This window comes from Salmo salar, chromosome ssa20 (genome assembly GCF_905237065.1).
Source record: "Salmo salar chromosome ssa20, Ssal_v3.1, whole genome shotgun sequence".
Taxonomy (NCBI): domain Eukaryota; kingdom Metazoa; phylum Chordata; class Actinopteri; order Salmoniformes; family Salmonidae; genus Salmo; species Salmo salar.
Window position 1 is genome coordinate 96502623 of NC_059461.1, and position 72089 is coordinate 96574711.

Below are 72089 nucleotides of genomic sequence, written 5' to 3' on the forward strand. Positions count from 1 at the left end.
ACTGTGGTCCCATCCGATGAAACCCCCGGACAGGGCCAAACAGGTAGGATATAACCCCACCCACTTTGCCAAAGCACAGCCTCCACACCACTGGAGGGATATCTCCAACCACCAACATACCATCCCGGGACAAGGCCGAGTATAGCCCACAAAGATCTCCGCCACGGCACAGCCCAAGGGGGGGCGCCAACCCAGACAAGAAGACCACGTCAGTGACTCAACCCACTCAAGTGACGCACCCCTCCCAGGGACGGCATGGAAGAACACCAGAAGCCAGTGACTCAACTAACAAGTGACTCAACTAACAAGTGAAATTGCCAGATTTACCTTTTGAAGTGGATATTTGAAATAATATCCAAATTGATTGGGCTTCTACAATGAGACAAGATTAACTTTTTCCATATTAACTTAGATGAAGCAAAGCTCTCAGGTTAACCTCTTACATCTAGATGTGCCGCTAGCGGAACGCCTCGCCAATATCCAATGATAGAGCGTGGCGCGAATTACAAACACCTCAGAAATCCAAAAACGTTCATTTTTCAAACATATGACTATTTTACACCATTTTAAAGACAAGACTCTCCTTTATCTAACCACATTGTCCGATTTCAAAAAGGCTTTACAACGAAAGCAAAACATTAGATTATGTCAGGAGAGTACCCAGACAGAAATAATCACACACCCATTTTTCAAGCTAGCATATAATGTCACAAAAACCAAAACCACAGCTAAATGCAGCACTAACCTTTGATGATCATCAGATGACACTCCTAGGACATTATGTTATACAATACATGCATGTTTTGTTCAATCAAGTTCATATTTATATCAAAAACCAGCTTTTTACATTAGCATGTGATGTTCAGAACTAGCATACCCACCGAAAACTTCCGGTGAATTTACTAAATTACTCAAGATAAACGTTCACAAAAAACATAAATTATTTTAAGAATTATAGATACAAAACTCCTTTATGCAATTGCAGTGTCCGATTTTAAAATAGCTTTTCGTTGAAAGCACATTTTGCAATATTCTGAGTAGATAGCCCGGCCATCATGGCTAGCTATTTTGACACCCACCAAGTTTGGCACTCACCAAACTCAGATTTACTATAAGAAAAATTGGATTACCTTTGCTGTTCTTCGTCAGAATGCACTCCAGGACTTCTAGTTTACACCCAATGTTGTTTTGGTTCCAAATAATCCATAGTTATATCCAAATAGCTGCGTTTTGTTCTTGCGTTCAAGACACTATCCGAAGGGTGACGCGCCGGCGCGTATCGTGACAAAAAAAATTCAAAATATTCCATTACCGTACTTCGAAGCATGTCAAACGCTGTTTAAAATCCATATTATGCGATTTCTCTCGTAAAATAGCGATAATATTCCGACCGGGAGACCTTGTTTTCGTTCAAACACTGAAAATAGAAAATGGAGTCTTCACATGCGCGCCCGTGTCATTGTTCTCAGAACGACCACTTTCCAAAAGCCCTACTGTTTTTCGCACAGGGACTGCAGAGTCATCATTCCCCGTTCTGGCGCCTTCTGAGAGCCTATGGGAGCCTTAGAAAATGTCACGTTACAGCAGAGATCCTCTATTTTCGATAAAGAGGCTATAGAAGGACAAGAAATGGTCAGACAGGGCAATTCCTGTATGGAATCTTCTCAGGTTTTTGCCTGCCATATGAGTTCTGTTATACTCACAGACACCATTCAAACAGTTTTAGAAACTTTAGGGTGTTTTCTATCCAAAGCCAATAATTATATGCATATTCTAGTTACTGGGCAGGAGTAGTAACCAGATTAAATCGGGTACGTTTTTTATCCGGCCGTGAAAATACTGCCCCCTATTGAATGGGCTAGTGACTGTGACAGCATGGAATTCAAAGGAGGAGATAGACAGATGGGTCAGGGGAGAAAGAGAGAATGTCCACTTGAGAGAGATGAGGATTCCTGTGCCACCACCCCGCTGACCAGATGCTCTCGGGGTATGCGAGAACACGTGGTCACACGAGGAGAAAGCAGTAGGAGTAGCAGTGTTTTCTGTGGTAATCCATGTTTCCATCAGCGCCAAGAAGTCGAGGGACTGGAGGGTAGCATGAACTCTGCCTTGTTGGCCGCAGACTGGCAGTTCCAGAGGCTGCCGGAGACCTGGAATTCCACGTGGGTCGTAACCCATTGGAGGCAAAGAAACCCCTCTTGATTTCAACCGGTTGTGAAATGGTATGTCTTACTGTTCCTTTTACTGATGTTTGCATCCAAGATGTCTCATCGAGGGCTGTGAGATGCCGATTGTCAACCTCCAGTTGAAAAGTGCCTGTTGCCAAAAACCCAAGGATGGATAGCACTTGGATGTGTACAAAAATCCTCACAAAACTCCTATGAAATTGTTTTTTGGAAATTATATCTGATGAGTCAATCTGTATTTTCTGCTGAAAAATAGTCCCTCGTCTTTAAAAATGCGCTCTCTGCGAAATTCAGCGTGTGTCAAATATTCCAACAGAGCAGGATCAGCCTCTCATTGGATTTCCATTATCTCTGTTTTTTTATAGGATTTACACAATGGTTTACTTTACACATATACCTCTAGTTTAACTAATTACTTTATATGGATTATTATTCTAACAAATGCACAGATGTGGTCAAATTATATGATATAGCCTGTCAAGATATGTGGCATTAATTCACAATGGAAATACAATTAAATCGATAAATTATTTAATTATTACTCACAATTCCACACGTTCAACATATAGCTGGGGCAAAATGGTTCTGTTAAAGTCTAATATGATCTAAATGTTTGAGTTGAATAGTACTCTATAAATGGTTCTGTTAAAGTCTAATGCCGTCTAAATGTTTGAGTTGAATAGTACTCCATCATTGGTAATTTTCCACAGCTGCTCTTCACACACAGCACAAAGGAGTGATTTATTACTGTCTCCTTGTCTTTAGGGCAGAGCGCTCCAGAGAGGAGGGGTCTAATACTGCATCTCAGTGCTATGTGGGGGGGCTCCAGAGAGGAGGGGTCTAATACTGCATCTCAGTGCTATGTGGGGGGCTCCAGAGAGGAGGAGGGGTCTAATACTGCATCTCAGTGCTATGTGGGGGGCTCCAGAGAGGAGGGGGGTCTAATACTGCATCTCAGTGCTATGTGGGGGGGCTCCAGAGAGAGGAGGGGTCTAATACTGCATCTCAGTGCTATGTGGGGGGGCTCCAGACAGGAGGGGTCTAATACGGCATCTCAGTGCTATGTGGGGGGGCTCCAGAGAGGAGGAGGGGTCTAATACTGCATCTCAGTGCTATGTGGGGGGGCTCCAGAGAGGAGGAGGGGTCTATACGGCATCTCAGTGCTATGTGGGGGGCTCCAGAGAGGAGGAGGGGTCTAATACGGCATCTCAGTGCTATGTGGGGGGCTCCAGAGAGGAGGAGGGGTCTAATACTGCATCTCAGTGCTATGTGGGGGGGGCTCCAGAGAGGAGGGGTCTAATACTGCATCTCAGTGCTATGTGGGGGGGCTCCAGAGAGGAGGAGGGGTCTAATACTGCATCTCAGTGCTATGTGGGGGGGCTCCAGAGAGGAGGAGGGGTCTAATACTGCATCTCAGTGCTAGAGGTGTCACTACAGACCCTGGTTCGGTCACGGGCTGTATCACAACCGGCTGTGATCGGGAGTCCCAAAGGGCGGCGCACAATTGGCCCAGCGTCTTCCGGGTTAGGGGAGGGTTTGGCCGGGGTAGGCCGTCCTTGTAAATAACAGTTTGTTCTTAACTGACTTGAACCTTAAACAAACGTTAAATTAAAAATACATTAAAAAAAAGGCCCAACCAGGCTGAATTCTTGTCCTGTCGGTTCTGATAAATGAGGCCAGATTTGTGCCTACACATGATTGATATTCTAGGCCCCTGGAGCATCACTTTAATCCACAGATTCAAATGATGTTTCTGTCTATGTTGTTGATTAGAATCACATCAAGTCATCACCACTTGTCAAACATCACCCAATCACCCACCATCATCCACCATTACCCAATCACCCAATCACCCACCATCACCCACCATCACCCACCAATCACCCACCATCACCCACCAGTCATCCACCATCACCCACCAGTCATCCACCATCACCCACCAGTCATCCACCATCACCCACCAGTCACCCACCATCACCCACCATCACCCACCAGTCACCCACCATCACCCACCAATCACCCACCAATCACCCAATCATCACCCACCATCACCCAATCATCACCCCATCACCCAATCATCACCCCATCACCCAATCATCACCCAATCATCCACCATCACCCAATCATCACACCATCACCCAATCATCACCCCATCACCCAATCATCACCCAATCATCCACCATCACCCAATCATCCACCATCACCCAATCATCCACCATCACCCAATCATCCACCATCACCCAATCATCCACCATCACCCAATCATCCACCATCACCCAATCATCCACCATCACCCAATCATCCACCATCACCCAATCATCCACCATCACCCAATCATCCACCAATCACCCAATATCACCCAATCACCCAATATCACCCAATCATCCACCATCACCCACCATCACCCAATCATCCACCATCACCCAATCATCCACCAATCACCCAATCATCCACCAATCACCCAATCATCCACCAATCACCCAATTATCCACCAATCACTCAATCACCCACCAATCACCCACCATCACCCAATCACCCACCAATCACCCAATCATCCTTCATTACCTTTCCTTTCTCTAAAACACTACTGAATTCAACTTCTTCTCCTCTTCAATCTGAACAAAAGGTCAGTGGAGGTCATCAGAACACAGTCCATACAGTTTATTAGGTAATGCTAATAATAACATGCAGCTGTTGGCTTCGCTGTGCACAACAGTCACTAACTGTTTTACATAACAACATTGTTCTCACAGCATATGACATTCATTTGAAACAAATGCAGTTATTTGTCTAGTTAGTACATAGCAAATCAACAGCAATACTCACTAAACAATCCCCCAAAAGCTGAATAGAAGAAGACAGTGACATAGTGTGTGAGGAAAACTATATAAATGCTGCAATGTTATTGGTTGGACCAGTCCCCTGCAGACAGATGACTAAACAAGCTTTATACTGTATCTAATGGCAACAGCTGTCCATCAAATACATCAACATCGATTAGTGGACTTCAACATATGTCTGTCTTGATTAGTGGACTTCAACATATGTCTGTCTTGATTTGTGGACTTCAACATATGTCTGTCTTGATTTGTGGACTTCAACATATGTCTGTCTTGATTTGTGTAAAAGCAGGGTAGAGCAGAGCAGAGCAGGGCAGGGCAGAGCAGAGCAGAGCAGGGTAGAGTAGAGCAGAGTAGAGTAGAGTAGAGTAGAGCAGGGCAGGGCAGGGTAGAGTAGAGCAGGGCAGAGTAGGGTAGAGCAGAGTAGAGTAGAGCAGAGTAGAGTAGAGCAGGGTAGGGCAGAGCAGGGCAGAGCAGGGTAGAGCAGGGCAGGGTAGAGTAGGGCAGGGTAGAGCAGGGCAGGGCAGGGTAGAGCAGGGCAGAGTAGAGCAGGGCAGAGTAGAGCAGGGTAGAGTAGAGCAGGGTCAGAGTAGAGCAGAGTAGAGTAGAGCAGAGTAGCGCAGAGTAGGGTAGAGCAGAGCAGGGTAGAGCAGGGCAGAGCAGAGCAGGGTAGGGTAGAGCAGGGCAGGGTAGAGCAGAGCATGGTAAAGCAGGGTAGAGCAGAACAGAGTAAAGCAGAACAGAGTAAAGCAGTGTAGAGCAGAACAGAGTAAAGCAAGGTAGAGCAGCCAGGGGCTTACAGACATGAAGTAAGGAAAGATAATGAGACAATGTAGGGCACAGGGGGAAAATATAGGGGACAATATAGGGGACAATGTAGAGGACTAGGGGACAATGTAGGGGACTAGGAGGCAATGTAGGGGACATCAGAGGACTAGGAGACAATGTAGAGGACATCATGGAGGACTAGGAGACAATGTAAGGGATAACATAGGGGACTAGGGTTCAGTGTAGGGGACATCATGGAGGACTTGGAGACAATGTAGGGGACAATGTAGGGGACTAGGAAACAATGTAGGGGACAATGTAGGGGACTAGGAAACAATGTAGGGGACAATGTGGGGGACTACGTAGGGGAATAGGAGACAATGTAGGGGACATCAGAGGACAATGTAGGGGACTAGGAAACAATGTAGGGCCCTAGGGGACATCATAGAGGACTAGGAGACAATGTAAGGGATAACATAGGGGACTAGGGTTCAGTGTAGGGGACATCATGGAGGACTTGGAGACAATGTAGGGGACAATGTAGGGGACTAGGAAACAATGTAGGGGACAATGTAGGGGACTAGGAAACAATGTAGGGGACAATGTGGGGGACTACGTAGGGGAATAGGAGACAATGTAGGGGACATCAGAGGACAATGTAGGGGACTAGGAAACAATGTAGGGCCCTAGGGGACATCATAGAGGACTAGGAGACAATGTAGGGGATAAAATAGGGGGCTAGGGTACAATGTAGGGGACTGGGCGACAATGTCGGGGACAATTTAGAGGAGAATGTAGAGGACTAGGAGACAATGTAGGGGACAATGTTGGGGACAATGTAGAGGACTAGGAGACAATGTAGGGGACTGGGACAACGTAGGGGACAACATAGGGGACTGGGGGACAACGTAAGGGACTAGGGGACAACGTAAGGGACTAGGGGACAACGTAAGGGACTAGGTGACAACATGGGTGGGGCAGTAGTGTGTGTGTCAGCTGTCAAAGGGTTATGCTCTCAGCTCCAAAGGGTGGGTTAATGTAGTCTCTCTATATATCAGATCCTTTCTGCCTGCGCTTGGAGGGGGGCACCAGACGTGCTGGCAGCTCGGGGGGCAGACCATGCCCCTCTAACTTCACCTCGATCAGGTGGCTGGCCAGGGCAAACTCCTCATCATCCAGCATGCCATCTCGGTCCACATCCGACAGCTTCCAGATCCTCCCCAGGACGGAGTTTGGCAGCCGGGTGCTCACCATCCAGTCCTTGGCCTTGGTGCCACTCAGCTTGCCCTCGTTGGGCGCCAGGTTGTAGAAGATCTCGTCGTATTTGGGCTTGTCCTTGGTCACCACCCAGGCCATATCGCCCCCATCCTCGCCCTCCTTCCCCCCATTCTCCACATCGCCAAATGGGTCGTTCTCCACGAAGGGCCCGGCGCGGGTTCCCAGGAAGGCCCCCCCCTGCACCATTGGCTGCACCCCCAGGTTGATCTCCTCCTGGCGCAGCAGAGGCATCAGCTTGGCGATGTCGGATGCCAGCAGCTCGTCCAGAGCAGCCATCAGGGACGGTTTCAGGGGCTTGAACTTACTGAAGTCATGGGTCAACAGCTGCTCCTGGATGGGAACAGAGAACAGAGCAAACTAGTCAGCCAATCAATCCGTCTGGGAAATACAGTGGCTTGCGAAAGTATTCACCCCCTTGGCATTTTTCCAATTCTTTTGTCTTACAACCTGGAATTAAAATGGATTTTTGGGGGGTTTGTATCATTTGATTTACACAACATGCCTACCACTTTGAAGAGGCAAAATATTTTTTCTTGTGAAGCAAACAAGAAATTAGACCAAAAAAAGGAAAACTTGAGCTTGCATAACTATTCATCCCCCCAAGACCAAAACTTTGTAGAGCCACCTTTTGCAGCAAATACAGCTGCAAGTCTCTTGGGGTATATCTCTATAAGCTTGGCACATCTAGCCACTGGGATTTTTGCCCATTCAAGGCAAAACTGCTACAGCTCCTTCAAGTTGGATGGTTTCCGCTGGTGTACAACAATCTTTAAGTCATACCACAGATTTTTTATTGAATTGGGGTCTGGGCTTTGACTAAGCCATTCCAAGACATTTAACCTGTTAGGGCTAGGGGGCAGCATTTGCACGTCTGGATAAAAAAAATGTACCCGATTTAATCTGGTTACTAATCCTACCCAGTAACTAGAATATGCATATACTTATTATATATGGATAGAAAACACTCAAAATTTTCTAAAACTGTTTGAATGGTGTCTGTGAGTATAACAGAACTCATTTGGCAGGCAAAACCCTGAGACATTTTCTGACATGAAGTGGATACCTGATGTGTTGTATTGACTTTAAACCTATCCCATTGAAAAACACAGGGGCTGAGGAATATTTTGGCACTTCCTATTGCTTCCACTAGATGTCACCAGCCTTTACAAAGTGTTTTGAGTCTTCTGGAGGGAGATCTGACCGAACAAGAGCCATGGAACGATGATGTCCCATTAGACACCTGGCGCGCGAGTTCATGTTGGGTACCCTCGTTCCAATACGTTATAAAAGAGTATGCATTCGTCCACCTTGAATATTATTCATGTTCTGGTTAAAAAAGGCCCTAATGATTTATGCTATACAACGTTTGACATGTTTGAACGAACGGAAATATATTTTTTCCCCTCGTTCATGACGAGAAGTCCGGCTGGCTTAGATCATGTGCTAACAAGACGGAGATTTTTGGACATAAATGATGAGCTTTTTTGAACAAAACTACATTCGTTATGGACCTGTGATACCTGGAAGTGACATCTGATGAAGAGAATCAAAGGTAATGGATTATTTACATAGTATTTTCGATTTTAGATCTCCCCAGCAAGACGTCTAGTCTGTATCGCAACGCGTATTTTTCTGGGCGCAGTGCTCAGATTATTGCAAAGTGTGATTTCCCAGTAAGGTTATTTTTAAATCTGGCAAGTTGATTGCGTTCAAGAGATGTAAATCTATAATATTTTACCAATGTTTTCTAATTTTAATTATTTAATTTGTGACGCTGACTTGACTGCCGGTTATTGGAGGGAAACGATTTCCTCAACATCAATGCCATAGTAAAACGCTGTTTTTGGATATAAATATGAACTTGATAGAACTAAAAATGCATGCATTGTCTAACATAATGTCCTAGGAGTGTCATCTGATGGAGATTGTAAAAGGTTAGTGCATCATTTTAGCTGGTTTTATGGTTTTGGTGACCCTGTCTTTGAATTGACAAAACATTACACACAACTCTTGTAAATGTACTGTCCTAACATACTCTAAATTTATGCTTTCGCCGTGAAATCGTAAAACGTGGTTAGATTAAGGAGATGTTTATCTTTCAAAGGGTGTAAAATAGTTGTATGTTTGAAAAATGTGAATTTTGACATTTATTTGGATTTAAATTTGCCGCTCTTGAAATGCACCTGCTGTTGATGGAGTGCACCACGGGTGGCACGCTAGCGTCCCACCTAGCCCATAGAGGTTAAATGTTTCCCCTTAAACCACTCGCGTGTTGCTTTAGCAGTATGCTTAGTGTCATTGTCCTGCTGGAAGATGAACATCTGTTCCGGTCTCAAATCTCTGGAAGACTGAAACAGGATTCCCTCAAGAGTTTCCCTGTATTTAGCGCCATCCATCATTCCTTCAATTTTGACCAGTTTTCCAGTCCTTGCCGATGAAAAACATCCCCACAGCATGATGCTGCCACCAACATGCTTCACTGTGGGGATGGTGTTCTCGGGGTGATGAGAGGTGTTGGGTTTGCGCCAGACATAGCATTTTCCTTGATGGCCAAAAAGCTCAATTTTAGTCTCACCTGACCAGAGTACCTTCTTCCATATGTTCGGGGAGTCTCCCACATGCCTTTTGGCGAACACCAAACATGTATGCTTATTTTTCTGGCCACTCTTCCGTAAAGCCCAGCTCTGTGGAGTGTACAGCTTAAAGTGGTCCTATCGACAGATTCTCCACTGTGGAACTTTGCAGCTCCTTCAGGGTTATCTTTGGTCTCTTTGTTTCCTCTCTGATTAATGCCCTCCTTGCCTGGTCCGTGAATTCTGGTGGGCGGCCCTCTCTTGTCAGGTTTATTGTGGTGCCATATTCTTTCAATTTTTTAATAATGGATTTAATGGTGCTCCGTGGGATGTTCAAAGTTTCAGAATTTTGTTTAGAACCCAACCCTGATCTGTACTTCTCCACAACTTTGTCCCTGACCTGTTTGGAGAGCTCCTTGGTCTTCATGGTGCCGCTTGCTTGGTGGTGCCCCTTGCTTAGTGGTGTTGCAGACTCTGGGGCCTTTCAGAAGATATATATATATGTGTATATATATATATATATATATATATATATATATATATATACACACACTGAGCTCATGTGACAGATCATGTGACACTTAGATTGCCACAGGTGGACTTTAACTAATTATGTGACTTCTGAAGGTAATTGGTTGCACCAGATCTTATTTAGGGGCTTCATAGCAAAGGGGTGAACACATATGCATGCGCCACTTTTCCGTTTAGAATTTTTTGGAATTTCTTTAAAATAAGTAATTTTTTTAAATTTCACTTCACCAATTTGGACTATTTTGTGTATGATGTCCATTACATGAAGTCCAAAATAAAAATCGGTTTAAATTACAGGTTGAAATGCAACAAAATAGGAAAACCGCCAAGGGTGATGAATACTTTTGCAAGGCACTGTATAACTTAGAGATGGATTACTGAGGGATGCTAGACTTTTGCTATGGACATTGAAAAGTTTCACATTTCCACAGAGGGGTCATATTAGTGCTGGACACTGAAACCCAAATAGACTAAATATAAATATTTAGAATGTTTATATAAAAATAAAAAAATTCAGTTTTAAATTATCAACAAATGTTTTATACTACTAATTTAATAAACGTTTATTTTTTTATCATCATGTTGAGTGTTTTCGAATTCATGAAAAAAAGACAGACAAAAAGACAGGCAGGCAAACAGATAACCAGATAGACCTGCATCTTGGCGCAGTCAGGGAAGTCCCCAGCAGAGATGTGGTGCTGCAGCTGGATCTTGGAGAAGATGACAGGAAGTTGGTAGATCAGGTTCTTCTTCCTGTTGTCCTTCCTGAAGGTTGGCATCTCCTTCTTCAGGTAACTTATGATGTGGGCATGCACCTGGAGGGGTGAGAGAAGCGGGAGGGAGAGAGAGAATGAGGGGGTGATATTAACTTCAGCAAAGCCACTTTCTCCTCAATGTCTTATATCAAACTGAGTCAGACACCTTATTCTTTAGTACCTAGGTCAGACAGGTGTGGTTGCAGATTATATCATAGCATCTAGTTGATGAATGAGACAGAGACAGACAGAGAGAGAACCTACCCTGACCAGTCGGGCCCTCTTCACCAGGTCGTTGAGTTTCCTGAGGGCTGCATTATGGGGAAGGTTCTGGATGTCACTGAACAGATCCTCCTCCTCCAGCTCAAACAGACGACGGTTATCAGGGACCAGCAGCGGTTCCGACCAGAACGACCCGATATACACCCTCACGACCTCTGGGGTGTTGAACACCTGTCAATCAATAGGATGCATCTATGAAGCCCTTTTTACAGTTATCACAAAATGTTATACCCACTCAACACAACCCTTTAGGTGTTATACCCACTCATGGCTTCTGGAAGGAAATGATGTAGGAATAATCAACCGGTGCCGCTCATTCAGCCGACAGAAACTTTAAAGCGGTTCTCCCCATTAAGCAACGGGTCGGAGTCAAAAGCCGAGCCTTCTCTGGTCTCTCCTCCTCCCGTTACGGGGTCTGAGACGCCGAAGCCTCCCACCATTAGCTCTGACAAATTGAAAACCCTCGTCATTGGCGACTCCATTACCTGCAGTATTAGACTTAAAACGAATCATCCAATGATCATACACTGTTTACCAGGGGGCAGGGCTACCGACGTTAAGGCTAATCTAAAGACGGTGCTGGCTAAAGCTAAAACTGGCGAGTGTAGAGAGTATAGTGATATTGTTATCCATGTCAGCACCAACGATGTTAGGATGAAACAGTCAGAGGTCACCGAGCACAACATAGCTTCAGCGTGTAAATCAGCTAGAAAGATGTGTCGGCATCAAGTAATTGTCTCTGGCCCCCTCCCAGTTAGGGAGGAGTGATGAGCTCTGCAGCAGAGAGTCTCTGGCCCCCTCCCAGTTAGGGGGAGTGATGAGCTCTACAGCAGAGAGTCTCTGGCCCCCTCCCAGTTAGGGGGAGTGATGAGCTCTACAGCAGAGAGTCTCTGGCCCCCTCCCAGTTAGGGGGAGTGATGAGCTCTACAGCAGAGAGTCTCTGGCCCCCTCCCAGTTAGGGGGAGTGATGAGCTCTACAGCAGAGAGTCTCTGGCCCCCTCCCAGTTAGGGGGAGTGATGAGCTCTACAGCAGAGAGTCTCTGGCCCCCTCCCAGTTAGGGGGAGTGATGAGCTCTACAGCAGAGAGTCTCTGGCCCCCTCCCAGTTAGGGGGAGTGATGAGCTCTACAGCAGAGAGTCTCTGGCCCCCTCCCAGTTAGGGGGAGTGATGAGCTCTACAGCAGAGAGTCTCTGGCCCCCTTCCAGTTAGGGGGAGTGATGAGCTCTACAGTAGAGTCTCACAACTCAATCGCTGGTTGAAAACTGTTCTGCCCCTCCCAAAAGATAGAATTTGTAGATAATTGGCCCTCTTTCTGGGACTCACCTACAAACAGGACCATGCCTGGCCTGCTGAGGAGTGACGGACTCCATCCTAGCTGGAGGGGTGCTCTCATCTTATCTATGAACATAGACAGGGCTCTAACTCCCCTAGCTCCACAATGAAATAGGGTGCAGGCCAGTGTGATGGATGAATCAGAATTAGTTGGGTAACATAGATAATTAAGATGTCTTATCTGCATAATATGCTTATGTGAGATACTTGTCATTAGAATGTATCCCTTTGGATAATGAATGTTGGCAGTTGCACTTTTCCCTCAGCTGGGGCTCAGTCACTTGGGGCCCAGAGAGGGGAGAGGTCAGGCTTGTCTTTCACATGTCCCTGGTGCTATGCAGAATATCAGAAAGGGAAGAGGACATAATGGAACATTGTCTACATATGTATGTGTGTTTTACTGGGCCTCTATGAGATAGCACTGACAGAGGAGACGTATGATGTCTTTGGGTAATAACGCCTAAAGAGCATTCCAGAGGACATGAGTTAATGTTTCTGTTCTATACCGTACCAGGGAGAGACGGTTCCAGTTTGGAGTAGGAGGACCAGACACTGGTCTATACATTGAAAACTGTTGACACAGCAGTTGCTGTCTGCTATGTTTTATAAATATCTTTCATACAAAACTTAACCTTGTGACCCATTCTATGTATCTGTGGTTCGTCATGTACGTTGAGAGTTTGAGAGGGCTGTATCTTGGCTATAAAAGATCTTTGTACTTTTGCGTAATCACTTTCAATGGTTCATTAGAGATAGCGCATCATCGAAAGTCAAGTGCTTTTGCAAAGCTCTTAATTATTAAAGATGTAGTTTAAGTATTACTCTGACTGGTGTGTGAAGTATGTAACTCTCCTCATTTGGTAATGTAGAAATTAGCAGAAATTAGCCACCACACCAGGCAGCAAGCTGTTAGCCAGCCTGCCAGCTTAGTGGAGTCTGCCACTAGCACAGTCAGTGTAGTCAGCTCAGCTATCCCCATTGAGACTGTCTGTGCCTCGATCTAGGTTGGGCAAAACAAAACGTGGCGGTGTTCGCCTTAGCAATCTCACTGGAATAAAGACCTCCTCCATTCCTGTCACTATTGAAAGAGATTGTGATACCTCACATCTATAGGTCTACTTAATGTTAGATCCCTCACTTCCAAGGCAGTTATAGTCAATGAACAAATCACTGATCATAATCTTGATGTGATTGGCCTGACTGAAACATGGCTTAAGCCTGATGAATTTACTGTGTTAAATGAGGCCTCACCTCCTGGTTACACTAGTGACCATACCCCCCGCGCATCCCGCAAAGGCAGAGGTGTTGCTAACATTTACAATAAATTTCAATTTACAAAAAGAACAACAACTGGGTTTTTGTCTTTTGAGCTTCTAGTCATGAAATCCCACGGGGGACCAGTACGGAGAAAGAAATGTATGAAATGTACACATTCACTACTGTAAGTCGCTCTGGATAAGAGCATCTGCTAAATGACAAAAATAAATAAATTAAAACAAATTAAATCTATGCAGCCTACTCAATCACTTTTCATAGCTACTGTTTACAGGCCTCCTGGGCCGTATACAGCATTCCACACTGAGTTCCCTGAATTCCTAATCAGACTATGTAGTCATGACAGATAATATTCTAATTTTTGGTGACACATGGAAAAGTCCACAGACCCACTCCAAAAGGCTTTTGGAGCCATCATCGACTCAGTGGGTTTTGTCTAACATGTCTCCGGACCTACTCACTGCCACAGTCATACTCTGGACCTAGTTTTGTCCCGTGGAATAAATGTTGTGGATCTTAATGTTTTTCCTCATAATCCTGGACTATCGGACCAGCATTTTATTACGTTTGCAATCGCAACAAATAATCTGCTCAGACCCCAACCAAGGATCATTACAAGCCGGAGTATAAATTCTCAGACAACCCAAAGATTCATTGATGGCCTTAGAGACTCCCTCCACCTACCCAAGGACATCAGAGTACAAAAATTGGTTAACCATCTAACTGAGGAACTAAATGTAACCTTGCGTAATAGCCTAGATGCAGTTGTACCCCTAAAAACATTTGTCATAAGAAACTTGCTCCCTGGTATACAGAAAATACCCGAGCTCTGAAGCAAGCTTCCAGAAAATTGGAACGGAAATGGCGCTACACCAAACTGGAAGTCTTCCGATTAGCTTGCAAAGAAAGTACTGTGCGGTATCGAAGAGCCCTCACTGCTGCTCGATCATCCTATTATTCCAACTTAATTGAGGCAAATAAGAACAATCCCCAAAAATGTTTTGATACTGTCACAAAGCTAACTGAAAAGCAGCATTCCCCGAGAGGATGGCTTTCACTTCAGCAGTGATAAATTCATCAACTTCGACGATCATTAGAAAGCAAATTACGGACTCCTCTTAAATCTACGTATTCCTCCAAAGCTCAGTTGTCCTGAGTCTGCACAACTCTGCCAGGACCTAGGATCAAGGGAGACACACAAGTTTTTTAATACTATATTTGACACATTGATGAAAATAATCATGGCCTCTATACCTTCAAGCTGCATACTGGACCCTATTCCATCTAAGCTACTGAAAGAGCTGCTTCCTGTGCTTTGCCCTCCTATGTTGAGCATAGTAAATGTCTTTCTAACCACCGGATGTGTACCAAACTCACTAAAAGTGGCAGTAATAAAGCCTCTCTTGAAAAAGCCGAACCTTGCCCCAGAAAATATATATATTTTTTAACTAAATCGGCCTATATCGAATCTCCAATTCCTCTCAAAAAAAATTGAAAAAGCTGGTGCGCAGCAACTCACTGCCTTCCTGAAGGCATACAATCTATACGAAACACTTCAGTCTGGTTTTAGACCCCATCATAGCACTGAGACTGCACTTGTGAAGGTGGTAAATTACCTTTTAATGGTATTAGACCGAGGTTCTGCGTCTGTCCTCGTGCTCCTAGACCTTAGTGCTGCTTTTGATACCATCGATCACCACATTCTTTTTGGAGAGATTGGAAACCCAAATTGGTCTACACGGACAGGTTCTGGCCTGGTTTAGATCTTATCTGTCGGAAAGATATCAGTTTGTCTCTGTGGATGGTTTGTCCTCTGACAAACCTGTACATTTCGGTGTTCCTCAAGTCTCCGATGTAGGACCACTACTGTTTTCACTATATATTTTGCCTCTTGGTGATGTCATTCGGAAACACATTGTCAACCGTCACTGCTATGCGGATGACACACAGCTGTACATTTTGATGAAACATGGTGAAGCCCCAAAATTGCCCTCCCTGGAAGCCTGTTTTTCAGACATAAGGAAGTGGATGGCGGCAAATGTTCTACTTTTAAACTCGGACAAAACAGAGATGCTAGTTCTAGGTCCCAAGAAACAAAGAGTTCTTTTGTTGAATCTGACAATAATCTTGATGGTTATACAGTCGTCTCAAAGAAAACTGAAGGACCTCTGCGTTACTCTGGGCCCTGATCTCTGTTTTGACGAACACATCAAGACTGTTACAAGGACAGATTTTTTCCCCATCTACGTAACAGCAACTTTCTGTCCAAAAATGATGCAGAAAAATATATCCATGCTTTTGTCACTTCTAGGTTAGACTACTGCAATGCTCTACTTTCCGGCTACCCGGATAAAGCACTAAAACTTCAGTTACTGCTAAACACGGCTGATAGAATCTTGACTAGAACCAAAAAATCTGATCAAACTACTCCAGTGATAGCCTCTCTACACTGGCTTCCTGTTGAGGCTAGGGCTGATTTCAAGGTTTTACTGCTAACCTACAAAGCATTACATGGGCTTGCTCCTACCCATCTTTCCGATTTGGTCCTGCCGTACATGCCTACACGTACGCTACGGTCACAAGACGCAGGCCTCCTTACTGTCCCTAGAATTTCTAAGCAAACAGCTGGAGGCAGGGCTTTCTCCTATAGAGCTCCATTTTTATGGAATGGTCTGACTATCCATGTGAGAGATTCAGACTCGGTCCCAACCTTTAATGAAGACTCAATTCTTCAGTAGGTCCTATGATTGAGTGTAGTCTGGCCCAGGAGTGTGAATGTGAACGAAAAGGCACTGGAGCAACGAACCGCCTTTGCCGTCTCTGCCTGGCCGGTTCCCCTCTCTCCACTGGGAATCTCTGCCTCAAACCCTATTACAGGGGCTGAGTCCCTGGCTTACTGGTGCTCTTCCATGCCATCCCTAAGAGGGGTGCGTCACTTGAGTGGGTTGAGTCACTGACGTGATCTTCCTGGCCGGGTTGGCGCCCCCCTTGGGTTTGTGCCGTGGGGGAGATCTTCGTGGGCTATACTCGTGTAACCGATGTGAAATGGCTAGTTAGTTAGCGGTGGTGCGCGCTAATAGCGTTTCAATCAGTGACGTCACTCGCTCTGAGACTTGAAGTAGGGTTTCCCCTTGCGTTGCAAGAGCCGTGGCTTTTGTGGCGCGATGGGTAACGATGCTTCGTGGGGTGTCAGTTGTTGATGTGTGCAAGGGTCCCTGGTTCGAGCCCGGGTTGGGGCGAAGAGAGGGACGGAACCTACACTGTTACACTCGGCCTTGTCTCAGGATGGTAAGTTGGTGGTTGAAGATATCACTCTAGTGGTGTGGGATATGTGCTTTGGAAAAGTGGGTGGGGTTATATCCTGCCTGTTTGGCCCTGTCCAGGGTATCGTCGGACAGAGCCACGGTGTCTCCCGACCCCTCCTGTCTCAGCCTCCAGTATTTATGCTGCAATAGTTTATGTATCGGGGGGCAAGGATCAGTCTGTTAAATCTGGAGTATTTCTCCTGTCTTATCCTGTGTCATGTGTGAATTTAAGTATGCTCTCTCTAATTCTCTCTTTCTCTCGGAGGACCTGAGCCCTAGGACCATGCCTCAGGATTACCTGCCCTGATCACCAGTCCACCTAGTCGTGCTGCTGCTCCAGTTTCAACTGTTCTGCCTGAGGCTATGGAACCCTGACCTGTTCGACGGACGTGCTACCTGTCCCAGACCTGCTGTTTTCAACTCTCAAGAGACAGCAGGAGCGGTAGAGATACTGAATGATCGGCTATGAAAAGCCAACTGACATTTACTCCTGAGGTGCTGACCTGTTGCATCCTCTACAACTGTGATTATTAATATTTGACCCTGCTGGTCATCTATGAACATTTGAACATCTTGGCCATGTTCTGTTATAATCTCCACCCGGCACAGCCAGAAGAGGACTGGCCACCCCAAGTTGCCTGGTTCCTCTCTAGATTTCTTCCTAGGTTCCGGCCATTCTAGGGAGTTGTTCCTAGCCACCGTGCTTCTACACCTGCATTGCTTACTGTTCAGCGTTTTAGGCTGGGTTTCTGTACAGCACTTTGTGACATCAGCTGATGTAAAAAAATGACTTTATAAATACATTTGATTATACCAACTCCCCACAACCCTTTAGGTGTTATACCCACTACCCACTACCCTTTAGGTGTTATACCCACTACCCACTCCCCACTACCCTTTAGGTGTTATACCCACTCCCCACAACCCTTTAGGTGTTATACCCACTCCCCACTTTCTAGTATCCAAGATGGCGTAGCAGTCAGACGTCTTTGTCCTGTCGTGTCCCTTGTATGCAGCTTTTTATATATTTTTCTTCGCATATCTTTTTAAAATATTTTCCTAAACCTCAACTTCTAAATACTCTCCTGCAACCCGCCTCATCCAATGTGGCGTGGAGCTGTTTTTTTTCTAAAGTATTTCTATTTACTTCAGATCTGGAATCCCTCACCTGACCATAGCCAGCTAACTACCTACCAGCTATCAGTCAGCAAACCACTGCTAGCGGTCATCAGCTAGCCTTTAGCTCGGAAAGCTCTCGCCAGTTCGTACAACGTGACTCAAACCAGAGCATAACGGACCCATTTCTTTCTCTATATCCCCGGATTCCTACCGCAAACTCTGAACATTTCCATCTGGATCTTCGCAACTAGCTAACCGCAATCCTGGGTAACTACTCCTGGCTAGCGTTTCCATCCCGGAGCAAGCACCAATTAGCCTGAAGCCAGCCCGGCTAGGGCTCCTGGGCTACCACCGAAGCCCACTCCAGGGCTACAATATCCGGACCCCTTCTACTGCCGGTATGGGGCACGGAACCCCGCCGATCCTCTACGACTGGAATACCGACATAATCTGCCCGAGGATTCCAACAGGCCCCTCAGGCGCGATGTCCGCTGTAGGCCCATTCTGCTAACCACGGCCTGCTAGCTACCTAGAGCTACTTGGAACCCTACTAATTCACGATTGTTCTATCGACGTCACCGCACGAAGAGGCAACAACAGACTTACCTCCATCACGACGTCCCCCAAAGGCTTTTCTGCTAACTGCTTCCTTGCTAACCCAGGCTGCTAATTGCTAGCTTGCTAGCCCCAGTCTGCTAACTGCTAGCTTGTTAGCACCGGCCTGCTAACTGTCTGAATCGCCGTGTCCCCAGCCAGCCCAACCACTCACTTACTGTCCTGGTTAGTGATAACTGTCTTATTTCACTGTAGAGCCTCTAGCCCTGCTCAATATGCCTTAACCAACCATGTTGTTCCACCTCCTACATATGCGATGACATCACCTGGTTTAAACATCTCTAGAGACTATCTCTCTCTCATTACTCAATGCCTAGGTTTACCTCCAATGTACTCACATCCTACCTTGGCATAGTGTACAGACTATCATGCCCAGAAACCTGCTCCTTTTACTCTCTGTTCCGAACGTGCTAGACGGCCAGTTCGTATAGCTTTTAGCCGTACCCTTATCCTACTTCTCCTCTGTTCCTCTGGTGATGTAGAGGTTAATCCAGGTCCTGCAGTGCTTAGCTCCACTCCCACTCCCCAGGTGCCCTCATTTGTTGACTTCTGTAACCGTAAAAGCCTTGGTTTCATGCATGTTAACATTAGAAGCCTACTCCCTAAGGTTGTTTTACTCACTGCTTTAGCACACTGCCAACCCGGATGTCTTAGCTGTGTCTGAATCCTGGCTTAGGAAAACCACCAAAAACCCTGAACCTCCATCCCCAACTATAACATTTTCCGCAAAGATAGAACTGCCAAAGGGGAGGTGTTGCAATCTACTGCAAAGATAGCCTACAGAGTTCTGTATTACTATCCAAGTCTGTACCCAAACAATTCGAGCTTCTACTTCTAAAAATGCACCTTTCCAGAAACAAGTCTCTCGCTGTTGCCACTTGCTATAGACCACCCTCTGCCCCAGCTGTGCCCTAGACACAATATGTGAATTGATTGCCCCCATCTATCTTCTGACCTTGTGCTACTAGGTGACCTAAACTGGGATATGCTTAACACTCCAGCCATCCTACAATCTAAGCTTGATGCCCTCAATCTCACACAAATTATCAATGAACCTACCAGGTACAACCCCAAATCCGTAAACACAGGCACCCTCATAGATGTCATCCTAACTAATTCACCCTCCAAATACACCTCTGCTGTTTTCAATCAAGATCTCAGCAATCACTGCCTCATTGCCTGCATCCGTAATGGGTCTGCGACCAAACGACCACCCCTCATCACTGTCAAACACTCCCTAAAACACTTCTGCGAGCAGGCCTTTTTTAATCGACCTGGTCGGGGTATCCTGGAATGACATTGACCTCATCTCATCAGTAGATGATGCCTGGCTATTCTTTAAAAGTGCCTTCCTCACCATCTTAAATAAGCATGCCCCACTCAAACAATTTTGAACAAGGAATAGATATGGTCCTTGGTTCACTCCAGACCTGTCTGCCCTTGACCAGCACAAAAACATCCTGTGGCATTCTGCATTAGCATCTAATAGCCCCCGTGATATGCAACTTTTCAGGGAAGTTTGGAACAAATATACATAGGCAGTTAGGAAAGCTAAGGCTAGATTTTTCAAACAGAAATTTGCATCCTGTAGTACAAACTCAAAAAAGTCTGGGACACTGTAAAGTCCATGGAGAATAAGGGCACGTCCTCCCAGCTGCCCACTGCTCTGAGGCTAGGAAACACTTACCACTGATAAATACACTATAATTGAGAATTTCAATAAGCATTTCTCTACGGCTAGCCATGCTTTCCACCTGGCTACCCCTACCCCGGTCAACTGCCCGGCACCCTCCACAGCAACCCACCAAAGCCCCCACCATTTCTCCTTCACCCAAATCCAGATAGCTGATGTTCTGAAAGAGCTGCAAAATCTGGACCCCTACAAATCTGCCGGGCTAGACAATCTGGACCCTCTCTTTCTAAAATTATCTGCCGGAATTGTTGCAACCCCTATTACTAGCCTGTTCAACATCTCTTTCGTATCGTCTGAGATTCCCATAGATTGGAAAACTGACGTGGCCATCCCCCTCTTCAAAGGGGGTGACACTCTAGACCCAAACTGCTACAGACCTATATCCATCCTACCCTGCCTTTTTAAGGTCTTCGAAAGCCAAGTTAACAAACAGATTACCGACCATTTCGAATCCCACCATACCTTCTCCGCTATGCAATCCAGTTTCAGAGCTGGTCATGGGTGCACCTCAGCCACACTCAAGGTCCTAAACAACATCATAAAAGCCATCAATAAGAGACATTACTGTGCAGCCGTATTCGTTGACTTGGCCAAGGCTTTCGACTCTGTCAATCACCACATTCTTATCGGCAGACTCAACAGCCTTGGTTTCTCAAATGACTGCCTCGCCTGGTTTACCAACTACTTCTCTGATAGAGTTCAGTGTGTCAAATCGGAGGCCCTGTTGTCTGGACCTCTGGCAGTCTATGGGGGTGCCAAAGGGTTCAATTCTCGGGCCGACTCTTCTCTGTATACAATCAATGATGTTGCTCCTGCTGTTGGTGATACTCTGATCCACCTCTACACAGACGACACCATTCTGTTTACTTCTGGCCATTTTTTGGACACTGTTAACAAACTCCAGACAAGCTTCAATGCCATACAACTCTCCTTCCGTGGCCTCCAACTGCTCTTAAACGCAAGTAAAACTAAATGCACGCTATTCAATCGATCACTGCCCACACGTCCAGCATCACTAGCCTGGATGGCTCTGACTTAGAATACGTGGACAACTACAAATACCTAGGTGTCTGGTTAGACTGTAAACTCTCCTTCCAGACTCACATTAAGCATCTCCAATCCATAATTAAATCTAGAATTGGCTTCCTATATCGCTACAAAGCATCCTTCACTCATGCTGCCAAACATACCCTCCTAAAACTGACCATCCTACCGATCCTCGACTTCGGCGATGTCGTCAATAATCTAGCCCCCAACACTCTACTCAACAAATTGGATGCAGTCTATCACAGTGCCATCCGTTTTGTCAAAGCGCCATACACTACCCACCACTGCGACCTGTATGCTCTCGTTGGTTGGCCCTCGCTTCATACTCGTCGCCAAACCCACTGGCTACAGGTTATCTACAAGTCTCTGCTAGGTAAAGCCCCGCCTTATCTCAGCACCCACTCGTAGCACGCGCTCCAGCAGGTATATCTCTCTGGTCACCCCCAAAGCCAATTCCTCTTTGGTCGCCTTTCCTTCCAGTTCTCTGCTGCCAATGACTGGAACGAACTGCACTTTTTTTTTTTTTTTTAAATCTCTGAAGCTGGAGACTCATATCTCGCTCACTAGCTTTAAGCACCAGCTGTCAGAGCAGCTCACAGATCACTGCACCTGTACATAGCCCATCTGTAAACAGCCCATTATCTACCTCATCCCCATACTGTATTTATTAATCTTGCTCCTTTGCACCCCAGTATCTCTACTTGCACATTCATCTTCTGCACATCTACCATTCCAGTGTTTAATTGCTATATTGTAATTACTTCGCCACCATGGCCTATTTATTGCCTTAACTCCCCACATTTGCACTCACTGTATATAGACTTTTATTTTTTCTACTGTATGTTTTGTTTATTCCATGTGTAACTCAGTGTTGTTGTATGTGTCGAATTGCTATGCTTCATCTTGGTGTCACGACTTCCACCGAAGTCTTCATCAATCCATTTTCCATGTATTTTGTCTTGTTTTTCCTCACACCTGGTTTCAATTCCCTCAATTACTTGTTGTGTATTTAACCCTCTGTTCCCCCCATGTGGGATTGTTTATTGTAGTGCTTGTGCACGTTCCGCGTGAGCGCACTACAGGTTATTTTTATGCCCATTTATCTTGTTGTTCTGGATGCCGATGGTTTTGTTTAATAAATCTCCGGTTATTACCCAGTTCTGCTCTCCTGCGCCTGACTTCTCTGTCGCCAATACACGCTACTCACTCAACACAACCCTTTAGATGCACTTTTTCATGTTAGTTCTGTAGTTTTTAACTTGACCCTGGTACCTTCAGAAAGTATTCATTACACTTGACTTATTCCACTTTTTGTTGTGTTACAAATTCAATATGTATTAAATATATGTTTTGTCACTCATCTACACACAATACCCGATAATGACAAAGTGAAAACGTCCGCAAATGGCGGCCTTCCGCATCTGCGGTGGAAGGTGGCCGAGCTACAACGGTGTTTGTCAGACCATGAGACATCCCAAAAAACAGACCACTCTATAGCAAGATGACTCTCACGACCACGATGATGTTCTCCGTTTTGCTCTACGACCCCAACAAGTGTCACGGGACTAGTCTGTAGAAAGGTGAGACTTTTCATAGATGGTCACCTTCCCATAGAGGGGAACACGTACGTGTCAATTGTTTTGCTCTAGGACTAGACTGAAGGTAGCCCGGTACCAGTAAAAAAATTGGAAGTATTTATGGAGATAGTTTACTGCCAAAGAAGATGGTTAAATATCAGTCCAAAAAATATACAAAAACATTTTCCTGATCTTTCTTATATCTCTCAGATATACTGTATGACAAACAACTTTCAAACACACTTCCTTTTGATCTATTTTTTTACTAATTGTTTTTCCATGTTTCTATGGGCTAATAGCAGTAAGGCCAAATTCAATGTTTCATCCCTCCAAAAAGTATATACATATTTTATACCTAAAGGGGTCCTTCAATTCAAAATCAAATAGCTATAATTCCATATGTTATCTTAGTATAACCCCCCTTATCCAAAGTGTAATTAATAACTTCACCATGCTCAAAGGGATATTCAATATCTGCCGTTTTAATTTTTACCCATCTACCCTTCTTTGCGAGGCATTGGAAAACCTCCCTAGTCTTTGTGGTTGAATCTATGTTTGAAATTCACTGCTCGACTGAGGGAACTTACAGATAATTGTATTTGTGGGGTACAGAGACGAGGTATTCATAAAAAGAATTATGTTAAACACTTTTATGGCACACAGAGTGAGCCCACGCAACTTATGTTACTTGTTAAGCACATTTTTACTCCTGAACGCATTTAGGGTTGCCATAACAACGGGGTTGAACACTTATTGACTCAAGACTTTTCAGCTTTTCATGTTTTATTAATTTGTAAAAATATCTAAAAACATAATTCCACTTTGACATTATGGGGTATTGTGTTTAGGCCAGTGACACAAACTCAGGCTGTAACACAACAACATGTGGAAAACATCAAGGGGTTTCAACCCTTTCTGAAGGAACTGGGTGAATATTTATTGTTTAGTGATTGTTTTGACTATGTATTGGCAGTGGCGATTTTAGCATTTAAATCTTGGTGGGGCAAACTCCCCAAATATTTTTTAGATGCATGCCAGCAAAGCCACTACACAATACATGAATTGCACTATAACGGTGACAAACAGTGATCACAAAGCAGTCAGGGCCTCGGCACAAAGCAAAGCAGTCAGGGCCTCGGCACAAAGCAGTCAGGGCCTCGGCACAAAGCAGTCAGGGCCTCGGCACAAAGCAGTCAGGGCCTCGGCACAAAGCTGTCAGGGCAGAGCTTTCTTTTCAGCACCATGGAGTGAATCCTTACCACTGCTACACCTGGCTATCAGCGGAGCCTTGTCTGGCAGCGAAACAATTCATTCAGCCTCATTTACTGCCTTTAAAAAAAACATAGGTGATATGGCTGACTCGCTTATACAAATGTGGTTTCTACTGACAATTGATATGTACAAACTATGGCATAAGGGGACGACAAGCGTATAAGAGGCAATCCGTCATTTCGATTAAGACAATTTGCTCAGCACTTTTTAAATGCACTGCGACAGAATTCAGAACATGGGCCGTTCCTACAGTATTCTCTCTGTACACTAAGTCAGAACTGTAGGATAAATAAAGGGTCTTACAGGGTCTTACAATAAAGCTCTTACAATATTCGATGACATTTTTCTAAAACAGGCTACATGTGAACCACCAAGTCAGAACATTAGGCTAAGTTCTGAGGGGGAAAGGAACTAAATTATTAGGGTGAGGCACATGAGCTACTAACACAGCCCTGGGCAACTCCAGTCCTCGGGGGCCTGATTGGTGCCACAGTTTTGCCCCAGCTAACACACCTGACTCCAATAATCACCTAATCATGGTCTTCAGTTAAAAATGCAATTAGTTGAAATCAGCTGTGTTTGCTAGGGATGGGAGAAAAGTGTGACACCAATATCAGGCCTCCAAGGACCATGCCTGTACTAACAGCTTACTACACAACATACCCTTAGTATTACTTTCTTAGCTACAGTACTGATTGTTGGGTTAAATGCAGAAGACACACTTCAGTTGAATGCATTCAGTTGTACAACTGACTAGGTATCCCCCTTCATATCTCCCTGGCATATTACATTATTTATGCAGCAGCATAAAATACATTTCTGGACTCACCTTGTTGTGCTGTTCACATGAACAGGAAGGGGGTGTGGCAGTCCTTTGTGGACAAATTTTGTCATCAAAGTCTGGCATTCTCTGGATTTATGGTACTTGCAAGACAACTGGAAACTCTGAAGAAAACGAGGTTGAATCATGACATCAGTGATCTTCAGATCAGAGCTCCAGAAAGAGACCAGAGTTCACGACTTGGAATACCGAGTTGGATGGTTGTTCAAAACTTATTTTCCCAGTCGGAGATCATTTTTTTCTTGAACTCACTGAAGTCTGAGATTTCCCAGTTCCGAGTTTCCAGTTGTTTTGAACTTAGCAGAAGTCATTCTGGATTGACTGGATGGCCAATGTATTCAACCTTTTCTGGCCCATGGTGTTGAATGTTTATCCTTTTAAGCTTGGAAAAGAGACCCTTAACCTGTTGGGTCTAGGGGGCAGCATTTGCACGTCTGGATAAAAAAAATGTACCCGATTTAATCTGGTTACTAATCCTACCCAGTAACTAGAATATGCATATACTTATTATATATGGATAGAAAACACTCTAAAGTTTCCAAAACTGTTTGAATGGTGTCTGTGAGTATAACAGAACTCATTTGGCAGGCAAAACCCTGAGACATTTTCTGACAGGAAGTGGATACCTGATTTGTTTTTTTTTGACTTAAACCTTACCCATTGAAAAACACAGGGGTTTAGGAATATTTTGGCACTTCCTATTGCTTCCACTAGATGTCACCAGCCTTTACAAAGTGTTTTGAGTCTTCTGGAGGGAGATCTGACCGAACAAGAGCCATGGAACGGTGATGTCCCATTAGACACCTGGCGCGCTACTTCATGTTGGGTACCCTCGTTCCAATACGTTATAAAAGAGTATGCATTCGTCCACCTTGAATATTATTCATGTTCTGGTTAAAAAAGGCCCTAATGATTTATGCTATACAACGTTTGACATGTTTGAACGAACGGAAATATATTTTTTCCCCTCGTTCATGACGAGAAGTCCGGCTGGCTTACATCATGTGCTAACGAGACGGAGATTTTTGGACATAAATGATGAGCTTTTTTGAACAAAACTACATTCGTTATGGACCTGTGATACCTGGAAGTGACATCTGATGAAGAGAATCAAAGGTAATGGATTATTTACATAGTGTTTTCGATTTTAGATCTCCCCAACATGACGTCTAGTCTGTATCGCAACGCGTATTTTTCCGGGGCGCAGTGCTCAGATTATTGCAAAGTGTGATTTCCCAGTAAGGTTATTTTTAAATCTGGCAAGTTGATTGCGTTCAAGAGATGTAAATCTATAATTCTTTAAATGACAATATAATATTTTACCAATGTTTTCTAATTTTAATTATTTAATTTCTGACGCTGACTTGACTGCCGGTTATTGGAGGAAACGATTTCCTCAACATCAATGCCATAGTAAAACGCTGTTTCTGTATATAAATATGAACTTGATAGAACTAAAAATGCATGCATTGTCTAACATAATGTCCTAGGAGTGTCATCTGATGGAGATTGTAAAAGGTTAGTGCATCATTTTAGCTGGTTTTATGGTTTTGGTGACCCTGTCTTTGACTTGACAAAACATTACACACAACTCTTGTAAATGTACTGTCCTAACATACCCCTAAATTTATGCTTTCGCCGTAAAACCTTTTTGAAATCGTAAAACGTGGTTAGATTAAGGAGATGTTTATCTTTCAAATGGTGTAACATAGTTGTATTTTTGAAAAATTTGAATTTTGACATTTATTTGGATTCAAATTTGCCGCTCTTGAAATGCACCTGCTGTTGATGGAGTGCACCACGGGTGGCACGCTAGCGTCCCACCTAGCCCCAAGAGGTTAAACCCAGACTTGGACCACACACCCTCTCCACTGAATAACAGGTTAGTGATTGCTTTGCAACGCTTGCAGTTAGCTACTGATTCCTTCCAAACCACTCATTGTTGAATTTGCAATTTCCAACTTGTTTTTTAATGTTTGTCCAATGTCCAATGAGCACCGGTAAATTTTATCTATAATATCTCTTCATAATTTCTCTTCGTATGATTGAGGATTGAAAATAATTTGCCAGTAGATTGTCGACTTGATTCATGATGATGACCGCTAGCTTAGATTTTGAAAGTATGATGTTGACATGATCAGTCCAATCAAAGCTACTGTAGACCTGCCCTGAATGACAGGTCACCACTGTGTATAGGTCTGTATTGTTTTTACTATGACTGTAGGAAAGTCATTTCCCTTGGGGATGAATAAAGGTCAGTCTCCTCTCACCTTGCCCAAAGACCACATTAGAGCTCCGTAGATTCTCATCAGCTGTTGTGTTCCCACCATGTCAGCCTTGTTCAGGACCACACGCAGTTTCTCCTCGTTACCCCGCAGCGCTCCGATGGCTTCGGAGAACTCGTCACTGATCTCCAACTTGTGGGCGTCGAACAGGAGGATGATGCGGTCAACGCGCTCTGCAAACCATCGCAGCACCGCTGGGAAGTCATAGCCTGAAGAGAGTTAGGGGTTAGGGGTCAGGGAACACAGGCAGGGTCTATCAGATGATTCATAGATTAGAGCGAAAAATAGATGAGTCTTACTTTTTTAGATTTGCAACATGCTGAAAAAATATGCTGAAAAAAAGAATGAATGTTGAACTGTGATACACAATGAAGTTGGACAAAGGGTGGAGGAAGAGATGGGAAAGGGAGGGTGTCTTTATCTAACCGTGGGTGTGTCTATCTATCCGTGGGTGTGTCTATCTATCCGTGGGTGTGTCTATCTATCCGTGTGTGTGTGTGTGTGTGTGTGTGTGTGTGTGTGTGTGTGTCTTAATGTGTGTCTGTCTTTCAAGATGTGGTGGAGGAATCTGAAGAACTCTCCAGGGCTCTGCCTTTCTCTCTCTGTCATCGCTTCTCTCCTTACACCAGAGAGTTGCATGCCTCGCCCTATCTCCCTGTCTCCTTTCCTCAAACAGTACATGGAGGTCAGTCACAGGGTTAGCCTGGTCAGGTGGGATGAGGAAGGATGAAGGCTAGTTGTTTTAGCTGATGATGATGATGACGAGAGACTTGACCAGGTGTGTCTCTGACCGCCTACTTCTACCCTCTCCTCACCTTGTCCCGTCCACTCCTGAGCCTTGCTCTTCTCACCTCGGCTCACCCTCTGTTTCGCTCCTGACAGGATCCCCGGCGTGTCGATGATGCTGATGCTCTCCAGGACCTGATTGGGCAGCTGGGCACACTGTAACCTATCACGCAACAGAAGAAAAGGGAGCAGACATGCACAACAATCAAAACACAACACCACAAAAAAACAACAATAATAACACACCACACAATAGCATAACAAAAAAACTCAACACAATAACACAACACTATTACACAATCACACACCACAAAACTATAACACCACAACACAACATAACAGAAAAACACACCAGGACATGATAACACCACAATAACACAGCACAACATCACACAACAACATCACAATAACAACACACTAACGCAACAATAACACAGCACAACAACATAACACAACAGAACACACCACAATAACATAACACTTCACACTAACACAACAACACTACAACACATCATAACATTACAACACTACACAATAACAACGCAATAAAGACAAACACAACAACAACACAATGCAATAACAAAGACAAACAACAACACAATAAGTTAGAGGAATGAACATCTATAGTTCACCTACAGGTTCTCCTCAGGTTACTCAAGCCAGGGCAACTTTCCAACATTCCACTAAACGGCCCCCCATCCGGGCCACTCCCGTCCAGCCATCCATTCAGTTAGCATCAATGGAAAGAATGTGGATAATGTAGGAACACGGTTATTAGCCATCATCACGGTAACAGCTAAACGTGATCTAAGAACCAGACCAAGGCTACGTCCCAAATGGCACCCTATTCTATATACTGTAGTGCACTACTTTTGAAAGGTAGTACACTAATGAATAGGGTGCCATTTGGTACGCAGACTACAAATTGCTGTTGTACTGGATCCCTCCCTGCCCAGGACCCATTGTGCTCCAACAGGCCTCTCAATGCTCTGGGCTTCCTGAAGGAAAACAGTCTCCTGTGCCAGAGCCACAACAATACGATCTGCTGATGATCGGCCGCTAACAACAACACCACCACTACTTCCTGATTCAGATGGCTTTAACTAGACCAGCGCTTCACTGGACGGGAAGCACGCCGCAAACAAAGACAGAGAGAGAGAGAAACACCTACTGTCATGGTCTAAACCACACGAAAACAACGTTGGACACTTTATGGAACACAAAGCCTTCACCATCTCGTCCTGGAATATCCAAGGCCTGAGGTCATCTGCCTTTGGCCTGAAGAGCATGAACCTGGACTTCACCAGAGAAATTAGAAATACAGACATTGTCATCCTACAAGAGACATGGTATAGAGGAGATGGACCCACTGGTTGCCCTCTAGGTTACAGAGAGCTGGTAGTCCCATCCACCAAACTACCAGGAATAAAACAGGGAAGAAACTCAGGGGGTATGCTAATTTGATATAGAGCAGACCTAACACACTATTAATCAAAACAGGAACATTTAAATTTGGCTAGAAATTCAAAAGGAAATGATCGCAACAGAGAAAAATGCCCTCATGTGTGCTACCTATATCCCCCCAAAAGAATCTCCATACTTTAACGATGACAGCTTCTCCATCCTAGAGGGGGAGATCAACCATTTCCAGGCCCAGGGACATGTACTAGTCTGTGGTGACCTAAATGTCAGAACTGGACAAGAACCTGACACCCTCAGCACACAGGGGGACAAACACCTACCTGGAGGTGACAGCATTCCCTCCCAAATATGCCCCCCTAGACAACTATGACAAAAAAAAACTACAAAAGTTGGTCACAACTCCTGCAGCTCTGTCGCACGCTGGGTCTGTACATAGTCAATGGTAGGCTTGGAGGGGGCTCCTATGGTAGGTACACCTACAGCTCATCCCTTGGAAGTAGACTACTTTATCACTGACCTCCACCCAGAGTCTCTCAGAGCGTTCACAGTCAGCCCACCAACACCCCTATCAGATCACAGTAAAATCACAGTCTACCTGAATAGAGCAATGCTCAATCATGAGGCATCAAATCCAAAGGAACTGAATAATATTAAGAAATACTATAGATGGAAGGAAAGTAGTGTAGAAACCTACCAAAAAACAATTAGGCAACAAATAGAATTCATTTTAGACAACTTCCTGGACAAAACGTTTCACTGTAATAGTGAAGGTCTAAACTTGTCAGTAGAAGGCCTAGATAGAGAAGCTGAAAGGTCAAATATACTATCAAATCTAAAAATGTCAAGCAGACAACCTAAGAAATGAAAAACAATGACAAAATGGTTTGATGAAGAATGTAAAAACCTAACAAAGAAATTGAGAAACCTATCCAACCAAAAACACAGAGACCCAGAAAATCCTGAGTCTACACCTTCACTATGGTGAATCACTAAAACAACACAGAAATACACTACGGAAAAAGAAGGAACAGCACATCAGAAATCAGCTCAATGTAATTGAAGAATCCATAGAATCGAACCACTTCTGGGAACATTGGAAAACACTAAACAACACGAAGAGTTATCTATCCAAAACGGAGATGTATGGATAAACCACTTCTCTAATCTTTTTGGCTCTATAACAAATAATATATAGCAAACACATATACAGAACCAAATACAAATCTTAGAATCAGCTATTAAAGACTACCAGAACCCACTGGATTCTCCAATTACATTGAATGAACTACAGGACAAAATAAAACCCTCCAACCCAAAAAGGCCTGTGGTGTTGATGGTATCCTAAATGAAATGATAAAATATACAGACTACAAATTCCAATTGGCTATACTTAAACTCTTTAACATCATCCTCAGCTCTGGCATCTTCCCCAATGTTTGAAACCAAGGACTGATCACCCTAATCCACAAAGTGGAGAATAACTACCGTGGGGTATATGCACCAACAGCAACCTTGAGGAAATCCTCTGCCTTATCATTAACAGCAGACTCATACATTTCCTCAGTGAAAACAATGTACTGAGCAAATATCAAATTGGTTTTACCAAATTACCTTACGACAGACTGCATCCTGCACACCCTAATTGACAAACAAACGCAAAACCTTCTCATGATTTGTTGATTTCAAAAAGCTTTTGACTCAATTTGGCATGAGGGTCTGCTATACAAACAAATTGGCAAGGACACTAGAACAGTCTGCAGCACCCGGCCTCACCCTAGTATAATCTGAGGTCAAATATCTATTGTTTACTGATGATCTGGTGCTTCTGTCCCCAACCAAGGAGGGCCTACAGCAGCACCTAGATCTTCTGCACAGATTCTGTCAGACCTGGGCCCTGACAGTAAATCTCAGTAAGACAAAAATACTGGTGTTCCAAAAAAGGTCCAGTTGCCAGGAGCACAAATACAAATTCCATCTAGACGCCATTGCCCTAGAGCAAACGATACATACCTCGGCCTAAACATCAGCGCCACAGGTAACTTCCACAAAGCTGTGAATGATCTGAGAGACAAGGCAAGAAGGGCCTTCTATGCCTTCAAAAGGAACATAAAATGTGACATACCAATTAGGATCTGGCTAAAAATACTTGAATCAGTTATAGAACCCATTGCCCTTAATGGTTGTGAGGTCTGGGGTCCGTTCACCAAACAAGAATTCACAAAATGGGACAAACACCAAATTGAGACTCTGCATGCAGAATTCTGCAAAAATATCCCCAGTGTACAAAGTAAATCACCAAATAATGCATGCTGAGCAGAATTAGGCCAATACCCCCTAATTATCAAAATCCAAAAAAAGAGCCGTTAAATTCTACAACCACCTAAAAGGAAGTGATTTCCAAACCTTCCATAACAAAGCCATCGCCTACAGAGCTTGGAGCGTACTATGGTGTTGAATGCTGAGCTGTAGTCAATGAATAGCATTCTTACCTAGGTATTGCTCTTTCCAGATGGGATAGGGCAGTGTGCAGTGTGATGGCAATTGCATTGTCTGTGGACCTATTGGGGTGGTAAGCAAACTGAAATGGTTCTAGGGTGATAGGTAAGGTGGAGATGATATGATCCTTGACTAGCCTCTCAAAGCACTTCATGATGACCGAAGTGAGTGCTATGGGGCAATAGTCATTTAGTTCAGTTACTTTTGCATTCTTGGGTACAGGAACAATGGTGGACATCTTGAAGCAAGTGGGGACAGTAGACTGGGATAGGGAGCGATTGAATATGTCTGTAAACACACTAGCCAGCTGGTCTGCGCATGGTCTGAGGATATGGCTAGGGATGCCGTCTGGGCCGGCAGCCTTGCGAGGGATAACACATTTAAAATGTTGGCTACGGAGAAGGAGAGCCCGCAGTCCTTGGTAGCAGATTGCGTCAGTGGCACTATATTACCCTCAAAGCGGGCAAAGATGGAGTTTAGTTTGTCTGGAAGCAAGACATTGGTGTCCGTGGCGTGGCTGGTTTTCCGTTTGTAGTCCGTGATTGTCTGTAGACCCCGCCACATATGTCTCGTGTCTGAGCTGTTGAATTGTGACTCCAGATTTGCCGAAAAGGAGGGCGGGGGGAGGTCCTTGTATGCGTCGCGGAAGTTAGAGTAGCAGTGATCCAGCGTTTTTCAAGGGTGAGTGCTACAGTCAATATGCTGATAAAAATTTAGGTAGTCTTGTTCTCAAATGTGCTTTGTTAAAATCCCCAGCTACAATAAATGCAGCCTCAGGATATTTGGTTTCCAGTTTGCATAAAGTCCAGTAAAGTTCCTTGAGGGCCATCATGGTATCAGCTTGAGGGGGGATGGACACGGCTGTGACAATAACCGGATGATAATTCCCTTGGGAGATAATAAGGAACAAAAGGACTTGAGTTCCTGTATGTTGTTACAATTACACCATGACTCATTAATCATGAAAACATACACCCCCTTCTTCCCGAAGTGATGTTTATTCCTGTCGGCGCGACGTACAAAGAATCCAGGTGGCTGTGTCGACTCCGACAGTATATCCCGAGAGAGCCATGTTTTCGTGAAACTGAGTATGTTATAATCCCAGATGTCTCTCCGTAAAGCAACCCATGCCCTGATTTTGTCGACCTTGTTATCTAGAGACTGGACATTAGCAAGTAATATACTCAGAAGTGGTGGGTGGTGTGCACGCCTCCGAAGTCTGACCAGAAGACCGCTCCGTCTTCCTCTTCTCTGGCGGCGTTGTTTTGGGTCAGTCTCTGGAATCAGTTAAAATGCACTGGGTGGTTCAGAAAAAGGATCCGATTAGGGGAAGTCGTATTCCTGGTTGTAGTGGTGGTAAGTTGATGTCGGTCTGATATCCAATAGTTCTTCCAGGCTGTATGTAATAACACTTAAGATTTTCTGGGCTAACAATGTAAAAACAATATACTGCAAAGTTTCCTAAAGACTAGAAGCGAGGCATCCCTTTCTGTCGGCGCCATCTTGGAATTTAGTTAATAGCAATGCCAATATAATGGTACAGCTATATGGACACTCAATCACTATGGTACTTTTTAATAGTGAGTTTACAATCATATATTTTGATAAATAGAATTGAAAGTTGTGTCTCATTATGGTAAGTGGTGAAATAAGTATAGCCAGTTATAATTGTAATGGCCTAGCAGATAATAAGAACAGACGATCAGTATTTACCTGGCTAAAAGAGAAGGAATATAATATATATTGTTTACAGGAAACTCATTCAACAATTTTAGATGAAGTTGTGTTGAAAAAGGAATGGGGGGGACAATATATATTTCTCTCATGTGTAAAGAAATTCAAAAGGGGTGACGATATTAATTAACAGTAATTTTGATCCAAATGTGCAAATTGTCCATACAGATCCACAAGTTAGATGGATTATTTTAAATATGTTATTGGACCATAAACAGATATGGCTCATTAACCTATACGGTCCAAATAATGATGATCCTGGCTTCTTTGAAAATATATAATAATGCATCAACCCTACAAGCAACACTAGACTATAATACTGTTTTAAATACCTCAATGGACCATAAAGGAAATCACACTACACACAATCTCTCATGCTCTTAAGGAAATCACAAATATATTCGAACTAGTGGATATATGGAGGAGGTTTAATATCCTGACCTAATGAGGTATACATGGAGGTTTAATATCCTGACCTAGTGAGATATACAGTTGAAGTCAGAAGTTTACATACACTTAGGTTGGAGTCAAACTCGTTTTTCAACCACTTTCTTGTTAACAAACTATAGTTTTGGCAAGTCGGTTAGGACATCTACTTTGTGCATGACAAGTAATTTTTCAAACAATTGTTTACAGACAGATTATTTCACTGTATCACAATTCCAGTGGGTCAGAAGTTTACATACACTGAGTTGACTGTGCCTTTAAACAGCTTGGACAATTCCAGAAAATGATGTCATGGCTTTAGAAGCTTCTTAAAGGCTAATTGACATCATTTGAGTCAATTGGAGGTATACCTGTGGATGTATTTGAAAGCCTATCCTCAAACGCAGTGCCTCTTTGCTTGACATCATGGGAAAATCAAAAGAAATCAGCCAAGACCTCAGAAAAATATTATAGACCTCCATAAGTCTGGTTCATCCTTGGGAACAATTTCCAAACATCTGAAGGTACCACATTCATCTGTACAAACAATAGTACGCAAGTATAAACACCATGGGACCACGCAGCCGTCATACCGCTCAGGAAGGAGACGTGTTCTGTCTCCTAGAAATGAACGTACTTTGGTGTAAAAAAGTGAAAATCAATCCCAGAACAACAGCAAAGGACCTTGTGAAGATACTGGAGGAAACGGTACAAAAGTATCTGTATCCACAGTAAAACGAGTACTATATCGACATAACCTGAAAGGCCGCTCAGCAAGGAAGAAGCTACTGCTCCAAAACTGCCGTAAAAAAGCTAGACTACGGTTTGCAACTGCACATGGGGACAAAGATCGTACTTTTGAGAAATTTCCTCTGGTGTGATGAAAAAGAAAAAGAAAAATAGAACTGTTTGGCCATAATGACTATCGTTATGTTTGGAGGGAAAAGGGGGAGGCTTGCAAGCCGAAGAACACCATCCCAACCGTGAAGCACGAGGTTGGCAGCATCATGTTGTGGGGGTGCTTTGCTGCAGGAGGGACTGGTGCACTTCACAAAATAGATGGCATCATGAAGAAGGACAATGATGTGGATATATTTAAGCAACATCTAAGGACATCAATCAGGAAGTTAAAGCTTGGTCGCAAATGGGTCTTTCAAATGGACAATGACCCCAAGCAAACTTCCAAAGTTGTGGCAAAATGGCTTAAGGACAACAAAGTCAAGGTATTGGAGTGGCCATCACAAAGCCCTGACCTCAATCCCATAGAAAGTCTGTGTGCAGAACTGAAAAAGTGAGTGCGAGCAAGGAGGCCTACAAACCTGACTCAGTTATACCAGCTCTGTCAGGAGAACTGGGCAAAAATTCACCCAACTTATTGTGGGAAACTTGTGGAAGGCTACCCGAAACGTTTGACCCAAGTTTAACAATTTAAAGGCAAGGCTACCAAATACTAATTGAGTGTATGTAAACTTCTGACCCACTGGGAATGTGATGAAATAAATAAAAGCTGAAATAAATCATTCTCTCTACTATTATTCTGACATTTCACATTCTTAAAATAAAGTGGTGATCCTAACTGACCTAAAACAGGGAATTTTTACTTAAATGTCAGGAATTGTGAAAAACTGAGTTTAAATGCATTTGGCTGAGGTGTATATAAACTTCCGACTTCAACTGTACATGGCAGAGGCTTAATCAAGCTAGTTCTCTTGGCACCTTTCTTATGTCATTCTCTCTGACACCAAAAGTTTAAAAAGTGTTGATAGGGGACAGAATGCAGTCAGACCATCAATTAATTGGCATATACATTACTCTTACTGAATTTCCACATAGGCGAGGATATTGGCCTACTGGACCATAACTTGTTTTTAACTAGGACAAAATCATTTACAACTTACTTTTTCCGACATAACATAGGTACAGCAGATCCCCTTATTGTATGGAACACTTTTAAAATGTGATTTTAGAGGCCATGCAATTCAGTACTCATCTATAAAACAATAGCAATTTGTCAAAAGAGTCCATATAAACAAAGGAAATGGAAGGACTAACAGTACAGATAGATAGCAATAAAAACTGTAGCATAGAGGCACAGAATAAGTTAGAGGAAAAACAAAAAGAAATGGTGGAACTTATTCAAGAAAGATCCAGTGTAATATATTATAAAAATAAAGCGAACTGGATGGAATATGGGGGAAAATGCACCAAATTATTTTTTAAATCTTCAACATAGAAATGCTACCAAAAATAAATTTACTGAAACTTGTTACAAAGGATGGAGTTACCCATGATTCACCAAAGGATATTTTGAAAGAGGAAGTAAAGAACTTTTAAGCATATGTTTTTGTTTCAGTCTCCTCCATCTCCACTAACCGACAGCTGTACAGAACGACTCATATGAAGGACAAATTACAGGAGGAGGAACTTCTTTATGCAAGTTTGGACACACCTACTAATTTAAGGGTTTTTCTTTATTTTTACAATTCTCTACATTGTAGAATAATAGTGAAGACATCAAAACTATGAAATAACACATAGCGGAATCATGTAGTAAGCAAAAAAAGTGTTAAACAAAATCTAAATATATTTTATATTTGAAATACTTCAAATAGCCACCCTTTGCCTTGATGACAGCTTTGCACACTCTTGGCATTTTCTCAACCAGCTTCACCTGGAATGCTTTTCCAACAGTCTTGAAGGAGTTCCCACATATGCTGAGCACTTGTTGGCTGCTTTTCCTTCACTGTGGTCCGACTCATCCCAAAGCATCTCAATTTAGTTGAGGTCAGGTGATTGTGGAGGCCAGGTCATCTGATGCAGCACTCCATCACTCTCCTTCTTGGTCAAATAGCCCTTGCACAGTCTGGAGGTTTGTTGGGTCATTGTCCTGTTGGCTTCAGAATGAAACACTCCACAGAAACAGCCAACTGGTTTCTTCTGGAAAATGTGAAGTCGAAGATGAACAAAGGGTTCATTGTTGGGGCTGTGTTTCTGGACCTAAAGAAGGCTTTTGATACTGAGATTCTCATCACAAAATTGTCCAAGTTCAACTTTTCCCCCGGTGCCTTGAAATGGATGAAATCATACCTTGAAGGCAGAACTCTGTGTGTTAGAGTGAGCAATGAGCTGTCGCCCACTCTTAGCTATGATGTGGGCGTGCCCCAAGGGTCAATACTGGGGCCCCTCCTGTTCAGCCTGTACATTAATGATCTACCTTCTGTCTGTACTGGGTCTGTAGTTCAAATGTATGCAGATGATACAGTGATATATGTGCATGCAAAGAGCAAACAACAAGCTGCACAAGAACTCACTTCTGTAATGGTCCAGGTTACAAAGTGGCTCAGTGACTCATGTTTGCATCTCAATGTGAAAAAAAAAACTGTCTGCATGTTCTTCACAAAGAGGGCAACAGATGCTACTGAGCCAGATGTCTATGTGTCAGGGGAGAATGTACCGGGTTTCGTCGGAAGGAGTGGACCAAAGCGCAGCGTGGTAAGTGTTCATGATCTTTATTCTCAAAAAAACACTCAAACCAAATAACATACGGGAAAAACGAAAGCGCACAGTTCTGTCAGGTACAAATAACAAAACAGAAAACAACTACCCACAAACACAGGTGGGAAAAGGCTGCCTAAGTATGATTCCCAATCAGAGACAACGATAAACAGCTGCCTCTGATTGGGAACCCTACTCGGCCAAAACAAAGAAATAGATAACATAGAATGCCCACCCCACATCACACCCTGACCTAACCAAATAGAGAAATAAAGCTGCTCTCTAAGGTCAGGGCATAACAGAGAAGCTCCAGGTGGTATCTGATGCTACTGAACCAGATGTCTGTGTATCAGGGGAGAAGCTCCAGGTGGTATCTGATGCTACTGAACCAGATGTCTGTATCAGGGGAGAAGCTCCAGGTGGTATCTGATGCTACTGAACCAGATGTCTGTGTATCAGGGGAGAAGCTCCAGGTGGTATCTGATGCTACTGAACCAGATGTCTGTGTATCAGGGGAGAAGCTCCAGGTGGTATCTGATTTTAAGTACCTTGGCATCATACTTGATTCCAACCTCTCTTTTAAAAAGCAGGTGAAAAAGGTAATTCAAATAACCAAATTCAACCTAGCTAATTTCTGATTTATATGAAATTGTTTGACTACAGAGGTAGCAAAACTGTACTTAACATACTGCTTGACTAGTTGGGCCCAAGCTTGCTGTACAACATAAAACCCATTCAGTCTGTCTATAAACAGGCTCTCAAAGTGCTTGATAGGAAGCCCAATAGCCATCATTACTGTTACATCCTCAGAAAGCTTGAGCTCCTGAGTTGGGAAAATCTTGTGCAATACAACGACACATGTCTTGTATTCCAGATCCTAAATGGCCTGGCTCCTCCTCCACTCAGTATTTTTGTTAAACAGAAAACCCAAACATATGGCAGCAGATCCACAAGGTCTGCCATGAGAGGTGACTGTATAGTTCCCTTAAGGAAAAGCACCTTTAGTAAATCTGCTTTCTCTGTGAGAGCTTCCCATGTCTGGAATACACTGCCATCAGACACACATAACTGCACCACCTATCACACTTTCACAAAAAAACATGAAGACATGGCTAAAGGTCAATCAGATGTGAACATAATCCCTAGCTGTGTATTGCCGCTTTCCATGTTGCCTGTTGTCTATAGCTTGTGAGGTGTGGAAACACTTTGTTGCTTTTATGGATTTTGTCTTGTTGCTTTTTGTGCCATGTTGCATCTTGCTTGTTCTATATTGCTCTGTCTGTATGCTACGTCTTGCTTGTCCTATGTTGCTCTGCGTGTGCTCACTGCTCATTGATTGTCTGTATTGTAATTGTTTTTAATAACCTGCCCAGGGACTGCGGTTAAAACCGTCACTTTTATTGAAACGTTGATTAATGTGCACTCTCCCAGTAAAAATAAATAAACTCAATCACAAATGATAGTCCCACTAAGCCAAAACCAGATGTGATGGCGTAACGCTGCAGAATGCTGTGGTAGCCATGCTTGTTAAGTGTGCCTTGAATTCTAAATAAATCACAGACAGTGTTACCAGCAAAGACACCCACACCTCCTCCTACATGCTTTACAGTGGGAAATACATATGCAGAGATCATCCGTTCACCCACACCGAGTCTCACAAAGACACGGTGGTTGGAACCAAAAATCTCTTGGACTCATCAGACCAAAGGACAGATTTCCACCAGTCTAATGTCCATTGCTCGTGTTTCTTGGCCCAAGCAAGTCTCTTCTTATCGGTGTCCTTTACTAGTGGTTTCTTTGCAACAATTCGACCATGAAGGTCTGATTCACACAGTCTTCTCTGAACAGTTGATGTTGAGATGTGTGTGCTACTTGAACTCTGTGAAGCATTTATTTGGGCTGAACTTTGAGGCTGGTAACTCTAATGAAATCCTCTGCAGCAGAGGTAACTCTGAGTCTTCCATTCCTGTGGCGGTCCTCATGAGAACCTTAAATTCATGAAATTTTCCGTATTGAGTGACCTTCATGTCTTAAATGAGTACGTGTTCTAAAACTTTTGACCGATAGTGAATATCAATGAATTGGCGAGGGCACTGGAACAGTCTGCAGCACCCGGCCTCACCCTACTTGAATCTGAAGTCAAATGTTTACTGTTTGCTGATGATCTGGTGCTTCTGTCCCCAACCAAGGAGGGCCTACAGCAGCACCTAGATCTTCTGCACAGATTCTGTCAGACCTGGGCCCTGACAGTAAATCTCAGTAAGACAAATATACTGGTGTTCCGAAAAAGGTCCAGTTTCCAGGACCACAAATACAAATTCCATCCTTCCAGTAGCATCTAGAGCACAAAAAAAAGAAATGATACGTACCTCGGCCTAAACATCAGCGCCACAGGTAACTTCCACAAAGCTGTGAACGATCTGAGAGACAAGGCAAGAAGGGCCTTCTATGCCATCAAAAGGAACATAAAATGTGACATACCAATTATGGGAGAGAGACAGACAAAAAGGTCCAGTTGCCAGGAGCACAAATACAAATTCCATCTAGACGCCATTGCCCTAGAGCAAACTATTCATACCTCGGCCTAAACATCAGCATCACAGGTAACTTCCACAAAGCTGTGAACGATCTGAGAGACAAGGCAAGAAGTCTACGCCATCAAAAGGAACAATTTTTGACATACCAATTAGGATCTGGCTAAAAACACTTGAATCAGTTCTGAAACCCATTGCCCTTCATGGTTGTGAGGTCCGGGGTCCGTTCACCAAACAAGAATTCACAAAATGGGACATACACCAAATTGAGACTCTGCATGCAGAATTCTGCAAACATATCCTCAGTGTACAATGTAAAACACCAAATAATGCATGCAGAGCAGAATTAGGCCGATACACGCTAATTATCAAAATCCAGAAAAGAGCCGTTAAATTCTACAACCACCTAAAAGGAAGTGATTCCCAAACCTTCCATAACAAAGCCCTCACCGACAGAGAGATGAACCTGGAGAAGAGACCACTAAGCAAGCTGGTCCTGGGGCTCTGTTCACAAACAGACCCCACAGAGCCCCAGGACAGCAACACAATTAGACCCAAGCAAATCATGAGAAAACAAAAAGAGAATTACTTGACACATTGGAAAGAATTAACAAAAAAAAAATGAGCAAACTAGAATGTTGTTGGCAGACCTGGCTCTCAAGAGAAGATAGGCTATGTGCACACTGGCCACAAAATGAGGTGGAAACTGAGTTGTACTTCCTAACCTCCTGCCAAATGTATGACCATATTAGAGACACATATTTCCCTCAGATACACAGATCCACAAAGAACTTGAAAACAAATCCAATTTTGATAAACTCCCATATATACTGGGTGAAATACCACAGTGTGACATCACAGCAGCAAGATGTGTGACCTGTTGCCACAAGAAAAAGGGCAACCAGTGAAGAACAAACACCATTGTAAATACAACCCATATTTATTTTCCCTTTTGTACTTTAACTATTTGCACATCATTACAACACTGTATAAAGACATAATATGACACTTGAAATGTCTTTATTCTTTTGGCAATTTTGTAAATGTAGTGTTTACCGTTGATTTTTTATTGTGCATTTAACTTTTAATTATTTATTTCACTTGCTTTGGCAATGTAAACATATGTTTCCCATGCCAATAAAGCCCTTTGAATTGAGAGAGAGAGGGCGAGAGAGAGAGAGACAGTGAGGATGAGGGCGAGAGAGAGAGCCGGTGAGGATGAGGGCGAGAGAGAGAGACGGTGAGAAAGAGAGAGAGATAGACGGCGAGGATGAGGGCGAGAGAGAGAGACGGCGAGGATGAGGGCGAGAGAGAGCGAGAGGGCATGCTGGTTGAAGCCTCCTTAGAGCAAGAGAGAGATGAAGTTACCAACTACACTCTGATCTACGATTTGCACTGTCCTTCCTAGTCTGATGTTTATGGTTAGGCGTGTAGGCTGGTCCCATATATGTGCCTAAAGGTAACATCGAACCGACTCCTACGGTAGATACGGCTTCTGCAGGTCTAGTGTTCGACTCCTACAGTTGATATTATGACGTCATTTCCTGTCACAACTTGTGGACTTGTTTACGTGCTGCTGTGCATTTTGTTGCTAGCATTACTTTGCTAGATACCAACTTTACGGTTTTTAATTACCGTTTTAGATTTACATTTTTTCCCCCACTCTACTTTTTCACCCTGGACATGGTTCCTCAGGACCTCCACCAGCCGAAGCTAAGTAGTGACATTAACATGATGCCTTCTAATTGCAGTCACTGTACTAATAATATACAGGAGAACGATCGCCTTACGGCGAGGATAGCTGTGCTGCAAGCCCAGCTTCAGACGCAATCGTTATGCAAGGGTAATTTCAGTGTAGGAAAGGATGAAACAGTGTCTGTGCCACCAGTAAGTACAGATTGTAGTAGAAATCCCCTCGCACGGTCCCCGCAGCCGGACAACTTTCTCATGGATTCTGGAGGGAAACGCTGTAGGAATGCTCAACCGGTGTCACTCATTCAGCCGACAGAAACTTTCAACCAGTTCACCCCATTAAGCAACGAGTCAGAGGCCGAGCCTTCTCTACTCCTCCCGTTACGTAGTCTGAGATGCCGAAGCCTCCCACCGTTAGCTCTGACAAATTGAAAACTCTAGTCATTGGCGACTCCATTACCCACAATATTAGACTTAAAAAGAATCATCCAGCGATCATACACTGTTTACCAGGGGGCAGGGCTACCGACGTTAAGGCTAATCTAAAGACGGTGCTGGCTAAAGCTAAAACTGGCGAGTGTAGAGAGTATAGAGATATTGTTATCCACGTCGGCACCAACGATGTTAGGATGAAACAGTCAGAGGTCACCAAGCGCAACATAGCTTCAGCGTGTAAATCAGCTAGAAAGATGTGTCGGCATCGATTAATTGTCTCTGGCCCCCTCCCAGTTAGGGGGAGTGATGAGCTCTACAGCAGTCTCACAACTCAATCGCTGGTTGAAAACGGTTTTCTGCCCTTCCCAAAAGATAGAATTTGTAGATAATTGGCCCTCTTTCTGGGACTCACCTACAAACAGGACCAAGCCTGGCCTGCTGAGGAGTGATGGACTCCATCCTAGCTGGAGGGGTGCTCTCATCTTATCTACGAACATAGACAGTGCTCTAACTCCTCTAGCTCCACAATGAGATAGCCAGCCTGCCAGCTTAGGGGAGTCAGCCACTAGCACAGTCAGTGTAGTAAGCTCAGCTATCCCCATTGTGACCGTGTCTGTGCCTCCATCTAGGATGGGCAAAATTTAACAAGGCAGTGTTCGCCTTGCAATCTCACTGGAATAAAGACCTCCTCCATTCCTGTCATTATTGAAAGAGATTGTGATATCTCAGATCTCAAAATAGGGCTACTTAAGTCAGTTAAAGTCAATGAACAAATCACTGATCATAATCTTGATGTGATTGGGCCTGACTGAAACATGGCTTAAGCCTGGTGAATTTACTGTGTTAAATGAGGCCTCACATCCTGGTTACACTAGTGACCATATCCCCCGTGCATCCCGCAAAGGCAGAGGTGTTATTAGCATTTACGATAACAAATTTCAATTTACAAAAAAATAAATGACTGCGTTTCTGTCTTTTGAGCTTCTAGTCATGAAATCTATGCAGCCTACTCAATCACATTTTATAGCTACTGTTTACAGGCCTCCTGGGTCGTATACAGCATTCCTCACTGAATTCCTATCGGACCTTGTAGTCATGGCAGATAATATTCTGTGCTATAAAAAAAGCTATGCTATAAATTCTCAGACAACCCAAAGATACCTAGATGCCCTTCCAGACTCCCTCCACCTACCCAAGGACGTCAGAGTACAAAAATCAGTTAACCACCAAACTGAGGAACTAACTGTAACCTTGCGTAATACCCTAGATGCAGTCGCACCCCTAAAAACTAAAAACATTTGTCATAAGAAACTAGCTCCCTGGTATACAGAAAATACACGAGCTCTGAAGCAAGCTTCCAGAAAATTGTAACGGAAATGGCACTACACCAAACTAAGTCTTCCCTATTAGCTTGGAAAGACAGTACCGTGCAGTATCGAAGAGCCCTCACTGCTGCTCGATAATCTTATTTTCCAACTTAATTGAGGAGAATAAGAACAATCCTAAATTTTGTTTTGATACTGTCGCAAAGCTAACTGAAAAGCAGCATTCCCCAAGAGAGGATGGCTTTCACTTCAGCAGTGAAATTCATAAACTTCTTTGAGGAAAAGATCATGATCATTAGAAAGCAAATTACGGACTCCTTTAAATCTGCGCATTTCTCCAAAGCTCAATTGTCCCGAGTCTGCACAACACTGCCAGGACCTAGGCTCAAGGGAGACACTCAAGTTTTTTAGTATTATATCTCTTGACACATTGATGAAAATAGTCATGGCCTCTAAACCGTCAAGCTGCATACTGGACCCTATTCCAACTAAACTACTGAAAGAGCTGCTTCCTGTGCTTGGCCCTCCTATGTTGAACATAATAAACGGCTCCCTATCCACCGGATGTGTACCAAACACACTAAAAGTGGCAGTAATAATGCCTCTTGAAATAGCCAAACCTTGACCCAGAAAATATAAAAAACTATCAGCCTATATCAAATCTCCCATTCTTCTCAAACATTTGAAAAAGCTGTTGCACTGAGAATGCTCTCGTGAAGGTGGTAAACCTTTTAATGGCATCAGATCAAGGCTCTGCATCTGTCCTTGTCCTGCTTTTGATACCGTCGATCACCACATTCTTTTGGAGAGATTGGAAACCCAAATTGGTCTACACGGACAAGTTCTGGCCTGGTTTAGATCGTATCTGTCGGGAAGATATCAGTTTGTCTCTGTGGATGGTTTGTCCTCTGAAAAATCAACAGTAAATTTCGGTGTTCCTCAAGGTTCCGTTGATGGAGCTCTATTATTTTCACTGTATATTTTACCTCTTGGTGATGTCATTCGGAAACATAGTGTTAACGTTCACTGCTATGCGGACGATACACAGCTGTACATTTTGATGAAACATGGTGAAGCCCCAAAATTTCCCTCCCTGGAAGCCTGTGTTTCAGACATAAGCAAGTGGATGACGGCAAATGTCTAACTTTTAAACTCGGACAAAACAGAGATGCTTGTTCTAGGTCCCAAGAAACAAAGAGATCTGCTGTTTGATCTGACAATTAATCTTGATGGTTGTACAGTCTCAAATAAAAAACTGAAGGACCTCGGCATAACTCTGGGCCCTGATCTCTCTTTTGACGAACATTTCAAGACTGTTTCAAGGACAGCTTTTATCCATCTACATAACATTGCACAAATCTGAAACGTTTTGTCCAAAAATGATGCAGAAAAATGTATCCATGCTTTTGTCACTTCTAGATTAGACAACTGCAATGCTCTCTTTCCGGCTACCTAGATAAAGCACTAAATACATTTCAGTTACTGCTAACCTGCAAAGCATTACAAGGGCTTGCGCCTATCTATCCATCTTTCCGATTTGGTCCTGCCGTACATACCTACACGTACGCTACGGTCACAAGACGCAGGCCTCATTGTCCCTAGAATTTCTAAGCAAACAGCTGGAGGCAGGGCTTTCTCCTATACAGCTCCATTTTTATGGAATGGTCTGCCTAACCATGTGAGAGATTCAGACTCGGTCCCAACCTTCAAGTCTTTATTGAAGACTCATCTCTTCAGTAGGTCCTATGATTGAGTGTAGTCTGGCCCAGGGGTGTGAAGGTGAACGGAAAGGTACTGGAGCAACGAACCTCCCTTGCTTTCTCTGCCTGGCTGGTTCCCCTCTCTCCACTGGGATTCTCTGCCTCTAACCCTGTTACAGGGGCTGAGTCACTGGCTTACTGGTGTTCTTCCATGCCGTCCCTAAGAGGGGTGTGTCACTTGAGTGGGTTGAGTCTCTGACGTGATTTCTGTCTGGGTTGGCTTCAGTAATTCTAGTGTTCGACTCCTATAGTTGGTATGGCTTCAGTAATTCTAGTGTCCGACTCCTATAGTTGGTATGGCTTCAGTACAACAACAAACATAGCTGCCACAGCTTGCCTCAATAGAAGGTATCCCTCTGAAATAGGGCATCCCAGACAACAGGATAAACACACTAGAGCAGAGGAAAGTACCTCAGGGTGATTCAGCCCCGTAACGCCAGATATCGCTCCCTTTCTCAAGTCACTCCCCACTCTGAAATTTGGGACGGACACTTGAGATTCCATAGAGCAATAAACAGATTTTCTGTTCTCTCCCTTCCTGGCTCTCCTTTCATTGGAGGAGGTGGTGAGGGCAGGGGGTGGTTCTCATTGGCTCAGTTTCTCTCATTTTTCATCCTCATCTCCCCCTTCCTTCAGAAGGACCATTCTAGAATATTCAAAAACATTCATTATGGATTTTGTCCTGTACTCACCTGTTCAGGAAGGTGTTTCCGAAGGGGTTGAGATTGCGGAAGGGTTTGTTGGGGTCAACGATGAGAGCGTTGCCTGGGATAACCCCCTCCACCTCACCGTGCATGATGGCTGTGAAACAGTCAGTGGTGGGTTCTGGTCCTATCCTGCTTCCTGGGATATCCTGCTCCAACACATACCTGAGGGAGAGGAACATATTCACATTAAACTCTATTGTTAAAACCAATGTGTTTCGGCGTGTAGCCTTAAATCAGGGTTTTTATCTGACTCACACAGAAACAAATACCACCACGTTAGCCAGACGCACACATTAGAGCAGGAGCTTAACAAAACATTACAAAGCAATGTTTGTTTTGAAGTATAACACAGATTTAAAAAAACATTCAGGAAAAATATCTGTCCCTGTAATAAACTTGACAGCTACTGTATATCTGAATGTTTACTTGATGAAACTGCTTGAGAAATCTGCTTTAAAGCAGTATCCAAAGCCATAGGATGTAGTGATCACAATATAGTAGCCATATCTAGGAAAACCAAAGTGTATAACAGGTCATACAATAACTTTTGTAGTGATTCCTATGTTGATGATAAATAATATTTGCTAGAGCAACCAGATGCTGCACTTGACACATTTATGAAATTGCTTATTCCAGTTACTAATAAGCACCCATTAAGAAAATGTCATTAATCTGTTAAATCCCTGTGGGTTTATGAGGAATTAAGTTTGAGTTTATTTTTACAGGGACAGTGCACATTAATCAACGTTTCAGTAAAAGTGCCGGTTTTAGCCAGCCAGCTAATTTTCAACCGCAGTCCCTGGGCAGATAAACGCTAAGAAAACAAATGTCATGTTTTTCTCTAGGTCTAAACTCTCAGTTAGAAACACTTTTGTAATCACTAGCTTGGATGGTACTCAAATCAAACAGGTCTCTGCATATAAATATTTAGGGGTATGGTTAGATGATAGGATTTCTTTTAAAAAACATGTTACTGAATTGGGAAAAAAGCTCAAATTCAAGATAGGGTTCCTTTACAGAAACAGGGCTTGTCTGTCTTCTGTAAATAGAAAACAAATTGTGCAGGCTACTTTTATGTCCGTTTTAGATTATGGTGATATTATCTATATGCATGCATCGGCAAACACATTAAAACCACTGGATGCTATTTATCATTGTGCACTCAGGTTTATCACGGGTGATAGTTACAAAACTCATCACTGTATCCTATATCAACATGTGGGTAGGGCCTCTCTATCTGTGAGGCGAGAGCAACATGCTCTCTTGTTTATTTATAAAGCACTTATTTTAAAACTACCTCCATATATATCATCATTCATTTCCACTAGATATACACATTTTAAAAGCAGATCACAGATGTGGATTACATTAGAGACTCCTGCGGTCTCCACAGAGTTGGGTAGGAGTGCCTTTAGTTCCTTTGCACCTTATTTATGGAACAAACTGCAGATCCAACTTCAGTTAGACACTCTGGTGTCCCTTGCCCATTTCAAAAATGTTATGGAGGATTAATATGATGTTGTCTGTGATTGTTTCTGTTGAATTGTGTCTTTGTTTTGTATGTTTGAAATGTTCTTGTCTGTATGCCTAAAACTGTACATGTCAACATGTTTACACGGGGCACAGCCGTAAAAGAGATCCAGGTCTCAGTCTGTTTTCCCAGTTAAAATAAAGATTTTAAAAAAAAATAATAATTTTTTTAAACAATTACACTAAACCATACAGACAAACAATGAGCAGTGAGCACAAGCAAAGCGACATAGAACAAGCAATACGTAGCAATCAGACAGCACACAGACAGATCAACCAAAGAACAAGCAACATGTAGCACGCAGACAGAGAAACAGCACAAAAAGCAACAAAACAAAATGCGCAACAGTGTTTCCACACCTCACAAGCTACAGACAGAGGAGACTGCGTGAATCAGGCCTTCATGGTCATATTGCTGCAAAGAAACCACTACTAAAGGACACCAATAAGAAGAAGAGACTTGCTTTGGCCAAGAAACACAAGCAATGGACATTAGACCGGTGGAAATCTGTCCTTTGGTCTTAACAGCACTATCAACAAGGCAGGTCCTACAGGCCCTAGTTTCTACCTTCTTAACAACGCTATCAACAAGGCAGGTCCTACAGGCCCTAGTTTCTACCTTCTTAACAACGCTATCAACAAGGCAGGTCCTACAGGCCCTAGTTTCTACCTTCTTAACAACGCTATCAACAAGGCAGGTCCTACAGGCCCTAGTTTCTACCTTCTTAACAACGCTATCAACAAGGCAGGTCCTACAGGCCCTAGTTTCTACCTTCTTAACAACGCTATCAACAAGGCAGGTCCTACAGGCCCTAGTTTCTACCTTCTTAACAACGCTATCAACAAGGCAGGTCCTACAGGCCCTAGTTTCTACCTTCTTAACAACGCTATCAACAAGGCAGGTCCTACAGGCCCTAGTTTCTACCTTCTTAACAACACTATCAACAAGGCAGGTCCTACAGGCCCTAGTTTCTACCTTCTTAACAACGCTATCAACAAGGCAGGTCCTACAGGCCCTAGTTTCTACCTTCTTAACAACGCTATCAACAAGGCAGGTCCTACAGGCCCTAGTTTAGTCACACCTGGACTCCTGTCCAGTCGTGTGGTCAGGTGCCACAAAGAGGGACTTAGGAAAAATACAATTGGCGTGAACAGGGCAGCACAGTTGGCCGCTAATTGTATACTGAGTGCTAATATACACGTCAATCTCTCCTGGCTCAAAGTCGAGAAGAGATTGACTTCATCACTACTTGTTTTTGTAAGAAGTATTTACATGTTGAATGCACCAAGCTGTCTGTTTAAACTCTTACTTGATGAAGCTAGTCTTTCCAGTGGAGTACTGCCCCACCACCAGCACCATGGGTTTGTTGTCAAAGTCTGCATCCTCCAGAGAGGGGGAGTGGAAGTCATGGAAACCGTAGTGCTGCTCAAGGGGGAGGAGCTTCTGATGATACAGAGACTTTAACCCCTCTGTCACTGTCCTGATCACCTCAGGAGTCTTCTTCACGTCTTTACGGCCCCAACGAGACATCCTGATTGGATGATAGGTTGATTGATTTGTCAGTTGGTTGATTGATTGTTGTCCTTCAAGAGGAAATGACCTGACTAGATGAATGAGTGAGCTTGGGAGTTCCTTGAGTTATCTGTCTGTGTGTGGAAGTGTGCGTGTTGCGTCTGTCGGTGTACATCTGTTTTCTGAGGGTGAACCTGTCTTCAGGTATTTCCTGTGTTTTTGTGAATGTTGCTCTTCTCCTCTGAGCCTCCTCTCAGAAGATGGTCCTGTATGTTACTGTAGGGCTGTGACGTCTGTAGTATGTTAGAGCTCTGGTCTGGGTCTTCCCTCTTCTATAGAGACCACTCTGACTCCTGAACGACCTAAAAAAGAAGGAATGAATGAAATGTCAATTATAAACATGTCTCTAGAGAAACACGGACACATTGCTGCAAAAGAAAATCCGAAATGAATTGTCAACATGTTCCAGTGCCATTTTCCAGTGAGAGGAGACTACTATTAAACAACCTAAAAAACAGTATGTTCAGAACACATTCCACACACAGAACATACAGGTGGAACTGTACAGGGGCCTAGTATAGAAAGGCTATGATACTCATACAGGGGCCTAGTATAGAAAGGCTATGATACTCATACAGGGGCCTAGCATAGAAAGGCTATGATACTCATACAGGGGCCTAGCATAGAAAGGCTATGATACTCATACAGGGGCCTAGCATAGAAAGGCCATGATACTCATACAGGTAGAACGTAGGGCCTAGTATAGAAAGGCTATGATACTCATACAGGTGAACGGCCTAGCATAGAAAGGCTATGATACTCATACAGGGGCCTAGCATAGAAAGGCTATGATACTCATACAGGGGCCTAGCATAGAAAGGCTATGATACTCATACAGGGGCCTAGCATAGAAAGGCTATGATACTCATACAGGGGCCTAGCATAGAAAGGCTATGATACTCATACAGGGGCCTAGCATAGAAAGGCTATGATACTCATACAGGAGAACGTAAGGGGCCTAGCATAGAAAGGCTATGATACTCATACAGGTGGAACGTACAGGGGCCTAGCATAGAAAGGCTATGATACTCATACAGGGGCCTAGCATAGAAAGGCTATGATACTCATACAGGGGCCTAGTATAGAAAGGCTATGATACTCATACAGGGGCCTAGCATAGAAAGGCTATGATACTCATACAGGGGCCTAGTATAGAAAGGCTATGATACTCATACAGGGGCCTAGCATAGAAAGGCTATGATACTCATACAGGGGCCTAGCATAGAAAGGCTATGATACTCATACAGGGGCCTAGCATAGAAAGGCTATGATACTCATACAGGTAGAACTGTATAGGGGCCTAGTATAGAAAGGCTATGATACTCATACAGGGGCCTAGCATAGAAAGGCTATGATACTCATACAGGGGCCTAGCATAGAAAGGCTATGATACTCATACAGGGGCCTAGCATAGAAAGGCTATGATACTCATACAGGGGCCTAGCATAGAAAGGCCATGATACTCATACAGGGGCCTAGCATAGAAAAGCTATGATACTCATACAGGGGCCTAGTATAGAAAGGCTATGATACTCATACAGGGGCCTAGCATAGAAAGGCTATGATACTCATACAGGGGCCTAGCATAGAAAGGCTATGATACTCATACAGGGGCCTAGTATAGAAAGGCTATGATACTCATACAGGGGCCTAGCATAGAAAGGCTATGATACTCATACAGGGGCCTAGCATAGAAAGGCTATGATACTCATACAGGTAGAACTGTATAGGGGCCTAGTATAGAAAGGCTATGATACTCATACAGGTAGAACTGTATAGGGGCCTAGCATAGAAAGGCTATGATACTCATACAGGGGCCTAGCATAGAAAGGCTATGATACTCATACAGGGGCCTAGTATAGAAAGGCTATGATACTCATACAGGGCCTAGCATAGAAAGGCTATGATACTCATACAGGTAGAACTGTATAGGGGCCTAGTATAGAAAGGCTATGATACTCATACAGGTAGAACTGTATAGGGGCCTAGCATAGAAAGGCTATGATACTCATACAGGTAGAACTGTATAGGGGCCTAGCATAGAAAGGCTATGATACTCATACAGGGGCCTAGCATAGAAAGGCTATGATACTCATACAGGTAGAACTGTACAGGGGCCTAGTATAGAAAGGCTATGATACTCATACAGGGGCCTAGCATAGAAAGGCTATGATACTCATACAGGGGCCTAGCATAGAAAGGCTATGATACTCATACAGGTAGAACTGTATAGGGGCCTAGCATAGAAAGGCTATGATACTCATACAGGTAGAACTGTATAGGGGCCTAGCATAGAAAGGCTATAATACTCATACAGGTAGAACTGTATAGGGGCCTAGCATAGAAAGGCTATGATACTCATACAGGTAGAACTCAAGAACAGGTCAGAAGGATTTAATCTCTATACATTACAATTCTGTCTTCTACCTTGTGATATTACACCATCTAGACATTACAATTCTGTCTGCTACATTGTGAACATTCAGCCCTAATGAATACAGGCCTGGTAAAGGTCAGGGGATTGAGCAGTGCTTCCTTAGTGAACTCCTGCCTGCTGTTGTGATGTGGCGTTGGATTCAGCTCACTGTGCATTGTCAGAGCATATCTGGAAAAACCTGGTGTTCCTCGCAGTGGAAAAGTAACACACACCCATCCCTGCGTGCACACTCACTAGTCAATGAATGGTGGCAACTATCAGCATTATACTGTCACAATATACATATATATATACACACATACTCAGTCACTACATACACAGTACATACACTCACTAGTCAATGAATGGTGGCAACTATCAGAATTATACTGTCACAATATACATATATATATACACATACTCAGTCACTACATACACACAGTACATACACTCACTAGTCAATGAATGGTGGCAACTATCAGCATTATGTCTTGCACTGACCCTGCACACACTCAGACCCTAAATACCCACACTATATACACACTATATATACACACTATATATACACACTATATATACACACTCTATATACAAACACTATATACACACCATATAAAGAGAGCCAAATAACATCTATAGTTAACATTCTAAAGTAATGGCAGAGCCAAATAGAATCTAAAGTTAACATTCTAAAGTGCTGGCAAAGCCAAATCCCATCTAAAGTTAACATTCATAAGTAGTGGCAGAACCAAATCCCATCTAAAGTTAACATTCATAAGTAGTGGCAGAACCAAATACCATCTAAAGTTAACATTCTAGAGTACTGACAGAGCCAAATAAAATCTATAGTTAACATTCTAAAGTAATGGCAGAGCCAAATAGAATCTAAAGTTAACATTCTAAAGTAGTGTCAGAGCAAAATAGAATCTAAAGTTAACATTCTAGAGTACTGACAGAGCCAAATAGAATCTAAACTTAACATTCTAAAGTAGTGGCAGAGCCAAATACCATCTAAAGTTAACATTCTAGAGTACTGGTAGAGCCAAATACCATCAAAAGTTAACATTCTAAAGTAGTGTCAGAGCCAAGTAGAATCTAAAGTTAATATTCTAAAGTGGTGTCAGAGCCAAATAGAATCTAAAGTTAACATTCTAGAGTACTGGTAGAGCCAAAAACCATCTAAAGTTAACATTCTAAAGTAATGTCAGAGCCAAATAGAATCTAAAGTTAACATTCTAAAGTGGTGTCAGAGCCAAATAGAATCTAAAGTTAACATTCTAGAGTACTGGTAGAGCCAAATATAATCTAAAGTTAACATTCTAAAGTAGTGTCAGAGCCAAGTAGAATCTAAAGTTAATATTCTAAAGTGGTGTCAGAGCCAAATAGAATCTAAAGTTAACATTCTAGAGTACTGGTAGAGCCAAATACCATCAAAAGTTAACATTCTAAAGTAGTGTCAGAGCCAAGTAGAATCTAAAGTTAATATTCTAAAGTGGTGTCAGAGCCAAATAGAATCTAAAGTTAACATTCTAGAGTACTGGCAGAGCCAAATGCCATCTAAAGTTAACATTCTAGAGTACTGGCAGAGCCAAATAGAATCTAAAGTTAACATTCTAAAGTGGTGTCAGAGCCAAATAGAATCTAAAGTTAACATTCTAGAGTACTGGCAGAGCCAAATAGAATCTAAAGTTAACATTCTAAAGTACTGTCAGAGCAAAATAGAATCTAAAGTTAACATTCTAGAGTACTGGCAGAGCCAAATAGCATCTAAAGTTAACATTCTAGAGTACTGGCAGAGCCAAATAGAATCTAAAGTTAACATTCTAGAGTACTGGCAGAGCCAAATGCCATCTAAAGTTAACATTCTAGAGTACTGGCAGAACCAAATAGAATCTAAACTTAACATTCTAAAGTACTGGCAGAGCCAAATAGAATCTAAAGTTAACATTCTAAAGTAGTGGCAGAACCAAATAGAATCTAAAGTTAACATTCTAAAGTACTGGCAGAGCCAAATAGAATCTAAAGTTAACATTCTAAAGTAGTGGCAGAACCAAATAGAATCTAAAGTTAACATTCTAAAGTACTGGCAGAGCCAAATATAATCTAAAGTTAACATTCTAAAGTACTGGCAGAACCAAATACAATCTAAAGTTAACCTTCTAGAGTACTGACAGAGCCAAATAGAATCTATAGTTAACATTCTAAAGTAATGGCAGAGCCAAATAGAATCTAAAGTTAACATTCTAAAGTAGTGTCAGAGCAAAATAGAATCTAAAGTTAACATTCTAGAGTACTGACAGAGCCAAATAGAATCTAAACTTAACATTCTAAAGTAGTGGCAGAGCCAAATACCATCTAAAGTTAACATTCTAGAGTACTGGTAGAGCCAAATACCATCAAAAGTTAACATTCTAAAGTAGTGTCAGAGCCAAGTAGAATCTAAAGTTAATATTCTAAAGTGGTGTCAGAGCCAAATAGAATCTAAAGTTAACATTCTAGAGTACTGGTAGAGCCAAAAACCATCTAAAGTTAACATTCTAAAGTAATGTCAGAGCCAAATAGAATCTAAAGTTAACATTCTAAAGTGGTGTCAGAGCCAAATAGAATCTAAAGTTAACATTCTAAAGTGGTGTCAGAGCCAAATAGAATCTAAAGTTAACATTCTAGAGTACTGGTAGAGCCAAATATAATCTAAAGTTAACATTCTAAAGTAGTGTCAGAGCAAAATATAATCTAAAGTTAACATTCTAGAGTACTGGTAGAGCCAAATACCATCTAAAGTTAACATTCTAGAGTACTGGCAGAACCAAATAGAATCTAAAGTTAACATTCTAGAGTACTGGCAGAGCCAAATGCCATCTAAAGTTAACATTCTAGAGTACTGGCAGAACCAAATAGAATCTAAACTTAACATTCTAAAGTACTGGCAGAGCCAAATAGAATCTAAAGTTAACATTCTAGAGTACTGGCAGAACCAAATAGAATCTAAAGTTAACATTCTAAAGTACTGGCAGAGCCAAATAGAATCTAAAGTTAACATTCTAGAGTAATGGCAGAACCAAATAGAATCTAAAGTTAACATTCTAAAGTACTGGCAGAGCCAAATAGAATCTAAAGTTAACATTCTAGAGTACTGGCAGAACCAAATAGAATCTAAAGTTAACATTCTAAAGTAGTGGCAGAACCAAATAGAATCTAAAGTTAACATTCTAAAGTACTGGCAGAGCCAAATAGAATCTAAAGTTAACATTCTAAAGTAGTGGCAGAACCAAATAGAATCTAAAGTTAACATTCTAAAGTACTGGCAGAGCCAAATAGAATCTAAAGTTAACATTCTAAAGTAGTGGCAGAACCAAATAGAATCTAAAGTTAACATTCTAAAGTACTGGCAGAGCCAAATATAATCTAAAGTTAACATTCTAAAGTACTGGCAGAACCAAATACAATCTAAAGTTAACCTTCTAGAGTACTGACAGAGCCAAATAAAATCTATAGTTAACATTCTAAAGTAATGGCAGAGCCAAATAGAATCTAAAGTTAACATTCTAAAGTAGTGTCAGAGCAAAATAGAATCTAAAGTTAACATTCTAGAGTACTGACAGAACCAAATAGAATCTAAAGTTAACATTCTAGAGTACTGACAGAGCCAAATAGAATCTAAACTTAACATTCTAAAGTAGTGGCAGAGCCAAATAGAATCTAAAGTTAACATTCTAGAGTACTGACAGAGCCAAATAGAATCTAAACTTACCATTCTAAAGTAGTGGCAGAGCCAAATACCATCTAAAGTTAACATTCTAGAGTACTGGTAGAGCCAAATACCATCAAAAGTTAACATTCTAAAGTAGTGTCAGAGCCAAGTAGAATCTAAAGTTAATATTCTAAAGTGGTGTCAGAGCCAAATAGAATCTAAAGTTAACATTCTAGAGTACTGGCAGAGCCAAATAGACATCTAAAGTTAACATTCTAAAGTAGTGTCAGAGCCAAATAGAATCTAAAGTTAACATTCTAAAGTGGTGTCAGAGCCAAATAGAATCTAAAGTTAACATTCTAAAGTAGTGGCAGAACCAAATAGAATCTAAAGTTAACATTCTAAAGTACTGGCAGAGCCAAATAGAATCTAAAGTTAACATTCTAAAGTACTGGTAGAGCCAAATACCATCTAAAGTTAACATTCTAGAGTACTGGCAGAACCAAATAGAATCTAAAGTTAACATTCTAGAGTACTGGCAGAGCCAAATGCCATCTAAAGTTAACATTCTAGAGTACTGGCAGAACCAAATAGAATCTAAACTTAACATTCTAAAGTACTGGCAGAGCCAAATAGAATCTAAAGTTAACATTCTAGAGTACTGGCAGAACCAAATAGAATCGAAAGTTAACATTCTAAAGTACTGGCAGAGCCAAATAGAATCTAAAGTTAACATTCTAGAGTACTGGCAGAACCAAATAGAATCTAAAGTTAACATTCTAAAGTACTGGCAGAGCCAAATAGAATCTAAAGTTAACATTCTAGAGTACTGGCAGAACCAAATAGAATCTAAAGTTAACATTCTAAAGTAGTGGCAGAACCAAATAGAATCTAAAGTTAACATTCTAAAGTACTGGCAGAGCCAAATAGAATCTAAAGTTAACATTCTAAAGTAGTGGCAGAACCAAATAGAATCTAAAGTTAACATTCTAAAGTACTGGCAGAGCCAAATAGAATCTAAAGTTAACATTCTAAAGTAGTGGCAGAACCAAATAGAATCTAAAGTTAACATTCTAAAGTACTGGCAGAGCCAAATATAATCTAAAGTTAACATTCTAAAGTACTGGCAGAACCAAATACAATCTAAAGTTAACCTTCTAGAGTACTGACAGAGCCAAATAAAATCTATAGTTAACATTCTAAAGTAATGGCAGAGCCAAATAGAATCTAAAGTTAACATTCTAAAGTAGTGTCAGAGCAAAATAGAATCTAAAGTTAACATTCTAGAGTACTGACAGAACCAAATAGAATCTAAAGTTAACATTCTAGAGTACTGACAGAGCCAAATAGAATCTAAACTTAACATTCTAAAGTAGTGGCAGAGCCAAATACCATCTAAAGTTAACATTCTAGAGTACTGGTAGAGCCAAATACCATCAAAAGTTAACATTCTAAAGTAGTGGCAGAACCAAATAGAATCTAAAGTTAACATTCTAAAGTACTGGCAGAGCCAAATAGAATCTAAAGTTAACATTCTAGAGTACTGACAGAGCCAAATAGAATCTAAAGTTAACATTCTAAAGTACTGGCAGAGCCAAATAGAATCTGAAGTTAACATTCTAAAGTACTGGCAGAACCAAATAGAATCTAAAGTTAACCTTCTAGAGTACTGACAGAGCCAAATAAAATCTATAGTTAACATTCTAAAGTAATGGCAGAGCCAAATAGAATCTAAAGTTAACATTCTAAAGTAGTGTCAGAGCAAAATAGAATCTAAAGTTAACATTCTAGAGTACTGACAGAGCCAAATAGAATCTAAACTTAACATTCTAAAGTAGTGGCAGAGCCAAATACCATCTAAAGTTAACATTCTAGAGTACTGGTAGAGCCAAATACCATCAAAAGTTAACATTCTAAAGTAGTGTCAGAGCCAAGTAGAATCTAAAGTTAATATTCTAAAGTGGTGTCAGAGCCAAATAGAATCTAAAGTTAACATTCTAGAGTACTGGTAGAGCCAAAAACCATCTAAAGTTAACATTCTAAAGTGGTGTCAGAGCCAAATAGAATCTAAAGTTAACATTCTAGAGTACTGGTAGAGCCAAATAGAATCTAAAGTTAACATTCTAAAGTAGTGTCAGAGCAAAATAGAATCTAAAGTTAACATTCTAGAGTACTGGTAGAGCCAAATACCATCTAAAGTTAACATTCTAGAGTACTGGCAGAGCCAAATGCCATCTAAAGTTAACATTCTAGAGTACTGGCAGAACCAAATAGAATCTAAACTTAACATTCTAAAGTACTGGCAGAGCCAAATAGAATCTAAAGTTAATATTCTAAAGTACTGGCAGAACCAAATAGAATCTAAAGTTAACATTCTAGAGTACTGGCAGAACCAAATAGAATCTAAACTTAACATTCTAAAGTACTGGCAGAGCCAAATACCATCTAAAGTTAACATTCTAAAGTAGTGGCAGAACCAAATAGAATCTAAAGTTAACATTCTAGAGTACTGGCAGAGCCAAATAGAATCTAAAGTTAACATTCTAAAGTAGTGGCAGAACCAAATAGAATCTAAAGTTAACATTCTAGAGTACTGGCAGAACCAAATAGAATCTAAAGTTAACATTCTAGAGTACTGGCAGAACCAAATAGAATCTAAAGTTAACATTCTAGAGTACTGGCAGAGCCAAATAGAATCTAAAGTTAACATTCTAGAGTACTGGCAGAACCAAATAGAATCTAAAGTTAACATTCTAGAGTACTGGCAGAACCAAATAGAATCTAAAGTTAACATTCTAGAGTACTGGCAGAGCCAAATAGAATCTAAAGTTAACATTCTAGAGTACTGGCAGAACCAAATAGAATCTAAAGTTAACATTCTAAAGTAGTGGCAGAACCAAATAGAATCTAAAGTTAACATTCTAAAGTACTGGCAGAGCCAAATAGAATCTAAAGTTAACATTCTAAAGTAGTGGCAGAACCAAATAGAATCTAAAGTTAACATTCTAAAGTAGTGGCAGAACCAAATAGAATCTAAAGTTAACATTCTAAAGTACTGGCAGAGCCAAATGGCATCTAAAGTTAACGTTCTAAAGTAGTGTCAGAGCCAAATAGAATCTAAAGTTAACATTCTAAAGTGGTGTCAGAGCCAAATATAATCTAAAGTTAACATTCTAGAGTACTGGTAGAGCCAAATATAATCTAAAGTTAACATTCTAAAGTAGTGGCAAAGCCAAATAGAATCTAAAGTTAACGTTCTAAAGTAGTGTCAGAGCCAAATAGAATCTATACAAAACTGTTTCTGGTAGCAAAGCGGATCTGAAGTCAGAGATGGCGCAGTGGGGAAGTTTACAAAGACACAGTGTGTGATAGTTTAAAGAAAGGGAAACTTTGGTTTGAGTTCACTATAACAGTAGGAACAGTATGACCCTTGTTGATTGCATTAGAGCGGCCCTTCACCAAACCCATTTGATTTCACTGATCAAACACTCAATACAAAACAAATATCCAGCCAGTGCCTCACAATTTCCATTTAATACAAAGGCTGTTTGATGGGAACTTGGAAACACAAGGTTTAAAGTCAGAGACAGAAATAGACCATTACATTATGTTCTAGCAAAAGAAAAGAAACCCATACCTGGTGAAGATGGGAGAAGAGTCTCTTCCCTAAAGGAAGTTGCGGAATAGTCTCACTTTATAGAGTTGCTGCAGCTCATCTGTGGGTGTGGCAGCCAGAAGCAGCCAGAAGCCTGTCAGTCTGTGGGATGGTACGTCTCCAGAGTTTAATATGTTTCAGATGAAGGGGTCCTCTCTCTCTCTCTCTCTCTCTCTCTCTCTCTCTCTCTCTCTCTCTCTCTCTCTCTCTCTCTCTCTCTCTCTCTCTTTCTCTCTCTCTGGGTGTAAAGATTCACAAGCATCTTTATAAACAGTCCTTGACTGTACCAAGCTCATTGGCAGACAGTTAAAAAAAGGCTTAATAATATTTTACTTAACTGTCGTATTAAGGTAAAATATCTTGAAATAAGATAAATTACTTGTATTGAGCCATTAGATAATTGTGAATTATTGCTCAATACAAGATTTTTAGGATTGCAAAATATTTCACTTTGGTAGTGTTGTGCATTCTAGAAAATCTATAGTCCATTCTTTGGTTGTTAGCAGTCCTAGACCACCCCATGACTCACCCCTAGTACACAGCATTTACAGACTTCACATATTTTCCCCTCATCAGTCTACCCTCTCCTTGCTCCTCACCTCTCCCCTCCTCCTGCCCTCTCCACTCCTCTCTCCACTCCTCTCTCCTCTCTCCACTCCTCCTGCCCTCTCTCCACTCCTCTCTCCTCTCCTCCTGCCCTCTCTCTAATCCCTCTCTCCTCTCTCCACTCCTCCTACCCTCTCTCTAATCCCCCTCCCCTCTCTCCGCTCCTCTTCCCCTCTCTCTAATCCCCCTCCCCTCTCTCCTCTCCTATTCCCCTCTCTCTAATCCCCCTCCCCTCTCTCCGCTCCTCTTTCCCCTCTCTAATCCCCCTTCCCTCTCTCCTCTCCTCCTACCCTCTCTCTAATCCCCCTCCCCTCTCTCCGCTCCTCTTCCCCTCTCTCTAATCCCCCTCCCCTCTCTCCTCTCCTATTCCCCTCTCTCTAATCCCCCTCCCCTCTCTCCGCTCCTCTTCCCCAACTCTCTGAACCCTGCAGGCCCATCAGAGCACTAAGACAGTTTCCAGTCCACTACCACCAATGCCCCCTGCTGGCTGACATACACATTACACCCCCCCTTTTCACCCCCCCCTTCCCCTCTCTCTGCTCCTCCTCCTCGCTCTTCCACTCTCTGCTCCTCTTCCCCTCTCTCCACTCCTCCTGCCCTCTCTCCACTCCTCTCTCCTCTCTCCACTCCTCCTCCCCTCTCTCTGCTCCTCTTCCCCTCTCTCCACTCCTCCTCCCCTCTCTCTGCTCCTCTTCCCCTCTCTCCTCTCCTCTTCCCCTCTCTCCGCTCCTCTTCCCCTCTCTCTGCTCCTTTTCCCCTCTCTCCGACTCCTACTCTCTCCTCTCCTATTCCCCTCTCTCTAATCCCCCTCCCCTCCCCTCTCTCTGCTCCTCTTCCCCTCTCTCTGCTCCTCCTCCCCTCTCTCCGCTCCTCCTCCCCTCTCTCCGCTCCTCTTCCCCTCTCTCTGCTCCTCCTCCCCTCTCTCCGCTCCTCTTCCCCTCTCTCTGCTCCTTTTCCCCTCTCTCCTACTCTCTCCTCTCCTATTCCCCTCTCTCTGCTCCTCCTCCCCTCTCTCTGCTCCTTTTCCCCTCTCTCCTACTCTCTCCTCTCCTATTCCCCTCTCTCTGCTCCTCCTCCCCTCTCTCTGCTCCTTTTCCCCTCTCTCTGCTCCTCCTCCTACTCTCTCCTCTCCTATTCCCCTCTCATTCCCCTATTCCCCCCATTCAACACCACCTCAGTCACAGTTACCCATCTAATGATCTGTAGGTAGGGCTGTTACGGTGACCGTATTACCGCCACACCGGTGGTCACGAGTCATGATGGCAGTCAAATTCTTTGTGACCGTTTAGTAACGGCAATTAGTCTTCACCAAGCTCTGATGCTGCTGATTATCATTAGTAGCCTACAAAACCTGCTGACTGGGACTCCGTACTATATTGTTGCTCTAATCACTAACATCAATGCAAATGTAATCGAAAATCTAATCAAACAATTCATGAGAGCCCATGAGCTCATGTTGTGCAACATTTATATAGGCTATACAATTGTGTGAAAACAGAGTTATGGCCTCTATTAAAAAGAGGAGGATCCCATCAGCTTTCTATGGGCTAGTCCTAATATATTTATTTCTCAACTTTCTTAATATTAAGCACAATGTGTTTCTTTACAACAGGAGGACTCCATCCTAGCTGGAGGGGTGCTCTCATCTTATCTACGAACATAGACAGGGCTCTAACTCCTCTAGCTCCACAATGAAATAGGGTGCAGGCCAGGCAGCAGGCTGTTAGCCAGCCTGCCAGCTTAGTGGAGTCTGCCACTAGCACAGTCAGCATAGTCAGCTCAGCTATCCCCATTGAGACCGTGTCTGTGCCTCGATCTAGGTTGGGCAAAATTAAAAATGGCGGTGTTCGCTTTAGCAATCTCACTAGTATAAAGACCTCCTCCATTCCTGCCATTATTGAAAGAGATTGTGATACCTCTCATCTCAAAATTGGGTTACTTAATGTTAGATCCCTCACTTCCAAGGCAGTTATAGTCAATGAACTAATCACTGATCATAATCTTGATGTGATTGGCCTGACTGAAACATGGCTTAAGCCTGATGAATTTACTGTGTTAAATGAGGCCTCACCCCCTGGTTACACTAGTGACCATACCCCCCGTGCATCCGGCAAAGGCGGAGGTGTTGCTAACATTTACGATAGCAAATTTCAATTTACAAAAAAAAAACAATGACGTTTTCGTCTTTTGAGCTTCTAGTCATGAAATCTATGCAGCCTACTCACTCACTTTTTATAGCTACTGTTTACAGGCCTCCTGGGCCATATGCAGTGTTCCTCACTGAGTTCCCTGAATTCCTATCGGATCTTGTAGTCATGACAGAAAATATTCAAATTTTTGGTGACTTTAACATTCACATGGAAAAGTCCACAGACCCACTCCAAAAGGCTTTCGGAGCCATCATCGACTCAGTGGGTTTTGTCCAACATGTCTCTGGACCTACTCACTGCCACAGTCATACTCTGGACCTAGTTTTGTCCCATGGAATAAATGTTGTGGATCTTAATGTTTTTCCTCATAATCCTGGATTATCGGACCACCATTTTATTGCGTTTGCAATTGCAACAAATAATCTGCTCAGACCCCAACCAAGGAGCATTAAAAGTCGTGCTATAAATTCTCAGACAACCCAAAGATTCCTTGATGCCCTTCCAGACTCCCTCTGCCTACCCAAGGACGTCAGAGGACCACCTAACCGAGGAACTCAATTTAACCTTGCGCAATACCCTAGATGCAGTTGCACCCCTAAAAACTAAAAACATCTGTCATAAGAAACTAGCTCCCTGGTATACAGAAAATACACGAGCTCTGAAGCAAGCTTCCAGAAAATTGGAACGGAAATGGCGCCACACCAAACTGGAAGTCTTCCGACTAGCTTGGAAAGTACCGTGCAGTATCGAAGAGCCCTCACTGCTGCTCCATCATCCTATTTTTCCAACTTAATTGAGGAAAATAAGAACAATCCGAAGAAAAAAAAAAAAATATATATATTTTTTATTTTTTATTATTTTATTTTTGCATTTTCCAATTAAGAACATTCAAAACAAAAGTGAAAATATGTTAGACAACAAAGGACAAAGTGACGGTAACAGACGAGCGTAATAAAAAATAAAAATTATATATACGGGCATACATAATACATAAAAAACATACATGATACATAAATCATAATAAAATAAATATTAATAATAATAATGAGACATTGATTCATATGGTCACCTGCTGTAAGCTACATATTATACATTACGTGTGAAACATTATATAAGAATTATATAGAGATTCAATCAATGTGGTGTGGGGGGAGATTCACAATATAGTCAATAAAAGGTTGCCAAATTCTGTAAAATGTCTTTAACCTGTTAGGGCTAGGGGGCAGTATTGACACGGCTGGATAAAAAACATACCCGATTTAATCTGGTTACCACTCCTACCCAGTAACTAGAATATGCATATACTTATTACATATGGATATAAAACACCCTAAATTTTCTAAAACTGTTTGAATGGTGTCTGTGAGTATAACAGAACTCAAATGGCAGGTCAAAACCTGAGAGATTCCTTTACAGGAAGTGGCCTGTCTGACCATTTGTTGAACTTCTTTTCCATCTCTATCATTTACTAAGGATCTCTGCTCTAACGTGACACTTCCCACGTCGTCCATAGGCGCTCAGAGCCCGGGAAAAACAGAATGTCCTCATTCCAGCCCCAGGCTGAAACACATTATCGCCTTTCTCAAGTGGCCGATCAAGGGACACTGGGCTTATGCTGCGTGACCCCGACCGCCCCCGCCTTTGGGATTTTTTTCCTCTGTTTGCCCGAAAAGGAGATTCCCTGTCGGAATATTATCGCTTTTCTACGAGAAAAATGTCGTAAAAATTGATTTTAAACAGCGGTTGACATGCTTCGAAAGTACGGTAATGGAATATTTAGAATTTTATTGTCACGAATTGCGCCATGCGCGCGACACTTATTTACTATTTCGGATAGTGTCTGGAACGCATACGAACAAAACGCCGCTATTCGGATATAACGATGGATTATTTTGGACCAAACCAACATTTGTTATTGAAGTAGCAGTCCTGGGTGTGCATTCTGACGAAGACAACAAAAGGTAATCAAACTTTTATAATAGTAAATATGATTATGGTGAGTGCTAAACTTGCCGGGTGTCTAAATAGCGAGCCCGTGATGCCTGGGCTATGTACTTAGAATATTGCAAAATGTGCTTTCACCAAAAAGCTATTTTAAAATCGGACATATCGAGTGCATAGAGGAGGTCTGTATCTATAATTCTTAAAATAATTGTTATGCTTTTTGTGAACGTTTATCGTGAGTAATTTAGGAAAATGTTAGCGAATTCCCCGGAAGTTTGCGGGGGGTATGCTAGTTCTGAACGTCACATGCTAATGTAAAAGCTGGTTTTTGATATAAATATGAACTTGATTGAACAAAACATGCATGTATTGTATAACATAATGTCCTAGGGTTGTCATCTGATGAAGATCATCAAAGGTGAGTGCTGCATTTAGCTGTCTTCTGGGTTTTGGTGACATTATATGCTGGCTTGAAAAATGGGTGTCTGATTATTTCTGGCTTGGTACTCTGCTGACATAATCTAATGTTTTGCTTTCGTTGTAAAGCCTTTTTGAAATCGGACAGTGTGGTTAGATTAACGAGAGTCTTGTCTTTAAATGGCTGTAAAATAGTCATATGTTTGAGAAATTGAAGTAATAGGATTTTTAAGGTTTTGAAAATCGCGCCACAGGCTGGCAGTGGCTGTTACGCAAGCGTCCCACCTAGCCCATAGAGGTTAACTTATTCCTCAAGCAGTAAGTGATTTTCTCCAGTGGGATACAACTATTAACTTCCGATAGCCACATTGCCACTGGTAGGGGGGAATCCGATTTCCATTTCAAGGCAATACATTTCTTGGCAATCGCTAGCAATATTTCTGTTAGCTTTATAGTATGACTTTGCCTAAGATTGGTGTTAGTATAGTTACCCAGTAGGCAGACCTCGGGGTCTAAAGGGAATGCAACCCCGTGGATTGAGGATATGGTATCTCATACCCCCTGCCAGAAACCATGTAGTTTTGAACACTGCCAAGTGGAATGGAGGAATGTTCCTTCATCTGAGCCACATCTAAAACATAGGGAGGAGATATCAGGATTGAACTTCTGTAGTCTAGATGGGGTGATATAGAGCTGATGGAGGAAATTAAACTGGATCAATCTGTATCTGGAGTTCAATGTGGATGTAACACCATCCCTGCATAGGTCACTCCATAGGCCCTCATCAAGATCAATACCCAGATCTTTTCCCATCTAAGTCGGGGTTTATCTAGCTCAGGCAGTGTTAGTACTGACATTAGAGCATCGTAAACACGGGAAATGGTCTTGAGTAGTGGTTGGTCTGCATGGCAGAATTGTTCAATAGGTGACATCTTAGGTAGGTTCCATTGTCCCTTGAGAGTCACCCTAATAAAGTCTCGTAGCTGTAGGTAGCTAAAGAAGTCCCTGTTAGACAAGTGGTATTTCTGTTTCAGCTGTTCAAAAGACATAAGAACTCCCTCCTCATAACAGTGTTCCAGAAGAGTGATCCCCTTATCAGACCATGGTCTAAAGTTACTATTCTGGAAAAACATAGGGATCAATCTATTGTTCCATAAAGGGGTTTTAGGGGAGAGAAATCCCCCTCGTCCGAACAGCTCATGCAGTTTACACCATGCCAGGACAGAATGTATGATTAAAGGGTTGTCTGTGATGGTTTTTATAGATTTTCTGTCCCATTTGTAAAACAATTCTGCCCCCGTGTCATCATTCATCTCAAGCTTTTCAATGTTCAACCATGAGGGGGAGGGACCATTGTCAAACCTCTGAGCCAGAAACCTAGACTGAGCAGCCCAGTAGTACATTCTAAAATTGGGGAGGTTTAAGCCCCCTTGACCGTAATCCAGGGTCAGTTTGTCCAGGCTAACCCTCGGGGTTTTGCCATGCCAGATAAACCGTCTGGTCAGCTTGTCAAGAGAGGAAAAGAATGCTGCGGGCACAGGGATAGGGAGAGATTGAAACAAATATAGAAATCTGGGCAGGATATTCATTTTAATCACATTGATTCTACCCAGTAGGGTGAGAGGCAAGTCCATCCACCTACACAGGTCACCCTCCACCTTCTGCAACAAGCCGGCCAGATTGAGTTTATAGAGGTTGTTCAGGTTACCATCCACCATTATGCCCAAATATGTGAAGCCCAGAGGCGACCATCGAAAAGGAAACTTGTGCTTGATGGTATGATGGTCAAAGACAGACAGCGGTAAGATTTCGCTTTTATCGAAGTTAACCTTATATCCAGAGAAAGAGCTATAACACTGTAGTAGGATCTGCAAGTGAGAGAGGGAGTGTTCTGGGTTTGTTAGAAATAAGATAAGGTCGTCCGCAAAGAGTGATAGTTTATGGGTATGGGGGCCCACCTCAAAGCCGTGTATGTCAGGGCACGATCTAATAGCCTCAGCCAACGGTTCGATGGCGAGGGCAAAGAGGTGGGGGCTAATTGGGCAACCTTGTCTGTTGCCCCTATAGAGAGGGAAAGAGGAGGAAGTAATCCCATTGGTAGCAATCCTAGCTTTAGGAGATTTGTAGAGTGATTTTATCAAATTTACAAAAACGGTACCTAAACCAAACTTTTCCAAGACGCGAAAGAGGTATGGCCATTCAACCCTATCAAAGGCCTTTTCAGCGTCGAGGGAGACTGTGACACTAGGTATTTTTTTTTTGTTAGCAAGGTGAATTATATCAAAGAACCTTCTGAGATTATTGGAGGACAGTCTATTAATTATGAAGCCAGTCTGATCTGGGTTGACCAACAGGGGAAGACATGACTCCAGTCTCTTAGATAGCATCTTGGTGACCAGTTTACAATCTGTGTTAAGGAGAGAGATTGGTCTATAGGAGGCGCACTTTAGCGGGTTTTTCCCTTTCTTGTGGATTACAGTAATCACTGCTTGAGAGAAAGACTCTGGAAAGCAGTTGTCTTCCCCGGCTTTTTTAAGTACCTCCATGAGGTAGGGGACCAACAGCTCCCTAAATTCTTTATAGAACTCTGGAGGGAAGCCATCCTCCCCAGGAGATTTATTAGAAGGTAAGGATTTAATGGCTTCCACCAATTCAGGAACAGAGAAGTTTTCACTCAGGCGCTCTCTGTCTTCCTCTGACAGGCATGGGAGGTTGAGAGAGGAGAGAAAGGAGTCGATCTCCGACAGATCATCGCTTGATTGGGAAGTGTAGAGGTCTTCATAGTATTTCTTAAAGGTATTATTAATTTCGGTAGGGTCGAAAGATATCTCATTAGTAAGGGTTTCTATAGCATTAATTGTCCTCTTACTTTCCTCTGCTTTCAGTTGCCATGCCAGTACCTTGCGAGCTTTCTCTCCAAGCTCGTAATAACGCTGTTTTGATTTAGTGATGGCCCTCTCAGCTTGATATGTGTTCAGAATATTATATTTCAGTTTTTTATTTACCAAAAGCCTATATAGATCTTTAGTCGGGCCTCTTTGGTAGGTTTTCTCCAGCTCAGAGATTTCAGATTCAAGGACATTCAGTTCCGCACCGTATTTTCTCTTCAACCCTTTAGTATAGGAAATGATCTGTCCCCTCAGATAGGCTTTCAATGTGTCCCAAAGAATGAAACTGTCAGGAGCGGAGGGTTTGTTTGTCAAAGTAAAAATATTGATCTGCTCTTTGATAAATGCACAAAATTCTGGTTGCTTTAGGAGTGTAGGATTTAGTCTCCATCTATATGCTCTGTTTACCTTGTTAGGAATGGAGATTGATAATACCAGAGGAGAATGGTCGCTAAGCAATCTGGGGAGATACTCGATATCTAACACTCTATGAAACAGTTGGGTCGATAGTAAAAAGTTATCTATGCGTGTGTGTGTCTTGTGTGGGTGTGAATAAAAAGAGTAGTCCCTATCCTGTGGGTGCAACTGTCTCCAGATGTCTAGTAAATTAAGATCTTTCATGAATGACATGGTGAGCTTGGCGGCTTTGGTAAGAAGGGAGGGTTTATCCGAGGACCTATCAAGGACTGTATCTAAACAAAAATTTAGATCTCCTCCAACCAGTAGCCATCCTGGTGGTGCTTGAGCGACCTGAAGGAAGACATTCTGTATAAACATATGGTCATCGAAGTTAGGAGCATAAATATTCAGCAGGGTCCAAGACTCTGAAAACATATGCCCCTGCACCAAAACAAACCTGCCCGAGGGATCAGAGATGGTGTTGTTGACGCAGAAGGGGATGTGTCTACTTATCAAAATTGCAGTTCCTCTTGCTTTGGAGTTAAAAGAGGACGCAAAAACTTGTCCTACCCATTCCCTCTTCAATTTCTTGTGTTCGCTGGCTGTAAGATGTGTTTCTTGTAGAAACACAATATCGGCCTTTAATTTCTTAAGGTATGTATAGACTCTTTTCCTTTTAATCGGGCTGTTAAGGCCTTTTACGTTGAATGTGACATATTTTAGTGGATTAAGCATAGGTTGGGTTTGAAATATGTAACCGAATGGAAATCTCTCATATGTAAATAGTCAGGAAATGTTTCAACTTTGGTTTGAACACAGAAGTGACCTATGTGCCTCTTTAGGAAGGAAACAACAATAAACATGGGAAAAAAGGGGGGAAAAAACCCACCCACCCCGATTGTCAGACTAAAACAACAATCCCAACAATCAAACATGAATACACTTGTAGAGATACGTTGCTGCTCGCTTTCCACCTTACTCTTACTAGCTAAACCTTGGCGTAAACTAAAACCTGCGAGCTCTCTAAATGCCTATTCACAACAAACGTTATGAATAGGCATTTATGGCTGAATAATTACTGCCCACGGTAAGGGCTGCTTGAGTCTCTTTTCGGGAGAGGAGAAACATAAATGGGGGGGAAGCGGTGGGCCTAAACCCACTTATTGCTTCGTCCAGTGGATATTGACTAAACCAAAATATAGTCTCCTGTAAATGTAATAGAACTCACCCCGGGGAAAAACGGTTAGTTGAAAATGTACAAATCAATTATAGCGACCGGATAGCGGGGTAGACGGATCCGATATCAGCAGATCAGTCCAGATAAGAGAAAACAAACAGATTGGATCTTATCCCCCAGAGAGACCGTTTTTCAGTCGCGGTTCGGTTCTTTGAGAAAAGTGAATACTTCTCCCGGTGTGTTGAAGATATGGCATCGGCCTTTGTACTGAACTTTCATCCGCGCAGGGTGGATGAGGTAGCCGGTGATGTTCTTCTCCTTCAGTGCTTTGGCGGCAGGTCTGAACTGCTTGCGACGTCTGGCGAGATTGGCACTCATATCCGGGAAAAGGCTGACCCTCTTGCCATCGAAGGTGATGTCCCCTTTGGCTCTTGCGAGTTGCAGTATCTTCTCTCTGTCTTGGAAACGGAGGAACCTGACCAGAACGGCACGTGGGGGCTCCTCTGGCCGGGGTTTCGGCGCTGATGTTCTGTGGGCGTGTTCGATTTTCAGCGGCTTGGTGAAGTTGATTATGCCTAGGACATCCGGGATCCATTGAGTGAAGAAGCGGACCGAGTCACGGCCCTCGCTGTCCTCTTTCAATCCCACCACATGGATATTACTGCGTCTGCTCTGGTTCTCCATCTGGTCTACTTTGTTTTTGAGGTAGGCATTATCCTTCTGCAGTTCTATCAGAACCTGGTCATGTCGAGCGACGGTGTCCTCAACTGTGTTAATGCGCATCTCGGCCTCAGTCGTTCTCAGAAGGAGATCATTCATGGAGGATTTCAGGTCGTCGATGGAAGAATGGAGTTCAGCCGATTTCTTGTCAATTTTCATAGAAAGACCTTTGTTACCATCCTGAATTTCCCGGAGGAGAGTAGCCAGCATGTCTTGCGAGGCTGCCGAGAGCAATAGTCTGGAACCGTCGCCTCAGATATGAGGGCTAATGCTAAACTTGCTAGCTGTGGCGTTATCGTTGTCTTGGGATTCAACGACGTTTTGGTCGTCCTTCTTGCCTCTCGGTCGGAGGTCCATGGCTCTTTGGGAAGGTAAGTATTTGACAATTTATCAGCCGATGTTAGAATATTGTTTCAACGTTGTTATTTAGGTAATAATAGGATACATTTCAAGAGCTCGGTTTGTCAACGTCTGTTCAGCTCCGCGGCATCACGTGTCTCCCCAAAATTTATTTTTGATACTGTCGCAAAGCTAACTAAAAAGCAGCCTTCGGAAATGGAGGATGGCTTTCACTTCAGCAGTAATACATTTATGAACTTCTTTGAGGAAAAGATCATGATCATTAGAAAGCAAATTACGGACTCCTCTTTAAATCTGGGTATTCCTCCAAAGCTCCATTGTCCTGAGTCTACACAACTCTGCCAGGACCTAGGATCAAGGGAGATACTAAAGTGTTTTAGTACTATATCTCTTGACACAATGATGAAAATAATCATGGCCTCCAAACCCTCAAGCTGCATACTGGACCCTATTCCAACTAAACTACTGAAAGAGCTGCTTCCTGTGCTTGGCCCTCCTATGTTGAACATAATAAACGGCTCTCTATCCACCGGATGTGTACCAAGCTCACTAAAAGTGGCAGTAATAAAGCCTCTCTTGAAAAAGCCAAATCTTGACCCAGAAATTATAAAAAACTATCGGCCTATATCGAATCTTCCATTCCTCTCAAAAAAATTTGAAAAAGCTGTTGCACAGCAACTCACTGCCTTCCTGAAGACAAACAATGTATACGAAACGCTTCAGTCTGGTTTTAGACCCCATCATAGCACTGAGACTGCGCTTGTGAAGGTGGTAAATGACCTTTTAATGACTTCAGACCGAGGCTCTGCATCTGTCCTCGTGCTCCTAGATCTTAGTGCCGCTTTTGATACCATCGATCACCACATTGTTTTGGAGAGATTGGAAACCCAAATTGGTCTACATGGACAAGTTCTGGCCTGGTTTAGATCTTATCTGTCGGAAAGATATCAGTTTGTCTCTGTGAATGGTTTGTCCTCTGACAAATCAATTGTAAATTTTGGTGTTCCTCAAGGTTCCGTTTTAGGACCACTATTGTTTTCACTATATATTTTACCTCTTGGGGATGTCATTCGAAAACATAATGCTAAATTTCACTGCTATGCGGACGACACACAGCTGTACATTTCAATGAAACATGGTGAAGCCCCAAAATTGCCCTCGCTAGAAGCCTGTGTTTCAGACATAAAGAAGTGGATGGCTGCAAACTTTCTACTTTTAAACTCGGACAAAACAGAGATGCTTGTTCTAGGTCCCAAGAAACAAAGAGATCTTCTGTTGAATCTGACAATTAATCTGGATGGTTGTACAGTCGTCTCAAATAAAACTGTGAAGGACCTCGGCGTTACTCTGGACCCTGATCTCTCTTTTGACGAACATATCAAGACTGTTTCAAGGACAGCTTTTTTCCATCTACGTAACATTGCAAAAATCAGAAACTTTCTGTCCAAAAATGACGCAGAAAAATTAATCCATGCTTTTGTTACTTCTAGGCTGGACTGCTGCAATGCTCTACTTTCCGGCTACCCGGATAAAGCACTAAACAAACTTCAGTTAGTGCTAAATACGGCTGCTAGAATCCTGACTAGAACCAAAAAATTTCATCATATTACTCCAGTGCTAGCCTCCCTACACTGGCTTCCTGTTAAGGCAAGGGCTGATTTCAAGGTTTTACTGCTAACCTACAAAGCATTACATGGGCTTGCTCCTACCTATCTTTCCGATTTGGTCCTGCCGTACATACCTACACGGACGCTACGGTCACAAGACGCAGGCCTCCTAATTGTCCCTAGAATTTCAAAGCAAACGGCTGGAGGTAGGGCTTTCTCCTATAGAGCTCCATTTTTATGGAATGGTCTGCCTACCAATGTGAGAGACGCAGACTCAGTCTCAACCTTTAAGTCTTTACTGAAGACTTATCTCTTCAGTAGGTCCTATGATTAAGTATAGTCTGGCCCAGGAGTGTGAAGGTGAACGGAAAGGCTGGAGCAACGAACCGCCCTTGCTGTCTCTGCCTTGCCGGTTCCCCTCTTTCCACTGGGATTCTCTGCCTCTAACCCTTTTACAGGGGCTGAGTCACTGGCTTACTGGTGTTCTTCCATGCCGTCCATGGGAGTGTGCGTCACTTGAGTGGGTTGAGTCACTGACGTGGTCTTCCTGTCTGGGTTGGCGCCCCCCCC

At 42.8% G+C, this 72089-nt stretch overlaps 1 protein-coding gene across 2 annotated transcripts; it reads right to left on the minus strand.

Moving 5' to 3' along the window:
* Window positions 1–5643: 5643 nt before the first annotated feature.
* On the minus strand, window positions 5644–59391 carry LOC106581604 (EH domain-containing protein 2). 2 transcript variants are annotated; one of them, XM_014163736.2, is made up of 8 exons: window positions 59234–59391; window positions 49227–49791; window positions 46372–46548; window positions 28426–28523; window positions 27560–27783; window positions 11196–11384; window positions 10830–10991; window positions 5644–7402 (listed from the first exon to the last, which is right to left on the minus strand). In XM_014163736.2, exons 2-8 carry the CDS (start codon window positions 49445–49447, stop codon window positions 6842–6844), a joined length of 1632 nt encoding a protein of 543 aa, XP_014019211.1. In that variant the 5' UTR covers window positions 49448–49791; window positions 59234–59391; the 3' UTR covers window positions 5644–6841. The 2 variants fall into 2 exon arrangements, with proteins under 2 accessions (XP_014019211.1, XP_014019209.1); XM_014163734.2 differs by having other exon boundaries at window positions 28390–28523.
* Window positions 59392–72089: the final 12698 nt, after the last annotated feature.

Coding starts and splice junctions, on each gene's coding strand:
- LOC106581604 (XM_014163734.2), bottom strand. CDS start 49,447: ATGTCTCGTTGGGGCCGTAAAGACGTGAAGAAGACTCCTGAGGTGATC. Junction 11,385..27,559: donor TAATGTGGTCTTTGGGCAAG/GTGAGAGGAGAC, acceptor ATTGATTGACAG/GTGTTCAACACCCCAGAGGT. Junction 7,403..10,829: donor CTGACTGCGCCAAGATGCAG/GTCTATCTGGTT, acceptor GTTCCCATCCAG/GAGCAGCTGTTGACCCATGA.